Source organism: Coffea arabica, chromosome 4c, assembly GCF_036785885.1.
Source record: "Coffea arabica cultivar ET-39 chromosome 4c, Coffea Arabica ET-39 HiFi, whole genome shotgun sequence".
Classification (NCBI taxonomy): domain Eukaryota; kingdom Viridiplantae; phylum Streptophyta; class Magnoliopsida; order Gentianales; family Rubiaceae; genus Coffea; species Coffea arabica.
Window position 1 is genome coordinate 9440416 of NC_092316.1, and position 64093 is coordinate 9504508.

General features: G+C 34.6%; 2 protein-coding genes across 3 annotated transcripts; both read right to left on the reverse strand.

The window, feature by feature from the left end:
• Positions 1-1272: 1272 nt before the first annotated feature.
• Positions 1273-40459, reverse strand: LOC113739843 (callose synthase 10). Of its 2 annotated transcripts, none has more exons than XM_027267202.2 (51): positions 40060-40459; positions 38925-39022; positions 38446-38609; positions 37768-37876; positions 37268-37378; positions 36884-37009; positions 34376-34465; positions 31935-32032; positions 31654-31771; positions 30377-30505; positions 28327-28400; positions 28166-28244; positions 24678-24770; positions 24489-24591; positions 24273-24396; positions 24004-24187; positions 23867-23919; positions 23066-23126; positions 22817-22898; positions 22107-22156; positions 20781-20867; positions 20537-20622; positions 20405-20432; positions 18198-18295; positions 17978-18059; positions 17720-17880; positions 17481-17601; positions 16567-16664; positions 16389-16479; positions 16145-16305; positions 15947-16056; positions 13558-13689; positions 13347-13415; positions 13087-13258; positions 12113-12230; positions 10714-10833; positions 9205-9320; positions 9034-9117; positions 7490-7602; positions 6654-6706; positions 6380-6556; positions 6227-6274; positions 5410-5568; positions 5103-5216; positions 4844-4932; positions 4585-4743; positions 3696-3798; positions 3110-3229; positions 2364-2414; positions 2054-2236; positions 1273-1804 (listed from the first exon to the last, which is right to left on the reverse strand). In XM_027267202.2, the coding sequence occupies exons 1-51, from the start codon at positions 40265-40267 to the stop codon at positions 1568-1570; spliced, it is 5694 nt and encodes a 1897-aa protein (XP_027123003.2). In that variant the 5' UTR covers positions 40268-40459; the 3' UTR covers positions 1273-1567. The 2 variants fall into 2 exon arrangements, 1 of the variants encoding a protein (XP_027123003.2); XR_011813016.1 differs by having other exon boundaries at positions 1373-1804; positions 3448-3798.
• A 4306-nt stretch (positions 40460-44765) lies between these two features.
• LOC140004906 (UPF0481 protein At3g47200-like) lies at positions 44766-46833 on the reverse strand. Its single transcript, XM_072045058.1, has 2 exons — positions 46031-46833; positions 44766-45856 (listed from the first exon to the last, which is right to left on the reverse strand). The coding sequence occupies exons 1-2, from the start codon at positions 46697-46699 to the stop codon at positions 44954-44956; spliced, it is 1572 nt and encodes a 523-aa protein (XP_071901159.1). The 5' UTR covers positions 46700-46833; the 3' UTR covers positions 44766-44953.
• Positions 46834-64093: the final 17260 nt, after the last annotated feature.

A 64093-nucleotide genomic window follows, 5' to 3' on the forward strand; every position in this document is an offset into this window, starting at 1 on the left:
TTTGAATGGTGCAACTTTTTATCAATATTGCTGTTGCAATTAATGTAAAAGTATAATGATTAGTTATACTACTAATATTAATGTAAAGGTATTTAGAAAAATAGTAGATTAAATTTATTCTTCCAATAAAGTTAACTAATTTTTCTTAAATTGTGTGAAAAAAAATCAAGACATATATTTCACCGCACAGTCTGTTGACAAGTGTCAATGACTAGACTGATACTGAAAATGAAAACATGGATAAGTGATAAAAATAGACAAATTTTGTGCAAGTGAATGATAACGTCACTTCCGCACCCTCTCTAGAACTATTTAATTGCATTTTTGTCTTAAGTTCCTTTAAGCCAAAGATTAATGAGGTTTGGCAATTACATGCAAAGTTATGTTATTTAAATGTTGGATTAATGATTTTTATACATTGACGGTGTATATAACATCATTATTGGATGCATGACAACTCATGTATCATGCGCTCCAACCATAATAGTGTATATATTATCAGCGTACATAAGACTTACTCATAAATATTTGGTCCTTTGGGTTGAAGAGTTTGCAAGATTTAACCATTAAGACTGAACTATTAAACCAATTTTAGATAGTGAACCATGTCTGCCACTAATGTAGCTGCTTGTCGAGCATTTGACAAAGTGACACCATCCATTTCAAATAGGATTTGTCCCGTGAACACACGAGCAACCCAACCCGTATGATTTCCTTTTCCTCTTCCCATTCTTACTTGGTACTCCCGTAGGTTTCTCAATAACAGGGAGATCTGCGAGAGCCCTTACGCATGTCTGACCATTCCTTTAGAATAGTCTGCTCATAGCAGTATGGAAGTGTCCAATTACAGCACGCGCTGCTTCAATGGCTCGATATGAAAGACGACCTCGCACTACAACTTCTAGTGCCATACCTTCCAAACTCAAGTTATGGACTGAGCTTATGGTCTTGTTGCTCAGGAAAGGCCGAGCTACCTATAACCATATAAATGCACACACTTGCCTCCTTCAACGCTCATTTATTTTTCCTCCTCCAACACTTTGCCTTATTTAATAAGCCAAAAACCTCTTTTGTAGATGGAGCCATCTAATTAATGCTTAATAGACACCCGTTGAGATGTAATTAAGGTGCTAAATTTTTTGAGAAAGTAAAATTAATTAAGAAAAGTATAAAAATACAAGGTAGAACAACAATTGTAGGTTGACTATGAATTAAGTGCATTGATGAGAGCTAGCTAGGCACCTGTTAAAAAAAAAAAAACCCTTGTGAAGATTGCAAGACAAGCCCCATAAAATCATAGTATATAAGATGGAGAGCATGTTCAGCACAAAATGGCATGTCAGAATAAGCTGTACTAATACAGCACTAAAAAGAACCCAAAAGAAATTACCTGCAAACATTAATCACTAATATTTACAAAAACCAATTCAGTTGTGCTACAGTTTCCATGACCTAAAGGTTAGCGTGTATTAACAACAGGCAGCGGGATCATATTATTACAGAAAAAGCTTTTGCCATCATTTTACTAAAAAGCTTATAGCATAGAACACTGCAACTTTTTTAACAATCACACCTCAACATTGGCTTTGTTCCCAGCTAAAATAAGAGAGATCTCCAATCCACGACTGAATGCTTGGTTAAAGAGGAAACGAGATTGGAAAGTGGAGATGAATGGGAACCAAGATAACATTGCAATTGGGGCGAAAATAATCATACCCATCCCGGCATCATACATTCGAGCAAACTCCTTGACTGATTCCCAGAGTCCTAAACTCCTCACTACTCTCTTCCACGTGATAGCAAGCTGTGTCAACACAACAAATATGATTTATGAACTCGAGATATAATCACATACAAAAGAACGTGACGAATCTGGCATTCCTGACATCCCCTGGAAAGTGGAAACAAATCTAAAGCACCTAAACTGAGGAACTGGTTTATGGCGGTATACCACCACATAATAAAGTCATAATTGTTCGATTTACCTAAAGTAGTATTAATAATTGCACTCATAGGAGGAAAAAATTAGCATGTTTCTACTCAATTTACTTACACATATGATGAGCCATCCAGTAGGAATAAATGCAAGGATGCTAGCAAACAAGTCTGGAACAGAGAGGTTAGTAAACACCACGACAAGGACTAGGGCTGCAATAAGCGCCAAGGCTGTAACTCCCTGAGTGAATCGGAGCATCAGCTGGAAGTTTGTGGATTTTTTAGGGGTAAAAGTAAATATCTGCAAAAGGAAAAGACAATGAATTATTGGTACCTAAGACAGCAGAAAAAGAACAACTAGTATGCTGTATACCACACTATATAGAAAACTTTGAGGCATAAAAGAAAATTTTCATCAAGGCACAAACCTTGAAGATCAAGACTATTCCAACAAGTACGACCCAAGAGAAGCCATAGATCTGAAGAATGAGAGTAGATGTTAAGATCAATGTAAAGGAGAAAAAAGAAAAGAGAAGGGAAAAAAAAATCAACTATTGATGCAACTGGAATTAATTATGCAAACCTCACAAGCATATCACCTAAGACATCATATTTACGAAGATGTGGAAAGTGCTAAACATTGGATATCAGACAAAGAAAGGCACCATAGCGGAAAACTTTCGCTTGTTCAGGTCTTTCTTAAAGAGATAGGTGATAACATCATTTCCAACCAAGCATCAGAAAAAAATAAGTATCCAATCTTGCAAGTTTGCTGTTCACAATAACCAAGTCCTCAATCTATTATTAGCAGTAAGGGAACAAATCCAATTTTCCCTTCTCAGTATCAGAATATGGGACTGCTAGAAACCAGTTCTTCGCTTTTAGGTTGAGATAATTGTGCAGCATAAGAACTAAAATGTCTCACATCATAATGAAAGGTTACATTTGATTTCAGAAACTGGGTTTCCACTCTGGATGAGCTGGCATAAGAACCAACTAAGTGGAAGCAGTCAGGGCCAATGATTAGAAATGGTAAGACAATTTATCACCAATTCCCAAAATTTAACAAAGTTCACAGAATAAGAAATATATTATCATTAATTAAGCTATCAAACTAAAAATTCTAACTTAGTACAATAGAAACATTTGCCAAGAAAGCTTAGAAAAGTATTACCGCAAGTGAAGTGTGCTTCCCAGTTAGATTAAGTTTGTATACAATGCCATACTGAAACATGAGAAACCTCGAGCTCAAAATGGTCTCAAGTATACGACCTCTCCAAGTCTGGATATGCATCTGTGGCAAAAAAAGACACAGAAAAACTTTGAATGAGAAGAGAGAAAATGAAGGGTAAACATAATGATGTTCTCCTCCTAGTCCTAGACACTTCTCCACTCCAAATAGTAAAAAAGAAGGGAGCCTAGAGCATAAGCTCAAAGAAAGGCCTTGCATGTGAAAAAATAGTAATGAGCATATTAAGTCAAATCAATGTGATTGCAAAGTAACAAATAAACCTGTTTGATTGAACAGGGCACCCCGGGCTAGGAGGGGAGGGATGGAGGGAGGGGTATAGGGTCGAAGTAGAACTCCAACAGAAAATATAAAGACAGGCTTGTTAAGCAAAACATAGCTCAAATGCAACTTTATGTGGATTGAAAATGGTACAATTCGCATTGCTACTAAACATAGAACAGCATTCGCGTGGGGGAGGGGGGTGGCGGGTGGTGTTGGAGGGGGCTGGGGGAAAAATCTCATACGAAACCTGTTCTTCATCCCACCAAGACTCCCAGCTATTGTCACCCTTAACACCAACTCCGCCTTTATACATAAGCCAGCTTGTCCAATCATCAAAATCCTCTACAGTCCTGCACAGAACATGCAAAGTCTGTAAAAATTACCAAGAAAAAAGATGAGCACCTTAATTGCTCACAGATTAAAAGGATTAAGAGAAACTTCACTAAGAAAATTATTATTTATTCATTTCAGCAGTGGTTAACACCTTTGAAGATGCATTACAATGCCTTCTATTCTTGTTATGATCTTAAATCAGATTGATTCAGGTCTGTTGGATTAAGCTCACTTTATTTTAATATTGTCAAGGTACTTAGTAATACTCCTGGAATTCCATGACATTTACAGAAAGTAATTAATCTGCTCATCCAATAGATAGGTCCTTGTAGGAATTAATGTCTTAGCTGGAGCAAGGTTCAGTTTTAGGAGTTTAGATTTGTAAGATCTCTCTTTCAATTATTTGAAATATAATTCTTTGCAATGAAGTCTACTCTTCTGGATATCCATCCCGTATTGGATGCCAAAGTCAGGCTGCAGGTCAGTTAGCCAGTCAGGCTAGTTTCCTATCTAGCCTTCTCCTATTCTAAGCGATCCAGTTACCAGTTTAATTCCATATTACTGCCAAAATCGTCCATTGTTTTGGCCTTGAAACCCCTCTGAAGCTTAGTCGTAAAACCTTATGCAATGTCTTGGTTATTCATTCTGAAACCCATTTCAGGGGACACCGATTAAGGTCGTCTAAAGCTCATGCATCAGATTAATTAACAGATTACCTAACATTCCATTGCAGAAAAAGAATAAAAGAAAACACCTATTAAAAAATCCATTCAAGCTAAACAATACTATAAAGGAAATCTTACTTTTGCCATTCAAATCCTGATGGGTTGAAGATATAAGGAGCAAAGAGCCAAGAGATTACGAGGAACCAACTGCTTAGAGTAATAAGAACAAATGAAACACCACCTCCATCTATATACCCATAGGCAATGTAAACAATAAGAAGCAATGCTATTTCCAGCCTGCAGACGTGTTTATAAACAACAAAATAAGTAACTCAGTTTAATAGACTGAAGAAATATACATTTGAAAGGGCAGTCTGATTAAATAAATGTAACTCACGCCTTAACAAAATGGCTTCTTGAATAAAGCCGATAATTCTCAGCAAACTTGATATGTCGGACAACAAAGCCTCTTCCAGTAGCTCGATACTGTTGAGTTTATTGAAAGATACATGATCAACCACATCCATACCATAAACATAATTATCAACTATATCCTATATACCTCTGCACCTCCATGAAGGATAGTAGAATATTGAAAGAAAACAATCAACTATATCAATGCCATAAAACAAAATTATCAGCTATGTCCTATATACCTTTGCACCTCCATGAAGGATAGTACGCCCAAAATAATGAGTTCTAGTTCCTAAAGAAAACGTGAAGAAGACAGAACAAAGCTGAAGCTGCATGGTAATGAAATCGAATATAGCCTGAAAAAGTAGAACATAGAACATATGTTAGTGTAGCTTCAAGGATGATACATTTGACATGCTATGTGAGATAAAGTAAATTAGGGATCAGAACACTTAAAAAATGAGAATATGCTGGATATAAGAAGAAAGCAATTAGAAAAATATGAGGCAGAAATCTGTTAAGGGAGGAGAAAATAGATGATGGGAAAACCTTCAACAAGCCCCGCTCTAGTATGAAGCCCACTATCATAGGAACAGCAGTGAAAACCCCAATTTGGACCAAGAATTGGGCATTTAGAGCAGCATCTAAAGCAGTGTTACCAAGCAGTTTAGCTTCTCTTGAAATTCCTCGATCTACTCCAGAGAAAGCCTGAATAATTTCAGAGAAAAGATGCTGATCAAATTGTTGCGTATATTAAACACAAGTAGCTAAACTGACCAACAGATTATCCCAACTGAATCAATAGACATGAAAACTTGAAAACAACCAATGTATTAAAGAAACTAATCACCAAGCATCTTGCTGCATGTGAATTCTTCTACTTGCTTTATTGCGAAACACAAGAGCTAAATTGCTGAGCAGACAAAGAAAGTGTAACTTCAGTTCTGAAACCCAATAATTTCCATCTCTTAGTAAGGCTGAATCACACCTAATATGGGCTTGTAATCTTCGGATGCATGTTGGTAAAGAACCCACTCAGCTACCAAGACGACTAAGTAAATGGAGCTAGCAACCACTTCTAGATCTTTATTACTAAAAACACAAGCATTAATCTTATGGACAAAGTGACATACAGACAGACAGACTCGGACACACATGAGAAATGTATCATGGTACTTAACATAGTACAGCTATTTCCACAGACGCCATCGTAGTTCCCTCATATAAGATTACAATCTCACAAGTTACTAAAAACAGATGCACTTGCTCTAAATTCTAAAAAATTTAACTCTAGAAAGACAGAGTCAGTCCATCTGTTGAACTATCAGATTAATAATAACATGAAATAAGTAGTAGTAAAACTTACCAGATATGCTCTTCCATAGAGAAATATATAAATTGTAAGTACAGTCATCTGCAATAGAAGAAAAGAGTTATGAGGAGGCAATGCATATTGACTGCACTATGCACTAAATTTAGACACAATGTGTTGCAAAAAGTTGCATATGGAAAAAAATACCATGGTGCAAACATAAAAACCAACTGTCGTGAAGTAGAAAGACAGCATTCTAAAGAAATCGAGTAATTGTCCCAGCCTATACACATCCCTGCTCAGAACTTGCTCTCCATTTCCACCAGCCACCTTGCCTTCAAATAAGGCAATTTGGTTTAACCCAACATCTCTTCCCTTTCCAACCTACACAATTACCAAGTAATAAGATCACAAGGAAAGAGCAACACTGGCAATTAAAATGTGTACCTTCAATGAGTAAATAAAAGATCAACTGTCGCACCTGAATATACTCATGGTGAGTAATATTTCCCTGCCTAAGTGTGGAATTAAACCCTATATATGTGGAAAAAATCTGTTTAGAGGCGCATGCAATACACAGGTAAACGCACAGCAAGAAAATGCTAAAAGGCTAAATTCTGATGCAGAAAAAAAAGCACTGCTGAAGATCAATAAAAAAATTTGCACAAGAACTAGCAAGCAGTTGACAATTTTACTGTGTAAGACTCTTAATCATATCCCTTTTATGGTAAAAAAATGTAACTCATTAGCAATCGGTAATAAATGATTAAACAAATAAAAGAAATGGAACTAGAGATACAATAATCTTCCAGATTATGCAACATTACAGCGTGAGCACATACTGTTGAGCTTAACAATAGATTATCAAATTACATTTTTTGCCAGCAGTATGAATTCCCACAAGCAGCAGATAAGGTTTGGCAGGTTAATATGATATTTGAGCTATCAACAAAAACTTTTAATAGCCTTCTCCAAACCACCTTTTCGAAACACAGTTCCAGTAGATTAAACAGAGCCAATAGCAGCTAAGCAGGTTCATAATTTTCAAATGCACACACCTTTTGACTTTTTACATTAAAAAAACTCAAAGTTTTGTTTGAATAAATCAGTGCTACTCTTCTCTGCAGGCACAAGTCACTTGCTAGGTCAAGATTTCGAACTCAAAACACAATCAATATGCATATAGACACATCAAGACAAGTCTGCTTGTCAAAAAATCCTGCTGAAATAATTTTTTAATTTATAAAAGACTTATTCACAGTAGAGCACTAAAGAAGCAATTGGCACCACAAGATATTCACCAACATCTTCACTTACCTGCATATATATCTTCACTGATGTTAATTATGCGCGATGCCTTGCTAATGCCACCTCGAGTAATATGAAAAATTCGATCAAAGACGTCTGGATGACCATAGTGCATACGCACTCTGCAAGGTTTTGTTCAGTGTGTTTTGATAATTATATTCACATTCTAACTTCAGAAATTTAAAAAAAAAAAGAAGAAATAAACCAGAAAAAATGCAATTTAATATTGTGCTGTGGACTTATGATGCATTGGTAAGCAAATGTAACTGATAAATAATAAAAGTTTCCAACAATATAGTATGCATAAAGAAGACACCATACATCCCAAAACTGGTGAGCACAACAGAGAAAATAAACTAACTCCAAGTTTGTTTTATCACCGTTTTATAAACAATGTCACCAAAAAGATAGAAGGGCAAAGAGCTCTTTCCAAAAGAAAATGATCCATCTTCTTGCAGTAGAAAACTCGATGGAAAATCTAGGCTTTTGTTCTAAAAGGTATACGGCTAGCTGATTCAACAGGGAAAAGGAAAATAAAGTTCAAGAAGAATCCAATAAAGCATTTAGTATTTTTGTATCCAGGTTATTTATCATCTTTGATCATTTAGACATATTCACATACACCATGAACGAATACAGATTGAGGAAAAGGAGGAAAATCTCAATCACTGACAAAAAATGGTAATGTTTTCTGGTGTTGGAATCTACTACAAAAAGCATATATACAAGGGACAATATTGTCCTAGTAAAAGAGACAGATGATTCAGACATCCATACTTAAGATATAAGTAATACACAACACTAACTTTCAAAAAATCAAAGCCTTGTGAGGTTATCTTATTCTTCCCACGGTTCAGAGGAATTTTATCATATTCAGTTCAATCTGACAATGCAATCCTCCAATCCAAAATACCACTTCAGAACTTATGATCTCAATACAGGAAATAAAAGACAAGGGAAACAAACAAGCAAACATATGCTTGAAGTAACCATCATCAACACTGATGTTTTATCTTCAAGTCAACCCTAACATTTGAACTTATGAACCCAATATTTTTCTTGATAACTGGTCAAGTAATAGCTAAAGCATTAAATGGATCCTATAAACCCAAGGAAAAGGAATCTTCAAGTAAAGTGGAGCAATGTCAAAAAAAAGGGGGGGGGGGACTCAGGATCTTATAAGGTATGAGTGGTGATCAGCAAAAACCCAAGGAAAAGGAATCTTCAAGTAAAGCAGAACGTCATCAAAAAAAAAAAAAAAAAACACTGAACTCAGATGCAGAATTGCTGTGAAAGTTTAAAAACAATGGGTACTTCAATGATTTCAACAAAATTAGGCAGGTAGCCAGCAGTCTCTGCTTGGATTCTGCAACTGAAGGCTAACAAGAGCAGCATCAAATTGATGCCAATGCTGTTGTTTGACTGGACCTCTGTGAGATATTCAGAAAGGTGCAGAGGGAAAATTGCTCTTTTGATCAAGCACAACAAAACGGCTCTCCATGCAAATATACTTGCTTCTTGTTAAAAAAATGAATTCATTCTGAACTACTTACTTCAGAGGTTTGGCCAAAACGCGTTGGCCCAAGGTCACAAAACTAGTCTCTTGATTGGACATGAACAAAGCCAAAGAAGAAACACTGCACACGTGAAACCAACATACAGCATAAGGTATTTAAATACAAAATAAAGTGTAGTATCTCGTATCAGAAATCAGGATGACAAACCTTCCTGTAAAGACATGCTCCCGTACACCAAGTATAGTTGGAGGCCGGAGGCCATGATTTCCTCGAAATTCCTCAAGAAGATTTCTCATTTTGATTGCTTCCTCAAGGTAGTTATCCTGCACAACAAAGATATTGAATAAACAGAAAAAAGCATAAAATAGAAACAAGTTTATTGGAGGCATTAAAAACAAAACTAGATTATAATGGAAACATGTAATCAACCCAGACACAAGAAGAGGGGGCCCCGGGGGGGGGGGCAGCAGAAAGTACCTGTCATAGTTAAACTCATTAAATCATCAGGATTTGAATATGTATCAATGGAAAACAAATTCAGCACCTTCTGTAGAAACTAGACAACCAACTTGAGCTTCAAAAACATTAAAACAACTTTCTTTAACACATCACATTTCAGGTTCCATTTGGATCAACAGATTTTAAGGAATTTAAATGAATGGATTTGATATTAGTAGATTTGAAAATCCACAGTAATTCAAGTTATTTTGTTTGGCTAAAAATTATCTTAGAATAGAGGGGTTTATAATTTACAAAACTTATTGGGGTAAAATTGAAAACCTCAAAACTTCAGGGGGTTAATTATTGAAAAATTCCATTTTTTTACTTTCTTATATCACGTTTGAACTTTATGCCCTAATGTTTGAGCAGCTGCACGGCATCTTTTCGGCAGCTTTCCAGGCAATAAGCACCCGCAATGGTGGCCGTCATCACATAAGAACTAGCATGAATGTGCAGATCAAGACTACCATCAATAACTGTTCACTGCTTTTAGTTCTATTTTTCAGTAGGCAACGGCAGCAAAGCATGAGTAGGTGTTGCACAAAACACTTGCTTTCACTGTCCAATGACAAGCTGGGAGTTGCTTTGCTTCCAATTTCCAAATACATGACAATCATTGGATTGGGGATCAACACTGATACGACAGGTCATAGATTAAGCACCAAGAAAAGAAAATTATATTATGTAAGATGTTTCTTTCATACTACTATCCAATTTGAGTTAAGAAAATTCCAATAAGGAATGAGCTAACAATAACCTTGGAACTCTTACAAATTCACAATTTATTCATCCAGTGATGGTGTTCCTTTTGCACTACTATCTAGATTGACTTGAGAAAATTCCAAAGCCAGTCTTTCTAATAAGGAATATGGCTTATCAATAAACCTGGCACTTCTACAAATTAACGACCTATTCATCCAGTGATGGTGTACAATTAAACAGTTGAGAAGCTGCTGAGATAAGTCAACATGGTCCATATCAAAACACCACCCATCTAAGCAGGTTTAGAACGATAGTTGACTGATCAAAGAAATGAAATGAAATGAAATGTAACAGAAAGGCTGCAAGTTGAATGATTATGGACAATCGGGCTAACATAGTATCGAGATATGCTGTGACTGTCCAATATAGTTTAAAGATAGGCCATAGATTAATAAATTGGAACCAGTAACCGCTACATAAGTTTTATAGTAAAGAGAATGAACACTAAATGACCTGATTCATGTCAATTGTTTGAATAGCATCCCCTCGAGTGAAAATTATGGCATGGTTCTGGTTCTCTGGCTTTCCTTCCCCAAGTTTTGGATCTCCAGGGAGTTTAATGGAGTATATTTCCTACACACAAAAGATCAATCGCAAAAACTGGTGAAAACAGGACAACAGACTAATAAAGTGCAAAGGTAATTGTTAGCAAGCTCAACAAAATTTTTAATTTCAGATACAGGGAAAAAAAGAAAAAAGAAAACTGAACACAGCAAAAGGACAGCTGGCACACAAATGTCTACAGAGGCAAGCAGATACAAATTACAGCAACGGAAGTTTCCTTTAGTTCTCACTAATTTTACTGATTTCAAAAATGAAAAGAAAACAAAAATATGGATAAGCCAACTTAGGGTTCTTTGTTCACTCCAAGATAGTTTAAATTTGGTACATAGAAAAAGTACATTCAGAAGTATTATGTACAAATCCATAATAGTCATTTTATATGGTAACAAAAAATACCAATGATTAATTCTCAAGTTTCCCCAACTTATCCAGCAACAAGATTTCTTCATACATTAACAAGAATTTCAACACAGAAAGCAAAAGAATAAAAAGGACTGTAAAAAATTGCTTTTAAGCCATTTTAATACATCCTTATAATACAGATGACAAATTTATTGTGAACCACATTTAAAAGCATCTCAATATATCATGCTAAAGCATAATGCAAATCTCTGAAGACTGAACATTGTGCTCCAAATAACAAGACATAGGCTTCTTGTACTACTTCGAACTCCAGCAATACAATATCCCCATATCAACATCAAAAAAAATGTCAATGCATCTATCTATGAATACTAATAATCAATCTAATAAAGGGGATTTCTGATGATGATTAAATAATTACTCAAACTAAGAGTTCTTATCAACTATTGTAGAACAGAGGCATACAAGTATCTATAGCCACTGGATCATTAATTTTCAAAAGAAAACGATATATTGAAGATGTCTGCTAAAATCGAGTTTGATATCATATTTATTCCTAATCCATAAGGAATTGCTAGAGCATGATTCACTCTTCATTCCGCATCCCCCACCCCCAAAAAAACTTTTTCTGAAAGAAATTTTCACCAGCTTCTATACAGAATGTAGAGCATAAAACTAAAATCCATCATGAGCAGGTGATGATATACATCTGAATATTTTCATCCATCTAACCTATCTTTTATAAACCCAAGCAGCAAAATTTTTTGTAAATGACATTAAAGTTAGTCTAATCAACTTCCTGGACTTAACGACAAGGGGTTGATACAAACAAGTGCTTCCTCTCAATTTCCTGTCATCTACTAAGCAACTTGCCCTTGAAAGGGAAACAAGCAAGTGCGGATGCATTAAGCACAAAATCCTCTACCTGATCCTTCCCATGAGCATCAGCTTTTACAAGCTTAGAATAGAATTCCTTGGTCACCTTTCCACCGGCTGCACCAACCTCTTCTGTATGTATGAAAGCAACACGAAGAGCCTCATTCCTAAGCAAGAAATTGCAGAAGCTTCTCAGCAACAAGAAGCAGATACATTCATTCAATTATACAACTACAACCAGAGACAGAGGAGCAAAGCAAGCTAATGGAGTGTTCTATAAACATCAATTACAGATCATTCCACAGTGAGGACCTTATAGGAAGAAATACAAATGGATCACTTAAGTGACTATCTATCTTACGTTTGTAATATAAACAAATAAATCATTAATAAGATATCCACCTGTTTTTCTAGCTCTTGGTACCTACTCCACTCATCCCATTATCACTTCAATATTTTTATCTTTTGCATTTAAAGTTAAAATTTTCAGAAGTGACAAATTTAGAGATATGCAATCATTTACAACAAAGACAAACATGCAGACATAGCAAATGCAATTGTCTTCTGACTTTGTCCATCTACTGCTTTTGGATCTTAATTTTTCCAGCTTCAATGAAATTACATAAATTGCCACTTCACAAAAACAAAACTACCACTTCACAAACAAAAAGTTAAATTAAGAATATGTCAAAAGGAGACATAAAATTTTGGAAATGATAAGGTATGTAATCATGAAAGCATCTCTATTCTTCATCCTCATTCCTTCATCATACGTTGTCACATTAAGACCTATAAATTACTCTATTAAATATGTTCATGGGTGAGACAAAAAGCAAGATGAATATCAAAGATGCAACTTCAGTCAATAATGGTATCAAATCATTGAAGATCCTATCACAAAATGGTCAATAAGATGCAGTAATCATTCAATGACTAGTCCTCAAAAATAATCTCCTCAGCATGCTAAAATCAATCAGAGCAAACAGAATTTTAAGAAATTCAAAGATCAATTTTAAGTCATGCCTTTGCAACAAAAGAGCAATATCAGTAGCCTCTGGAGCTTTTCGTTGCTTTTGTTGACCATAAATTTGGCATGAGACCACATAAGTGAACTTTATATCCGCTTGAGCTCGTGCTTCAGGTGACAGTTCAAAACCTCGAGTCCTTGGGAAACTTGACTGGGGATAAGCATCCTCTGAATATCCAATAGGTAACAAGTGATTCAACAAACATTTCTACATCAAACAGATAAAAAGAAGCAAATTATTGCCCAACAAATGCACCTCCAAGAGATCTCTTTTCCAAATAACTTTGTAGCATTAATGCCCTTCTGTAGTACATCATACCACGAACTGCACATCACATTAAGAAAAACAACATTTTGAATATACAGAGAAAATATCTCGAGGCCTACTTTTGACCCAACGAATCTCAATCATATATTGGAAAAACTACAGCATGCACTGGCAGACTTAAATATGAGGTGAACCAAACCTGTTCTGGCTAATGTTTGGCCTCGGTAAGATGCCCAAAACCTGAGTTCCAAGGTGTCAGTGGAGCTTTCTTGAATTTCAGCATCAGCATTCCCGCCACGACCAATTCGTTCCAAGAAATTCTCCCATTCATCTATTATTATAGGAGACTAGCTGGTTATGCATTTTAATATACCAAGGAAGATTTAGTTCAATTCAAATAAAAGAATGACTAGTTAATCAGGGGAGTCCATGCCAAGGAGTCCTCACTTAGGCATTGATCTATTTATCCATTGTGTGTACCAAAGAGAAAGTGACCCCAATGCTTTTGGTATTACCATATTTTTTAAGACATGGAGGATGGAGAAGTGGAATACTCATTCAGGACTCCTAAGGGTACCCTCTTTATTAATCAAACAATTAGACCAGTTACAATGTACGGAGAAACTGAATATTTCACACAGCGTTTTGAGCTTTCAATACAGAAAACTACATTAATGACCTTCAATACTATATGTGTTAGTCATACTCACAGACAGCTTCTAATTCTTCAACAAAGATTATCAAGGAAAATTCAAAATTTCATGCTCCCACAGTACTATGTTTTATTTCTCTCAGTCATCAAATATCAGAGTTTTATACAACATTCAACAGAATTATTTAGGACTTACTTGAAAGTAAACCACTTGCACATGCTAAAATTCTATATTTTTCTTCCTAAATAGGAAATTTGTGTTTACAACCAGCTGCTGAAACAAATGCAACATATAAATCCTTGCTACCTGGACGCGTGGTTTCACTAGGCTACTTGTCAATGAAACAAGACAGTTACAGGTATCAGACAAATTGATATGGATAAGAATATTATCAACTTCTCACCCGTCAAAAAATTATGATGGATCATCTTCTCTAAGTTGCTGTCATTTTAATTGGATAAAATCAATTGGTACCGACCAAGGAGAAATTAAATAAGAGATATGCACACAAGGCTTCTAAAACATAGCATAAAACATTAAATTTTACTCATATGTATGATGCAGCTGGAGAATACACCTGACTGACTGTTCACTGTAGTAGTGTGAGTCTCAATTCAGTTTAGGACTTCAAGGAAAGATGTGCAATAAACAACTAGAATAAAACCATGGAAACAGTTAAGCAATGTGATGACAATAAAAGTTCTTTCTTAAAACTGAATACACTCTCAAAACATCCCATTTATATGTTTTTTCCCAGATTTCCATAAAAAGCAGAACTAAAATGAAGTACGACTGTTATAATCCTTTTCTCATGTTTCTACTTGCAGCCACTGGAATCAGAGCCAAAGACATTCCTTAACAAAAATAAATGTCAATTTGGATGATTAGTCCCGTGACCTTTTGAACTTGAAAACCAAGAAAAAAAGCATAATGAGGAGCTTCAAGATTGTAGCCTAAGGCAGTCTTGGAGAAAAAGAATTTGCCAAGCAACTAAAAGTACTATATTTCGAATTTCTGCACAATTTCATGATATGTTTCCTAAATAATACTGTGGGTTTCCCTCTAATAGTAAATGATGGTGTTGCTCAAAACTCTGATCTGAAGGTGATGCTTTGTCCATTGGTACATTTACAGAATACTAGCATTGCTTTTGCTCTACAGCCTAATTGTGATCTGATGTTAAGAATTTTAGAAGCTTGAAGAATACAGTCTCCTGCTATTTTTTTCATGAAAACTTATAGATAACGCGATGTAGAAAGCTTTAATGGGCATAGAATGGCAAAAATTCAAGGACATTAAAGCAAACCTCTTTTTCCATACATGTACACTGTAGATTTAGATTTTTTGCTGGAATTCAGTTTATAAGAATATTTTATACGTGGAATCCCTTGGGAGATTACATTCAGTAAACCAAGCAGCTGAAGATGCTAAGAAACAGAGGATAGGCGGCCTTGGGTGGAAATTCGCATGATTATCATAAATACAAAAATTGGAGGACAAAGTTTTCCTCCAAGACCAAGCGGAGTAGCCGGTTCCTGTTCTGGAAACTGTTGATTACATACTCTAGCAGCACAAATCTTGCATTAGTTGAAGACATTAGAGATCAGAATATATTCATTTCCTAGTAGCATTTATACAATTAATTCTCCTAAACATTGTGTTCGAATTAGTTCTTTGAGTTCTCCCTTAAGAACCCTGGCTTCATCCTCCTATTCAAGGGTTTTTTTCCTGGTTTGCCCTAAAAACAAGAAATTTAATCAGGGATCAATGTTTCATTCCTTTCTGTCACACTTCCACCAGCACCAACAGATCTTGAAAGAAAAAGTTGTTGAAAGTAGAGAAAATATATCAATCTCATCTAATAGTTCAGCCAAATAAATCAGTAAACTAAGAATAGGAACTTTTAAAGTGAGAAGAAATAGATTTGAGAATTACCAGGAAATATTTTCTGGAGATAAAAAAGAATAGATATGCCATCTTCATTCTCAACCCGCAACTCAGAGGAACTATAAAGCACAGTCTCACTGTAATAAGGCGTGAAGACACTGTTTTGAAGCAAATATGAATCATCAGAAATTGTAAAATAAATTCAGAACAACAAAAGATCAACTTGTAAGAAATAAAGGTATGTACCAAAATGGCATCATTTCACAGACTGGCTTCGCGGCTGGCATGTCCATAAACAAAGAATTTGTGAAAAACTCCAATCTTCTTCTTGCCTCAAGATTCTTAGGTATATTAGCAGCAGAATCCTTGACTGTGAGAAGTAGGTGCAACCTCTTGACCTGCTCCTTCTGCAAAAATTGAAGGATTGAATCATTGGTTTAATCATAGAGACATCCTAAAAATCCATATATTCCAAGTTTTAAATGCTTACAATTTCAGGATCCTCGGGCCACCCTATCCTAGAAAAGAGCCTTCCTTCATTTCTTGCTCTCGCCAATATATTCCATGTATCAAGCTGCTCCCTAAGCCAAATAAAAGAAAAAAGGTTTTACTCTTTGAAGCTTGTAATAGAAAGTGTGTTACAGAAGCAAAAGTTTTTAAGCACTAACCTTAGATCTGATGATAGTAGCTCATGTGTAACAACCTCATATAGATCAAATATAGCTTTGGCAGCACCTTTTTCCAGATCAGGAGTTCTATTTCGTATCTAACATGACAGTTTAAAAGCTATCAGAATAACATAAATGAGGAAAGATATACTACAGATCAACCTGAAAAAGATGACAATTAAGCATCGCCAGCTGCTTCAAACAAAGAACTATTAATATAAACATGTAAAAACAATTAAGAGCATTACATCAAAAACATCCATTTTCTTAGTTCCACTGCACTATTATCAGTCAGTGTATGGAAAGTAGTAGAGTTGATTGTCAATTGTACAAAGTGACGTACTATATGCACTCTCACAATTGAAGCATGCGCAGAGTATGATTGCCAATATAATTTTGACACAAATAAACAGAAGACAAAAGTTGCAAGCGAAATAGAAAGTATAATCATTGAAAGTGTGCTGTTTCTATGTCACTATTAACAAACACACAGGAAACTTTCTCAAACATTTTTTTCCAAAAACATTTGCATTGAGAAAATGATACTCCACAAAGTTGCAATTTACAGCAATATAAGGAACACATCAATCAAAGTTGTATCCTTAAACTCTTATTATTCCAACATGTTACCAATTCATGTTGCAGAAATAACCCTTAACAGCTTTCTTTTAGCATGAGTATGGGGAAAAAGCAATATGCTAGTACACCAAGCATTTAGAAGAAAAACCACCTATGCAGTATAAAATGAGGATCACTAGGATGAAAAAACACCATGCTGTTTCCATCATTTTTTACCAGAGATATTGCCAAGTTGAATGATGGTAGCAGAAGTAAAAGCATAACACTTCTTATTGGTTACATCAGTTAATCATTCTTGAATCAATTGGTTTCCTTAATTTATAAGGAAAAGTTACCAGCAATCCAGTGAGTGCTGTAAATCGCGATAGAACAACAGGAAGCTTCCTAAGATTAAGAGTGATCACAAGTGAACCCTCCTGAATAGTGTTGTTGATCTCACGAAATATCCTTTCAACCCTGTAATGAATGAATAGAAGGAAACAAGAATGATCTGTAAACGTGAAATGGTAAATATCTAACAAAATAAAACTAAATATGAGCTTTATGCACAAAAAATAGTAGAAGAAAGTCATACCACAGTCTCCCTTCCCCATCAACCAGAGAATGTAAAACTTTTTCAATACTGTTGTAGCACTCCCGAACAGCATATTCCATGTATTCATCCCTGCATATTCTACTCCAGAGGTCTGCTTGTGTATCTTTGCAATCCAGAGCTAAATCAATTGCCAATAAGATCTGAAAAAATACACGGCTTAATAATACTTACAAAAAGAACATCCACCTCCAAGTGCTTCAGTAATTAAGAGAGTAGCATAAAGATAATTGATAACACCTTACTGCTAAGAAGAAACAGAGGCCATTGAACCAATCTAATAATTCCTATGTTGCTCGGCATTGATAGCAAGTCCATCTCTCTGGAATAAAATGGAAACCAGCATGTAGCGGTGGTGGCCAGGGGTTAGCAAATGCCAATAATGAGAATGAATATGGATTAAGAGGTGCAATCATTACACAAGTTTTCAACACCAAGTACAAAAGTGTCACCAATTTACCTATTACTAATATAATCTTCTTCACGTAAGCTTTTGATGATCTCATTCCAAAATGGAGAAAATATAGCTGCATACTCTTTGTTATTATCATGAGAATCCTGAAAGGAAATATCCCTGTTCAGAGCAATAATAGATGCAGCAAAAATAATTTTGGAAAATAAGTTTTCTAATTCAGGAAACATCCAGGACAAGTGCCCTAGTTGTAAAATGATTTTAATAAACCCATTCATCATTTGGCAACAAGATACTAGCAGTGGGTAGGAATTGCAGATGCCCTTGATGACAGGTTAGCATAGCTAAGGACCAATTTATTTCTGATTCTAACTTTTATCAAACGGCAGACAAACCAATTATTTAAAACTCCTGCTAAAAGTTCATGAATCTACTCATAGAAAATTCTTAAACAAATGAAAAAATTTAATCCAACATATTATAAAAAAAACAGCCTTAAGAAAATTATTCTATAGCCATTATTTCGCTTACATTATTCTGGTGACAATTAGCAAGTTTAGTCAGGCATCAGCCATTGAGTCACCTAATTTTCACCATCGCCACAAAAGGCAAAAATATGTATCCTGGGCTGGTAATCCAGTACAACCAACCATCCTTTGCTTATAAGCCAACATAAAACGACTTAAAAAGATTACCTTGCTTCTAGCTGCCAAGCCTCTACTGAAAATGCTCATGAGATACTTTGAAATGAATCAGCACTGATTGGGTATTTTCAAAAAATTTTTATTAAACTTTACTGTAGAAAAAGTTTTTAAAAAACCGATAGAATGTGTTTTCTTCTGATGTTTTTGAGTTTTTATTTAGATATTCCTCCACCACCTCTACCCCCTCCCCCCCCCACCACCACCACCACTCCCTCCCCTCCCTTTCCCACCCCCAAACCCCCCCCCCCAAAAAAAATCCCAGATCTGATAGTAACTGGACCCTGGTCCAGATCCAGTCACAACCAAGGTTGCAAAGGGATCTGGCCACAGATTTGCAGGGTTGAGGGAGGAGATGGGGGGCAGAAAAAGGGGGAGAAGAGAGGGAGAGAAGGAAAGAGGGGAGGAAGGAGGGGAGCGCTGGCGGTGGCGGTCATGGAGAGTGCTGGAGCTGGTTGGGGGGAGGTTGGGTGGGGAAAGTGAGAGAGTGGTGGTGGTGGAAGAAGAAGAGGTGACCATGGCGTTGGTGTGTTTTATAGGTTGCTTTTTGGGAGGTTACTATAAATTTTGTTGGAAAAGTACCTGTTGCATTTTTAAAATTTACAAGAACTAGCAACAAAAACTAGTGACCACCTCCAACTAATCATGCATATGGGCAGGAGGGTGTCCCCCAATGTTCCCAACACAGAAAAAAGGAGAGACAACTAAAAGGATCCTTGGTGCAATTATCAAAATCAGGAAATAAGTAAACTAAGAAGGAAAGCTGCAACTCCAGCAGTTGTATAAACAAGTACAAACTCAGAACAGTTGAAGAACAAGACTGGTTTAACATGCAGTTAAATTCCAACAATAGAATTACATTAAAGCATCCAAATCACAATACTTTGGTGGAGCGGCTCCAAGGACTGTAAAACACTTTTGGAGGTGTCATTCACGTTATTATGATCTACTTGTCATGTCATAACAATATAAATTGAATTAAGATGAAAATCACTTCACTTAATGACCAAAGTATCAAAAATGAACCTAGAGAAGTGGCATGAATTAACAAAAAGTAAACACAGAGAGAAGGAAATTTTAATTAATTGTCAAACATAACAGCCATCTAAAACTAAAATGAATTTTCTAACTGTGGTATGACCCCCAGACATCCTCAGACCATCTTGCCACAAGTTTTATTTAGCTTTCCAAGACTAGAAGAACTGGCCTGGCAAGAGTCACCATGCTGACTCATTTCTTTCTTCCAGTAGCACATGTAGAGCTGATCTTTTACAATGATTGTTAAAGTCATGATAATCTTTAGCTGGAAAAGTCCAAAATATGCAGCAACTAGAAATTGTATTGCAAACAACCCAAGTGCCAAAACAGATTCAAAAAATTAATGGAAAATGCTTTTGCAACAAAACAGATTCAAAAACTTAATGCAGTAATCTACCTGCAACATCTTTCTCATGCCTCATATTCAATTTGACATCTCAAGTATTATTTCGTCTCCAACAAAAATTAACTCAGAGATATCAAAAATTTGAACAAAAAGTTAATGTAATAATCTACCTGCGAATGTTGTCGGTCAAAGGGCATCCTGCAAAAGGCAGCAAAAATATAATCAGCAAAATGATTGAGGTTATAGAAATTCGAACATTGCCAAGGTAACCAGATTCTGTTAGATCAAGACATTTATGCTACCTCTTAATCCGGGAAGAGACCAGATTCTTGACAAAGGCTTCTGGAAAGCTCTCAAAACGTCTATGTAGCATTTGAATTGAACGGATCTACCAAAATAATTTTTTTTTAAATAATAATTGAGATTGCATAAGTATAATGCTAACAAAAGTGACAGTAACATACAGCCACAGATTTCAAAGGCATGACCAAGAAAAATAATTCCTACACCAAAATAAACCAGTTAATTCTAGCCACATATTGGTACCTCTCCTAGACGAGCCCGTGCACCCATCACAGCACCAACAATTGCAGACAACAGAGTATACCAAATGTGAATATCCATGAGATAAATCTGCAGATACAGAAAATCAAAGCAAAAACACAGAAACAACTTAGTACAACCGATAATCAAAGTAGCGGGTAAATTGGCCAAAGAACAAAGCACAACACCTTATGAGGTTTTTCAGCTTATGAGAAAGTTTAAAGCAGCTTTATACATCAGTCTGAAATTTTTCTCAAAATTTTCACCTAACAATGCACCAGAGCTTGTCTGATGGATTATCTCAACAAAGCCAAGCAAGCAGTTAATATCATGCGAAACTGGTAAACAATTTACATTGCAATAGGACATAATACTTGAAAAGTTAGCTTCTTCACATTCCTAAGATTCACAAAATGTGATTAATTATATCATTTCTTTGGAAATACAGACGGATGAGGGTAGGTAGATTCAGGCATTCTTGCGTCTCCACTCACAGGCACTTGGTATCTTGTACAGGGTAATACGTTTTAGATGTTCTCTGATAGTTGTATTTATGTGACTAGTAGTTCATCGATTTGTCCACTACTTCAGATATTATTAATTAATGCTCTTACAGGTTTTAGAGTAACTAGAAGCTGACTGAACAAGAGTACGTGCCCAGACAAAGAGTCAAAACTTTGGTTCCGTATTTTGCAAAACCTTTATCAGAACCAATACCTTCAGCAGTACTTTATTCCAAAGTGAAAAATATGGAGAGGGGATCACTTTATTCTTCTCCAAATTTTCAGCAACCAGAGAGCACTTCATCAAATTGGGGTTACAATGACAGGCAATTATTACTTTTTTCTCTTGAATGTTTTAAATCTTATTAGCAGATTTACCTAATAAGTGCCGGAGAAGGTACACTTAGTGTACCATCCTTTTCATCTCCTATACACCCACACTTTACGCTGCATCATTCTTCTTGTTATCAAATCCTAGGCTAAAAGACACCTCAAACATTCTTTTGTTAAATTAAAAGCAAGAAAAAGTAGCAGACAGAAGGAATTGTTCGGGACTCTTTCATGTTTCTACAGCTGGAAACCATGTACTTCAACAAAGGACAAAAGGAACAGAAGACATTCAGCAGGCAATCCTATCAATACCAAGACACCTATGTCAAGCCATATCTAGCTTCAAAATTCAGATGCTCAAATCCAAGGGAAGCACTTTTGCTTGATCGCACCCCCCCCCCAAAAAAAACCCCAACAAAAAAAAAGGGAGCTACAAAACCAATTCCACATGATTATTGAATATCGGAATAAACAGAATGAATTAGATAATACTCACAGCCACAACAGGAGTCCAAAGGCTAGCTACTGTCAATGCATTATTATTGCCTGCCAAAGAACATGAACAACAATTAAAACAGAGACAAAACTATTCAGGAATCAATTCTGTATCATTTCCCCACAACAATCATTAAATGGGAACAATTAGTATAATAATTCTGCACTTTCATCTGAGCTGATAAGTTGTAGTAACTATGAGGAGCTACATCCCTTGAAGCACCCAAAAAAAAAAAAGAGTAGACTGGTTCTGTAGGTTGTACAATAACTTCTTGTAATATGAAGAGATAATTGATGCCATCTAAATTTAGAAGCATATAATTGTCTGCTTAATCGACAGAGAAGCAAATCGGTGGAAGCTATAGCAAAGATTTAAAAGAAGAACGAATTTGGTTCCTCTTCTTGCTGAGATACAGAAGGCAAAAGCAGAACCAGATTCCTTGAAATTTGGTGACAAGAAACACAGCCTTAGGGTTAAGAAAAAGGCCCAACCCCTCCCACCACCATATACAAGACTAAGCATTAATTGGCAAATCTCTTTTTACACCTGTATAGCAACTCTGCTCAAGGTATATAACTCGATAAGATGATAATGACATGAATAAATAAAATTATCCAAATCCACCATTAAGAAAGAACTACATTAAATGGGAAAAAAATATATCCAGTTCGAATGAGACAAATAAATGATAAATACATAAAATGGCTTACTCTTTGATACTAGATCATGCCACGAGTATTGCAAGGATGGAAGTTTTACAATGATATTGGTCGGTTCAACTAGTGGTTTAATCTGCACCAATTAACAACAGAAGAATAAGGTGCACTCTTCTCATCTAGCCCAGCACATGTAAGCGATAACACAATATCAATTTTGCATATTGTGAGTCAGTGTCTGGTCTATACTTTATTAATCCAGATATCAAGCTTTGAGTGTCAAGTTCAGGGAAAGTGACTTGCCTGAAGAAAGTATGCAAACGTGAACTTGCAAACAAAGATTACCAGCCAGAAAAGCACATATCTGCAGCAGCACAAAACACAAGTAACTCAGCATTGCAGCACTATAACAAGACAGGCAGTGGTGGAGAATGAGTTACATCATGCTGCATTTGCACATCTAACCATCCATTCATGTAAAAGAACGGCAGTTTTCACATAAAAAGTTCAACCAATGAGAATAACATGGAGAAGCTGAAGAAATGCTAGTTTGATAGCACAAAGTGGAAAACCATGAGAAAGCAATTTTAAGTCCTGTACTGCCTCCCATTCTTTACCAAACCCCGGGTATATTAAGCATATAACTTTAAGTAATGGAACCATTCAGCTTTTTAGGACATAGTCTGCTTTGGTTTTATCAAAAGCAGCAAGGGAAACCATTCACAAGACATAGTCCTCTTTCAATTCCTTTTTCCTTTGTTGTTTGTTAGGTGGTGGAAGATTTTGTAACCAAGAAATCTGAACTGAAAGCAAATTCTGGAACTCCAATGTATTTTATTCAGAGACTTGAAGCAGGTAACGGATGTGATCCATGGAAATAACTAAAGCATCCTTTTGACAAGGCAAGATTTCACATAGTAGTAGACACATTTCATTGCAACAGAAAGATAGTAATTGTACCAATAGAAAACTCGTGACCAAAACTTAGAGAAAACAATTGCATGCAGTAAGGCCAGAACTACAGTCTTGTGTATGTCCAAAATAGGTTAAAAAATAAAAAAACCTAGGCACCAAAACCAAGGTCCAAAGAGGAAAAAAACAAACCTTAAATAGTCAGTTGTTTTTTCAACAAGACCTCGGCCAACAAAATATCGCTCCTGTCAATTTATTCAAGCACAATAACAATTGGAATGGTTCAAGAAAAATTTGAAGTGCACTATTGCTCAGATCCATACTGTTACCTGATAGATCCACTTGAAAAACTGAAAGAACGACTGATCAACCATTTCAGAAAATGTGTGACACGCTGGTATTTTCAAGAAGAGGGCCAAAATAAGTCGTAGTCCAGCATAAACGCCTAGAACCAGGACATATATCCGAAAGTAGAGGGGATCTGCATTTTTATTTCTTTCCTGCAAAACTTTTCTGAAATTTGGTATAGGTTATCAGCAACAAGTTTTTGCATCAGCAAATATAGTTGGAAAAACTAAAAACCAGTGTTTAGACTCACATATACACATATGTCACAAAGACAGAGCTCAGACCCCACCAAAAAAACCTAATAACAAGCCTTGAGATAGCCATGGCTCTTGCCGTTGTATAAGCACCAAACATAAGTAGGACATCCAAAGAACCTATGAACAGATCCAAGCATGCAACAGTAAGTTTAAGATCTCACAACTGATCAAAGAATTTAAATTAGAAACTGTAGCAGAGCATAACTTACTTTCCACAAAATTCATGATTGCAAATGTTGGACCCACACTAAGTACTGTCTTGAAAGTATTGAGATTAATTTTTCCACCATTAAAGGCAATAATGGTCAAGATCTGAAATCAGAGTATTCCAGATTATGCAAGGAACAATCAAACATTCAACATCTCATAAAAAACAAAACACTGGATGTGGAAATGACCTGAAACATTACAGCCAAAAATATCCACATACGATGAAAACTTTGATACAAGTGAAGAAAAGTCCGATGCTCGACAAATGTGCTTTTACCTGTCTGCACAAGTAGATAAATTAAGACAAAAGGTCAAGTTATGACATAAAGATCAAGCAGAAGCTAAAACATTGCCAAGCATAAAATCATCAGTGTTAAAGTGACTCAGTATCGGATGACTAAATGAACTTCCCAGGGAACTGACACAGTCCAACAACTCCAATGTTAATTCCAGGGACAAGATGATATAGAACTTCAGGCTCCATAATGCTGGTTAACTACTAAGCTACAGCTCTGAACTCTGTTTTTTATCGCAAATAATTTCTGTACTGTACAACAGCATTTATTTAATTAAAAGTGGGAGTTTGAGTCAGGTGATTTAGATTTTTGTTTCCTCAATGCCCTCCTATAAATATCAATGGCTGTATTATGTCTCCACAATTGAAAGCCCCTTCTGTAATTTTCAGGCTACTTCTGTAATACCAACATTGAGGTTCATTTTTAGGAATATAGTTCTGTTTAATTAAATTTCCTTAATTTTATTAAGGGATAAAATTTTAAATTGAAAGGATATTCTTGAGGAAGAAGTTTTGCATAGTACACATCAAACAAGAATGCAAAAATCAGATATAATATGGCTTTTAGGTTTGATCATTTTAAGAATTGGTATCAGGCAACAAGAACAAGAAAATTTCTTGGCAAGACAAACACGTGAGGCTTTGAAACCTACCACCATGGGTAAATACTGTTAAGCCGTAACTCCTATATCTATAGATGAACACAGGAAGAAGAATTAGAGTCTTAATCTAATTTTGAAACCTGTATCAATATCTTTCTTACTAACACAATTACTAAACTGGTAATTGAATTTTTCATTTTGACATTCTTCTGTACTTAATTTGAGTTATGACAGCCTATGAAATTCTGCGTCAGAGTACTGGGTCTGCACTCTCATATTTGTAATAATAGAAAACAATGGCTTGATAATCAAAAGTTAAAGCCAATTCAATATTAATTAATTGATAAAAGATTCACGTTTTATTTGAATTTGCATCGTTTTTAACTTCCTCCGATATTACAACCTAGTAACCAGTTATAAATCAAGCCAATCCTCTCCACAGTCGAACACTTATCCCAGTACAACTATTTAAATGGAGTTCTGATCAACTGCAGTTGAGTTGCAAGTGTGAGCAACTTAGTTGAAATAAGTCCACAAAGATCATCTTCTTGGTGGCCTATAGTTGCAAAGGGCGACGCAGATATTATTGCAAACTAAAGTTTACCTTTCCATTTGTGGTCAGTAATCATACAATTTGTGCTCACTTTATAAAATTGTCACTTTCAGATAACCGTTTAGCAGTGATATAAGGGATATAATTTTGGCCCAAGATTTCTAGACTTAATGAGGTGCCTTTCATCCATTTAGGTTGGACACGGACTTGTGATGGCCTAATTTGAACTCAATCTAATTCAGCAAACAAATATATAAAATTCAATGCATACATTTTCAAGATACTCAATCCTTGATGCAGAAATCACCAGCAAGCGAACATGTATATATTGTCAAATTCACCAAAAACCACATAAGTATAAACTATAAAGTGTACAACTTTGTGTCTGAAAGGTCTATATTCAATGAAGTAAAATACATAAGATGCTGAGGATATTTTGGCTTGCTCACTATGTTGTCTTAGATGTCAACTGCATCACATTAGTCTAGCTAAGTTCATTTGGAGAGCATAGGCAAAATGCCTTGCCTATTTAGCAAGACAATACTCTCTGACCAAGTCAATTTTCTAAACCATTCATCGGCTCACAGGCATTTACTTGGAGCAATGAGCACGAATATTGGAGCACAAGCCACCTCAAGGTTGCACTAAGAAAATCAAAATTCAAACTTTTTCTACGCAGAGCAACTTGCAGCATTTAAAACAAAAGGAGAGCAATGAATGTGAAATTAATTATTTATCTTTTTCTGTTGTGTGATCAGAAAAAAGTTTTGCCTCCTAACTCTCCTTTCTGAAACAAGCACAAAAGTCAACTTAGTTCCAGTTTACCTTTATGGGGATATAACATGCCTTCCAACAATTTGGTTTTCTGAGATGGCCTTTGAAGCCTATCAAACTTTACTCAACTTCTAAGAAACTTTAACAAAGTGAAATTTTTTAAGCAACGCTATCTTAACAATATATACTAGCTTCCTCAGGGGCACAGACACAAATATAATTTGCTTTTAGGCAAAATTTTACACAATGATACTAATTAATGTTTAAATCTTTTCATTCTTACATCAAAATGAACATAATGTTTCAATGCCTATTGAGATTTAGTGTAGCATACTTGATGCTAAACTATATATGAAGTCATTCAACTATTTTTCCCATATGATAGTAAGTTAATTCAATTTAGGAAAAATGCATTTAACTTTTCTTAGTTTCTTGGTTGCCTTTTCTACAATTATACCTGAAAACCTAGGTAAAGTTCATATTCAAATTAAGATGAGCTATATGTGTATAAGATGTTTTAGATTATCTAAAATTCAAAGTTTTAATGATTTCCCTTCTATTATACAAATATTCCAAGTCATAGGGAAATCAACCATTTGATGCATCGACCATATATTTAAGGTTAGGGAGAATATCAATGAAATTTAACCAGAAGTAACGCAATTAAAAGAGTGGAAAAGGATAGGCCAAATGGACAAAATACAAAGATAACATTATCTAGGATATAATTTAGAATCAAAACAGGATTTTTGTACACATGAAAAATGAACCTTTGTCGCATGAAATAACTTTAAAACTGTAATTTTAATAGCAAAATGTTTGCACTTTGTTGCAATAGAATAACTTCAGTTTGCGTTTGAACATAACTTCATTATAACTTGGCAATGGTTTTTCTTTTATGGAAAAAGGTACTGTTTACACGAAAATGTTACCAATTAAGTAAATAAAATACACCCATTATTCAAATGTTAATAAATTTCAACCCAAAAAAATACATCTGTATTTTCTTCTTCTTACTAATCTCACAGGGTAAATATACGCAAATTTTCATCACAAAAAGTGACCTGTCACACATGTAATGCATGTACGCTCAAACTACTTATGTAAAGCAGCTAAGCCAAAGGTTTAAACAAAGTGATTTTGGTTCATAAGCTGCCATTAGGAACTCAGCAAGCTAAGAGAAACAACATCAACTCTGAGGAAATGATGCATCATAGGTGCAGTAGTCATAATCTCAATTCTTCCCCATTTCCTCACAATCAGAATTACCCATGACACAACAGAAGGAAAAAATAATTAAAAAAAAAAGGAGAAAAGATTAGTTCCCTCTTTTGCTTCCAACACATCTGAAAAAATTAAGGTTATGTGCAAATAGTTTATGATTTAAATACTCAGATGACACAACAAAGAAAACATTGGAGTATGGTAATACTAATCATGGCTGATACCAACCCTTTTCCGCCCTTTAGGCTCCAACAGGAATGAAGAATCTTTCTTGATGGGCCAGCTCAACTCAAAGCAAGCCGGAGACCTATCAGCAAGAAACCATAGATGAAGCAGAGGCAATGAAATCGCATTCAAAAAGTCCACAATAATATCAAGAAAAATCAAACCAGAAATATTCATTGAAGTCATCATAGTTCCGCCACTCTGAATGGGCTTTCCCAGTATTTCCTCCTTTTGCTTCCTAAGATGAAGAAAATAGAGAACAAACACAAATGCAGCAAAGAAAAACAAATGAGTGTTTGGCAGAGACTTAAAAGGGGACTTTAACAGATGAAAATCGTTTGAACTCAAATTCAGAAAACTTATATTTCACTTTCACCCCATAAAAGATGATCGATCAATGATATTCACATACACTGTTACAACAGTGATTGCCTACAAATAACAAGGAGCAACTAGATATGAACCATATGAAAGTTAAATCCCATAAATGCCAAAGACGGGTTTCCATGACTAATGGTAAATTTTAAGAATTCAACATTTATGCGCATATAGGCAGCCTAAACATGACACAAACATCACATATTGACGAGGGAAAAGAGAGATCTGCTTTACATTTTTATGTTATTAGCATCAAAATTTTGACAACCACATAAAAAGAGCTGGTACCAATTGCTTACACAACTATAAAGTCATTCAAAAAGCCACAAGAATTATAGACTTAAAGTAGTAAATATATATCAGCAAGAGCAATGTTTTTAGGCAGCATCAGACTGGCATCAAACTAGAGCTTGATCAGGAAAACTCCTTTTAAAGCATCTTGCAAATAGAAAGATAGTAGGTGAAAATAAGACAGCATTAATTCAACTTAAAGTTGCCAAGATCAAGTTGATATTCCTGATTCAAGTAAAACTGAGTGGGCCAATGGCTGGCAATCCAACATAATAAAGTACAAAGCAGAACCATTTTCCTAGAATCAACAACAATAAAACAAAAACAGTTTTGGTTGTAGCCAACGTCCATGCAGCATAAAGTTTGGTGCCCATGATACTGAGCTTTTGCCAAAAGTACTTCTAAATGATTAAAGCTCTTTTAAAGTGTTTGATTTGATAAGCATCATTTTGTAAATTCAGGATAGGGTTACCGGTTATTAGAAGCACTTTCAGTACAACCTTAAAACTGCTGCTTTTTGAATAGCTTTTCTTTTTTTAAGAATTACAAGTAAACTTCGCCTGTTTTATCATAAACTTAAAACTAGGACACAAATGTATTTTAAAAATTCAAACTCAAGCAATATCCAACAGAAAAAGTACTTTGGCCAATAGGCTCCCAAACAACAGGACTATGAACTTTTGTGAAGCACTACTTTTTTTTAAAAGCTCAAGCAAAAATTGCTTTAGCATAAGCCACTGCAATCCCAAATGACCTGTTGAGCTCCACCTATTAGCTGCTGCAGTAGGTATTAGGAAGTACATATTTGGTTTTACAGGAAAAATTGTTAAATGTCAAAGCTTAATCAGATGAAAGGTTAATTACATGATTATGGTGTGCAAGCAGCCTTATATTCTAGTAAGCCTCATTCATGCATAGAGTCAGTAGATCAAAACTAGAAGAATACAGAGAGAAAACATCAAGTAGAGACCAACAACAAACCCAATGACCCCTATTTTATTTCTTCCAATTAAGCAGTAAACCTTATTCTAAAACAAAGAATGCAGAAATTTTAAAAGGATAAACCCTAAGCATTGTCATTGTAAAAAAATTCTATACACTAGATACTTAGCACAAAATCAGATGAGAGATTTTTCATGATCCCATTATACATGAGAGGTAAATCGAGACCAGTATGAATAAAGAAATTTTTATGCTAATAGCATACATAAGAAAAATCCAAAAACCAATATGCATGATCCCTTCATGATTCAACAGAGGAATTCTTTCAAGGGAGCGGGATTACACAAGAATGAAGAGGACAATACTCGGAGTAATATCAACAAAGATTGAAGCTTACAGCATTCATCCACATTATTCAAGGCAGATACGTTCCACAACATATTTAAGTTTCAATAGGGAGCAGGTAAAAATAAATTTCCACACAACACTTCCAAATTCAAGCTTTAAAAAAATATCCGTAATTCAACAAAGAAACATGTCTGATATGTGCTTTATGGCTATATCTCTATAGAGATATAGCCATAAAGCACAAAGTTTACTTACCTCCTGCATTATCTTATATATAGGACAGATGACTTGCTCGAGGTAGGACACCACACCGTCTTCGTTTGTAAAATTTGAAGCAGGGTGAGCTTCTCCATGATCCAAGATAGCATCCAATTCCCTAGCCATCTGCATAGATTCTCACAATAAATAAAAAAAGCCCATGCACGATAAGCTCCCCATGATTTTTAATGCACAATTATAACCAGTACCGAGTTTCAGGATGCTAACTTTATTACTTTTTATCTCATATTGGAAAACATGCAACTGGAAGACTCTAAAGACAAATAGAAATGAGGAATGGAACTGAGTCAGAAGCAGTATCTCAATTGACCAAAAGTGGATTCTTTCTTACTATCCTCAAGATGCTCTTCTTCATTCTTTTCAAACTTTTACCATTTGTGACAAGAAGCTTTGCTCGCCGATATTTAAAAATTGTATCAAGAGTGGCTGGAAAAGAGGAAACAAGACCAGATATAATTTGATCATTGTGAACAAATCCAAAATCTTTGTAGACAGAGCCAACCATTAGTTCCCAACCACAAGGTGAACGGAATCCAACACATAAATCTGGGATTCAACTTGTGTTACGGACACTAATAGGAACTGAACCATTACAGCAAGGAAAGATTTGATCCAGTGGGTGAAGAAAAGGCAAAAGTTGGAACAGAAATATCATTTGATTCGTCAATCCTCAAAAAAATGAATAAGCAAAGTTCAGTCACTAAATGACAAATGGGAAATTTATAGAAAGTTACAGTCCCCACCATGGATGCACCCACATGCCTTCATCGATGTTGTTTCGTGACCGGAAGACCGAGAGCTTTCAACTAGAGATCTTCCTCAGTTTCGATTTTAGTGCACTTATTTGACTTATTTGATTAATATCCCACAATCGTCTATACATATAGAACATGTAATAGCAAAATTTCATCAAGTCAATTCCATTGCCAAAAAGACAAGGTGAACACTTCATGGATTTACCTCACAAATTTCAAGTTTGTAAATTTGATGGTTCAGAACTCAGAACTGAATTTAGACTAGGATAACAACTATCACCATCATACATACTAGACCACAGAGAGAGATAAAAGTGGATTTGGGTCTGAAATGCCTCGTGGCATCCGCAGACAACCTGGTCCAAATCATGCTGCCTAACCCACAGTAATATTCTTTAGGTCCAACAGAAAATCTTTAGAACCATAGAAACAGTAAAACTCCTAACAAAGCATGTCACCCAAACAAACAGCATAGCAAAAAAAGCATGAAGTACTTACATGGTGGAATATATAACAGATACATTCAGGAAGAAATCGGACATTTGCTGCTTCACCCCATATGCAGAAGTACAGAGAAACAAGAAAAAGCTGCCTGTCCCTATTGATGGCTTCCAAACTGAAAGAGAATAGGCTTAGAACTGATTACTGGCACTATAAGATGAGAATTATCTTATCAACACCACAAGTGCAAAATTTTCTTTACATAAGCAGACTACATGAAATAAGATAAATCTACTAAATAAAAAGGCTACAAATTCTTCACAGGGTGCAAAATACACCTATTGTACACAAGACGAATCCGCAAATATCTGCACCATTTTATGTAATTATCCAACACCTTCAAGAAGACCTCTTTTACAGCCTTTTCATCAATTTTCTGCAAAGGACAAATAATGGATTACCTTCTGTTACTCAAAAAGCATAAAATAAATTTGCACTAATGAAGCAATGGAATCGCATGTAGTTTATATCAATTGCACATGATATTAATAGATGGATAACTAAGCATATATGAAAAGGGCAAAAGGGATTTGAGGTAACAAATGAACAGACAAACAAGAATTCAAGGAGACTAAGCAACCCAACTACGTGCCTGTTTACCAATCCATTTTTGGACACAATCAGATTTCCGAGTTGAATAGGTTTGGAAGGTGTTTTGCCATTTGCTGACCGAAAATGAAGACATGAATCAACATCAAAAGATTCTGTTTCAGCACTTCTTTCAGGCATTTGCTCTGAAATATCCATTGACATTTTTTCCATGTAGCATTTTCAAAGGCTAGATATATCAGGAAAATAAATACTTTCTCTTTGTAAACATTGGCACTGTACCGATTCTATAAACTCAAAATTGAACTTTGGTACCAAACAATAGCCTAGTATTCCACATGAATATCTCCTATGAGCATTGAAACAAAATGTCAACCATTTCACACTATCTAAACTTAAAATTTGTGCAAATCTCATGTCCAGATTATAGCAAAGGCATGGCTCCTAGATAATTAATTCTCAACTTTTTTTCTTTCACAAGATCTCTTAATTCTGTTCAATCTGCTTTACTGGGTTTTCAAAATTTCATCCCTTGAAGCAAACACTTACCTAGATAAAGTTGGTGAATATCAAAACATGAATACACCGAATGAGCACAAAAAAGTATGAGATGCTCCTAATAAAATCTTCCTTTTTAAGTTTTTTAAGCGTGAAAATCTAAAACAGAGTCCTAACAACAACACCTTGAAAAATTTCCACCAAATCCCTTAAAAAAATAACTATCAAATTACCAAATTCTCAGTTTTTGAACTTTGAATTTGATTATAAGACATCTTGACATCAGAGGGCACAGAAAAAAGATGACACCACTAAGAGTCAAAACATTTTTACCATGCATATGTGCATCAATTGAAAGACAGTGGTTGAGCTGAAGAACAAATAAGTATACATATAAATCAATGTTTTGATGGGCGCCCCCAAATAGGGAAAAAGAGGAAAAAATCATAAAAATAGCTTTCTTCTGGCCCCATGCAGATCCATTTTTCTGTTTTATTCTCGAGCCCAAGATTATGTTCAAGAAAATATTGCATAGATGAAGAAAACGCAGATTTAAGTTCAAGGGGTTTAGATACTGGAACCACATATGCCTACCTTGCATGCAAAGAGACTGCTTATATCATACATCAACCTCAGGTCTCAATTCAAAATAAAGCAACTTTACATTTACTCCAACAATTGTCCTTCAAATGAAAGATGTATGATTACTAAAATATTTCTTTCAAAGTAATATTTCGCAAATGCTTGGCTGAAACATACAACATTCCATCTCAAAGAACAGTATATCCAAAAATCTTATGGCAGAGGGAATTCAATAAAAAAATTGAAACATGATATTGTGCGAACCTTACGAAATTTGTTCATGCAAAACAGAAAGATAAACACCATGCAAAGTATGCCCCCAACCAAACAAGATAAGATTTATACACCCAAAAGATCCCTTGCAAACAACACCCAACACAATTACCAAAGGCTTTCAACTGTCAGAGAGACCATTCCTCTGATGTTGCACCATTATTCCAGAGAAACAAGAGTGTTGACAGTCTTAACAGTCCCAAGCAAGACTATGATGCAACACAAATGATGTGCCATACTTAGGGTCTCTCGTACATAGGATATTTAATGCCCAATCCTAAATTATCAACATTTCATGATCATGAAATACTTCCATGTTCGAGTTTCATTGTACATTTTGAGAACTTCATTTCTTTCTCATCCCCACATCTTTACATGCAAGTGAGAGTTATGAACAAAGGAAGTACACGTCACCATGTTAATGATGCCTAACATCCTGAACAGCATATACCATGTATTTGACTAACAGCAAGCGACCTTCTAAAACAGGGTATAAAATAGCAAGTCCATTCCTTGAGCAATAGAGATACCCCTTCAGCAACTCTGGAAGCTCCAAAATACTAGGCCAGGAACTACTGTATAACAACATCTAACATGTACCTCAGTTCCCGCCGAACTTTACTACCTTAAAAATGTAAAAAGCAAGAACAAGGAGATTTCCACATTTGCATGCAAATATACCAACTGAACTTCTAATTAAATCAGGATGATAACAATATCAAAATAGCATGAGAAAGTAGACCCGAAAATTAAGTGCATTGTAAATGAAGGAAACCAAACAAATAGATAAATCTTCAAGGTTAACAGCCTAACTCACAGGATCAGCTTCAATAGGTAAGCTAAGTCGTGACTGTGCATTGGCTAGAGCAAGGACAACATTCTCACGCTGATTCCTTAGATTGTCTTTCTGCAAATAAAAAACTTTAATCATTATTAACAGATGAATATGTAGCACAATAGACATTGCAAAAGGAACAAGTCACATAAAAATGATCCTTATTTCCTAAACATCAAAAGACAGCAATGGCAGAGAGATTGAATTAACAAATTGTTGATCAAAATCGCATCTTTTTGCCCCAAAATGAGATTATGTGCAGCAGGTTTTGCCTAGAACACAAAAATGCTAATTCTTAAAATAAAATCTCTCACAACCTCTATAAGATGACAGAAAAAAGAAGTAAACCATAGATTAACCTACTTAGAATCTATCGCATCTTTATTAAGAAGGAAGGGATCTTCTTTGGAAATAAGAAAGATCATCTTATGATTGTCACAGTATGACAATCTTACATTTCAGTTGTATCAATACTACCTTTTCTCATCAAGTTCAGTGGGATACTTCCAAACTGTCGGTAATAAACAAACTCTAGCAATTCAGCAACCAGTTCCTTAAATTCATAAGCATGTTTGTTCTGCTGTGGTAGCTCTTACGTAAAGCCCAAGTTGAATAACGTTTAATACTCATTTTAGCACTTAAAATGAAACCATTAAGTAAATGGAGAGATGGATAATGCTAATCATTACAACTTTAAAAAGTTAACTCCACATCCACTTAATATCAGTTAAACTTTTCAACTAAATTTTGCAGTTGTATTTTATTACATCAAACTTTTATGTTTAGTACAGTGCACCGATTATTGTCATTTATTACATGGTCGAGAACAATTTTGGCAACATATAAAAATGTCCAAAACAGAAAACTATTAAATGAGCCACAATGGACTTAAGCAATAATTAAGCCTGGTGCATTAATCAAGAATATAGCTCCAATTCAAATTTTAGCTTTACATAACTTACCGATGGGAGCTTAAAAATAACTTTTTACTGTTAACTGACTGAACAAAGTAATGGCCTGCTCATTTAGTATCTGAGAAAGCCTAAACCTGAAATGCTTAATCAACTAATCGATGAGCCAAGCTAGCCATCGTTGAGCACAGTTCTAAGGTTTGTTCCGCAAAGACCAATGGATTGGCAAGGACTCTTTAAGCAAATCACTGCCAAAAAAATTGATCTATCGTAACTACATACAGACACTTATCATTTTTCTCCTGTCTTGGTCATCTAAATTTCTCTTCTATGTTAGACTTTTCTAGAAATCTCACAAGGAAAAAATCCAAAGAATCTAATGAGACCACCGAAATCTATAGTCTTGATTCTTGTAGTTAGAAAATGATGCTGGCCTTTTTCCTCGCAGTAATCCTGCACTTGGTAGATTCTAATATGATCATCCTATTGATCTAGACAAACTGATTTGGAAGCCAATGGTTCCAGCATACATCAAAATTTTCACAACTGTGATGCTTCTAAAAAAATTACTCATCTAGATTTATGTAGAATGTAAAAGCAAGCAAAACAAACTGATAGGCACCTTTCAACCTGTTCTAAATAGGCCAAAGGTTTTAGAAAATTCATCCAGTACTACTCATGAAGCATGGCAATGTATAGAAAATTTGTCAAAATTTACGAAAAAAGGTTTCAGAGCCAGGGAACCAAGAAACAATTTCATTGCAATGTACCTATTGAAGATTATTCTGGGTAATTTGGAGAGGGTAAAAAATCTATAGACAATTAGTCAAGCTTGTGATGCAACCATGAAAACTTCTGTCTTCTCACCAACCTTTGAGCTGCAAGGACTTCCAACAACTACACAAAATGGGGAAATGAAAGGAATCTGGAATTTTTTCCATAACCTTGAATTTGATTTCTTTGAGAATTTTAAGTCATAAATGCTTCTCTTTTATACTTCTTGGTTAAATTTCTATCCATCATCTTATAGAAATCAGCAGTTGAAAAAAACATCTCTGTTAGAAAGTTGATATGTTTTTTTCCGCTTCTACTTGTTCCGTCCACTTGGAGAGGCTTTTTTCACCAAAAAACAGTAAATAAGGCAAACAAGACATTAGATGAAGCTACTGCAGCTCTTCCTTTTGAGACAGTAATTAAGCTTGACCCATATCTCATTTCCTCTGCAAAAAAATAGTTCAATTTGAACGCATCTAATTTTCTAATTTTCAAAAAAGATGCAGAAGTTTATAGTTTCAATGGATTCCTACAATACAAAATCTTTCACTGGAAAGTCAGCAAGATGTGAGTGAAAAATTACATATTGTTAGTAGCAAATGACAAACTACTTGTAACCTTTCAAAAATCACAAAGATTAAAAAGAAAACGTGATATGAGGTGGAAATTCTTTCATAATCACACAATAACAGGACGTATGAAGCATCCACATTGCTGATGACTCAACATTTGAACCTCAATTAGGAACAATAGACAGATGCAATCAAACATTTTTATCTTATGAGATGTAAGAGAAACACCAAACCTGAAAACCAAATACATGTTCCAAAAGATCAAACATGTCCGGATCCCGTTGTCCAGAAATCTCAAAATCATCTGGAAGCTGAGGGAACTGTTCAGTGTATTTAATAGCCGATATAGCACCTCGTACCTAGACAGAAAATAAAGAGTAACCAAATTATTCATTAAAATACGGTAACATGTGATAATCCCTTCAAATGCCTCCAAAACATAATCGATAGGATGACTACATAATACGGTTTACTCAAGATATAGCCAGTCATTAGCAACATGATATCATCAAGCAGAGTTTGCTCTGACACTAAATCATACAATAAATGCCAGCACTAAAAAAATAAAAAAATAAAGAACTCCTCCAGTTCTTTCTGCCTTTCAATTCCCAGCTTACCTCAGGGAAAAATCCAATAGCATTGGTTAATACGGGTGCTTCCAAAGGGATGATATTGTATGGTGTGAGCTCCGCAGATAAAGTTGCATCTGACTTTTTGATCCTTCTTAACTGAAGTAAAAACGCCAAAAAGTTTAACAGCATAACAACGCCAGAAGAAGAGAAGCCATTCAAATCTTAGCTACATATTAAACATACATATTACCAGAAACTACTAAACTAGCTTTCTTTGAGGACTCTATAAAGACCAAAAACCCAACCACACATGTATATATTACCGGTGCTTCATTTAGCAAGGTAATCAGAGCTAATATGTTTGCCAAAAAGGATGATCAGCAAAATTTTAATAAGCTGAAGTATGGATGCAGTGAATACCTAAAAACATACACTTTGAATACAAAAACCAACAATAAAAACAGATATAGCTATACTTTATGATATTGCACAAGGAAAAGCTTCCTGATTTCACAGACAAAAGAAATAAAGTAAAGCATAAGTACCTCATCCTGAATACGCTTTCCCACTCCTTCAGGAGCATCTTTACTTAATGCCTCCATCACTTCAACTAAAGCCTTCAAGGTGGCAATGACCTTTCTCATTTCTGATAAGCTAAAACAATTTGATATAGATAAATAAACTCAATTACTAAGCGTATTACAGCTTTCGTGAGTAAACAGAAGCTATCTATAAATGAGTTCTGAAAGAAGAATACCACAACATTCATGCATAAGAACCACACAAGTTATACTTGAGATGCTTCAAATAATAGCAAAAAAAAGCAGGTATGATATTACACCTCAGATTAGTGACAATACTCTGCTATACTAAAACATAAACAAAAGGACAAAATATACAATTCTTCTCTATTATCAAATACCAAATCCTAGTCTTTGTAGCAAGGTTTCTCAACTACTTAACTTTCATTGAATATTCAACCACAGATACGTATTCATGCCCAATTTGAAATGTGCAAACTTACTCCAAATTTCACATCCTCTCAGTTTCTCATGTCATGTGAGGCAAAAATATCATCCATATTTTAAAACGCAAAATCAGACATATAGTGATAATCATGATTCCAGAGTACCATATTGGGCAAAGGTCTAATTTGTCAAGCCATCATATGATAAGATGCAAGTAAAATTGAGAAAACCAAGACAAGCATATGAAGGACATACTCTCCAAGATTAGCACTAAAGGTTCCAGATTCACGCCATTTTTGCTCCTCTTTCTGGATATCGTCTACTCTATTTCGTCTTTTGTAGCGCTGGTAAAATTCCCACAAATGTTCAATATCACGACTACGATCAAGCGGTGTACCATCCTTCCTGGCAAGTTTTTGCTGCACAAATATCAACAGTTTCATCACATTCTCAACTTTAAGAACTCAAATCCTAAAAAGCGAGGCTGAAAATATAAAAGCAGTCCATTGCGATACACCAAAGTAAGCCAAAAGAACAATATTCCAACAATTATTCTCAATTTCTCATAAGTCTACATATCCCTGCAGAGAGCAAGGTTATTGTTCACCACTAGCACTATTCCTTTTATCCGTGCATACCTGCATGTATAAAGGTTACATAGCAGCAAAAATCTATAAATTATTTCCTTTAGAAAACATAGAACCAATCTAAAGTGTTCAAACCCAAGAGCGTACCTTGATGACGGACATTAAACCAGTCTTAAACTGAAGAACACCTCTACCATCGCTGTTGGGATCCAAATTCTGGGCCATGGAATATGCCTGCTCACAGACTAAACAAGAGCAGCATCTCAGAAAACCATACAATAAATTGCTCAATCACTTTTAAGAATTAAATTCCAAGGCTTTCAGAATATGAGTAGACATCAACGATAACAATGAAACACACTGTCAATAACAATGACAGCGGCCATTATGCTGTCATTTTATATTCTATTGAGAAATGAAACACCCATCCATTCCATAAGTGATTCCATACTCACCAAAACCAGAGTCAAAATCTTTTTGTACCAGAAAGCAGGATAAATTACCAGCAGGCAGACATAAAAATTACTTGTCATCTCTACATATGGAAGATCCAAAGGCATTCTTTCTGATACATGATACCTAACAATCTTCTGTTCTGATGACGAGAGTTTCAAAGTATGTGACCCCAAAGGACACATGGAAGAGCAACTTCTTCTAAAGCAATAAAGCACAAATTTTTCTCAATGCATGTAGAACTACATCCTAAAAAGTAAAACTTAAGAAACTACACCCTAATTGTAAAAGAAAACAGAATCTTTAAGCTCCAAGTTGCCATTATGACTTGTCAAGGTTAAATTTTCCCTTGTACTACGACACTTCTCCTTGCAAAAGCTCATTCCACAACATCGATGCAATCCATACTATAACAAGCCATTCATCTCTCATTTACTCCTATTATCAGCCTCCATATGTTTAAATCTGCCAAGCACTATTCCACAATACAAGATCAATTCACCACTACGTGCTCTTCTCAACTACTTTTGCAATTATCTGATTTTCAAATTTTTCATTGAGCAGTTCTCGTTCTATAACCTGGTTAAGCTATGGTCATACTACAACATTCAACGCGGCAGCTATAAATATCAGCAATTCTTCCATATCATACATTCAACCACTTACAACTCTCAATTCTTCTACTAAATACACTTTAATGCATCTAACACAGGAATAGACGCGAAATAAGTCTTTGATCAGTATAATAACTCAACATTAGGACTTCAAAATCATTAATAGAAGAGCTGGAAATAAACAAATTCAAGATAAATATGAGCAAAAGGCTTACGAATTCTGGAAACATTAGGGTCTTCCGATTGAAGTTCATCGGCAGCTTGAAGAATAGCATTGACATTGGTGGTTCGTTGAAGAGAATCGGGGACAGCGCCGGCAATGCCGCTGGAAGTTCGCTCGTGTCCCTGGCCGGTGACCCGCAGCCGTTCTCTCCTCAGCGTAGCCCTAACCAGCCTCTCCCAATTATTGTAAACCCTCGCCATTTTCTCTCAATCTCTCTCCCCAAAAGTTAGCAAAAGAAGAAGAAGGAGAAACCCTTGTGGGGAGAAGAAAGAAAATTGATTGGGAAGATGAAATAAATCGAAGAGGTTTTGGAAAATGAAATTAATTTCATTTATATTAACGGTTGGATTTACGGATCTAAGGATGCTTACAGGAGAAGTAGTGGAGGAGATGGTGAAATGAATTTGAAAGGGCCATTTTTATTCAACACGGTCTGGGAAATGGGTCGGATCCAGCGTGATTTCCCCTATTTGGAATGTACACCACCTACTTTTAAGCTTTTGTAGCAAGGCCCCAGGAATTTTAGTACTTTTACATCCAATTTGAGCATGAAAAAATTAATAATATTCTTAATTTTCCTTATCCACAAAGCATCATGAAGCCATTATTGGTTATTTGTATTTGAAATAAGGTTTTTGCAGGAGTCATGGAATTTAGAACAGGACATGAAAGGGGGAGACATTGTATGTAGGAATAATTTAATGATCTATTTCAAATTTTTTTTTATTGAGGATTGACCGAAATATATGTGAGAAAACTTACGTAGTATAAATTCAAGTTAATTGAACTTAATCTATGATTATTAGGTGTGATTTGTACTTTGAATTTATTTATTAACAATGAATTTTTCTAATATGTGCCTTAACCACACCTAAAAATAATACATAAAAGAAAAGGAGTGAGTGAATGAGAAATCTTTCATGCTCCGGCTATTTTGCCTTTCCTTTCTGTACAATTTTAAAATGTTAACTAGTTTTAGGGGTTAGGGTTAAAAGATAAACCAAACTATTTGATACTTGATTCGAGCTCAACTTAGCGGGACTTCGTTCAAATTTAGTTCATTAACTAGTCAATCTAAAGTTGAACAGTTTTTTGTATTCGATAACTTTCAAACTAGATAAAAAAAAAAGTTCGTTCAAATTTGGTTTCGCAACTAAACAAGTCAATGTTAAACAAAATTTCAATTCATTAAAATAATCGAACAAATTTGATTCCACAACTAAGGTGTTCAATTTAATTAGACTCGTTTACACGCCGATTAGTGCTTGGAAATAATCTCAACACTGCTTATACAGTAAATTCAAATCCTCAAACACGAGGCCAAGGCTCTAAGGGAAAAAACACTAGTAGGTGAACCAAAAAGCGCCTATTTGGTTTCAATGGATGCTTTACAAGAGGAGTAGAATTACCATATTGTCATCTTCCCCTAGCATATGTCTGCCAATATTATGATTCATGCATTACCAATCATCAAACGTTGATTTGTGTAGCACCAAAGGATCAAGACATTCATGTCCACCTATTCTTTAATATCGTTGTTCTGTTTCAAGTATATTTCAATATAACCTCCTCATTTAATAAGTTACACCAAATAAGGAAAATCTGAGAAACCAATGAGAGCTGAATTCAAGTTTGTCAGCAGTCTCAGAAGATGGCTCTATGAGTGCTGGGGATAGATAGAATTTTTTTGGTCTTTTTTGAATTCCTGTAAGTTTTTTCGTTTTAGGGTGCGTTTGGTTCTACAGAATTGGAATTGAATTGGAATTGGAATTCTATAGAATTAGAATTCTATGAATTGGAATTCCAAAACATTGGAATTCTTTTGTTTGGGTAATGCATAGAATTGATACATAATTCATTTGGAATTCCAAATTCTTTGTTTGGATGGGAGAAGAATTCATTAAAAATTAGAATTGTTTCCAACTAACATTTTCTTACATAAAAAAATTCTTTTTTTTTTACTATATAATAATTTTTTAACATTTAGCTAATTGTTACTAAAGCTTTAAGGAAAAAGCCAATTAGTGCCTTTAATAATTTATTTTTTCTTGCATTTAACTAATTGTTACTAAAGCTTTAAAGAAAAAAAACAAATTAGTTCCTTCTCTGCAAAAAAAAATTATTCTTGTTTTTTTCTTAATTAAATTATATTAAATAAAAAATAATTGTATATTCTAACTTAAAATGTAGTTAATATTTATCAAGTTAAAACCTTGATACTTTTTTTAAAGTTAAGAACTTTAAATTTTAGAAAATCAAATGACTACTCTATGATATGAATAAGGAAGGAAAGTCATAACTTGTACCTATTATAAATGTTTGAACTTTGTATCTTACAAGAAATTTTAATAGATGAATATGCAAACAAAGTGATTTTAGCCAAAAGAAAAAAGAGAAAGAAAAGCACAATTTTACATTATTACTATTTTTTAATAAATGGCCATTCTAATATTAAATTAAATCCGAATAGGTTCCTATCAAATTTCAACTTCAGGATGGTCTTGTCTAATTTGATAGTCAATAAACATTGCTGGTGCTAAAGCATTCCTAAGAATACTCCGCCGGGGAAGAATTCCAGTGATTTCCGACAGCGCAATCCATTTCACCATTGCCCAAAGACACCATTATTAAATCCTCCACTCCCTTGCAGAATTCTTGCTTGTTATTCAGCACGTGAGTGATAGCTGCAGCCGTTGGATTGCTCATGGCCACCCCACCACCAATGCCCCCCATCTTCTTTCTCCCATCCGTTGACCTCAGCCCCACGGCCCGGCTAGCAGTCGTGGCCCCACAAACTTCCGCCATCTTGAAGTCACGCCCGTCAATTTCCAACGCATCAGCGCACGAAAACAGGAACGGTGCGATGGAAGTATAGGTGGAGGCAGAGGAGGAAGTATGGGAGGAGGCGGAGAAGGAAGATGCGGAGGAGAAAGAGCTGCACAAGAAACGGTGGTTGGTCTGTGACGAGAGAGAGAGAGAGAGACTTTCATTTCAGTTTTGCTTTTGTTCATTATATGGAGACCCGTAAATTTACTGATTTAATCCATCTAGGATCCGCGTACTAACCCGAATAGGAGGTGAAAGTATGGAATTGGAATTGTAATTCTTAGGTCTTGCCAAAGAATTGAATTTGTGGAATTGATGGCCCATAGAATTCGAATTGAATTCTAATTCTCTCGCACTGGTAGCGTCCAAATCGAAGATTTGGAATTGGTGCTCCAATTCTAATTCTAAGCCTCCAATTCTGTGGGAACCAAACACACCCTTACTTCTTTCTACCAAGAAGTTTGTTTGCGCCAAAAAAGTGTAAAACTGCAATAGGAAAATAGATATGGTTTCATACTCAATTTTCAAATATTAATAAAGGACTGTGACAAAAAAATAAAAGCTTTATAAGGACATAATTTTCACATATGTAATTTTCCTATAATTTTTTATAAGAAAAATAGTTGTGCATTTTGATATCTATGTTTTTTTTTTTTTGAAAAAGCAATACGCCATATTTTATTTATAGTAACTGTATAGGGAGAGAGTTAGGTTGGGTGGTTGGGAGGAGGGAGTGCAACCAAGAGATCTAGGGTTCGAGTCCCGCTTACACCAAAAAAAAAAAAAACTATATTAACTTATCTTCCTTCAATTTCACTAATACAAGTTATGAATGCTTAAAAAAAATTAGGGATGGCCCGATCTCCGCATCTAGACTCGTAATACATGAATGAGCCAAGACTGGGCTTAACAAGCATGAGGTTTGAAGGGCCAACAAAAACAATTTTTTCTTAGGTTGAGTCTAGGGTTACTGAAAGTCAACTCATCTAACTCAATTGACGGCCTTAATTTAGAACCATGAATAGCCAACGAGGCTTAGAACATAAAATCGAGTTTAAATCAGTTACTCCTTAGCTTTGCTTGATCAAAGTTCAAGCTCAAGTTCACATCAACAAAAATTGAACTGAATTTGAGCAGTTTGAATATATTAAACGAGTTGAATCTTGCCCATATATATGTGAGATTCGAAAATTCTTCAACCTTTATCGAGTCACGTACATGTCTATTAATTAATATTGCAAAATGTCTACTGTATACCTTGTTAAAAAAAAAATAGTTAAATTTGATTAAGTTAGATTTGTTTGATCTTAAACTCGCGTTCGAGTAGGCTAATAACTTCAAGTTGAATTCAAACTCAGCTTAAAGAGTTTGATAAGTTCGAACTTGACTAGTTGACCTCTTTACGCACAAAATAGGCTTTCATTGTGTCCTTTTTTACATTGAATACAAAGGCAAAGGCCTTGTGGAGTTACGGTTTCCCCAATCATATGCTTATTCTCGATAATAATTAACTAACAATGGTAGGGATCTTTGACAACCTCCAAAGTTGGGTTTCCCTTTTGGGAAAAAACAATAAAAGGAAAGGGTAATCCTTTACTTTTCTGCTTGCTAGCTATATATATATGTGTGTGTACGTATGTATTTCCTGCAACTACAACATCTTTTTTCTTTCTGCAAAGCTAAAGACAAGATATCAATCAACCTATATATATATATATATATATATATAAGACAGGCATACCTTTTATATAATATATATATAACAAAACATTCCAAGATGTTACATTAAAATTACATATTGAATATGTGAGAAAAGTAGATATTCCAAATTTGATACCATTTGCTTTGGAGTATAATTAAAGTCAAGCTTGATTAATAATAACAACTTGATCATCAAATAGCACATTCATCCAAACAAAAAATTTATAATTTGCTCACAGTAATATTTTGTCGTAACTTAAACTGTCCTCCATCCTTCACCAAAGTCAGCACTTCAAAAAAAAAAAAAAAAAAAAAAAAGACAGACCCAATTTGTATCGACCATTCAATCAAGCCCATGGTCATAATCTAAAACGAAAGTTGTCCACTGAAAAGGTTAAAACTAAAGACACGTACATCAAAATGAAACGGACAGCATTTTGTGCAAGAATGCGTCCTATGGCGTTCCAAAATATGACTAAGTTGGAACCGCAAAATGCTCTGATATCTTCCACCTGCTGTTTCATGGAGCAATCTCTCACATCACACTCTAGCTGCTTGCTGAGAAGTTTCAGGACTTCAATGGCCATTTGATCATCTCCAGGCTGGTGGAGAATGATGGATGCTTCTCTTAGGAGTTTGATGTCATCAGGCACAGATGCCATGCTGGAAAAGAACAACACTAGAGAGGTAAATAATGGTTCTATACGTCTAGAGCTTTGTTCATATGCCAACAAGTTTTTAAGGATGATAATGGAGCTCTCATCAATGGAAATGCTGGGAATTCTCAATCCTCCGCTCAATCCTGCCCTTCTGAACTGGATTTCAAGGGAGTTACCTTCCTTTGCATGGAATCTAACACCAGAGGATTTTAATACTGTGGCACTCGGTACCCAGTTTTTACCTCGCACACTTGGGCGGTCCATGAGTGGTTTCTTGTTTCTCCGTCTTTCTTCAGTTGCATCTGAATCAGAAGATTTGGGTGGTACATACAAGGAATGAAACAAATCAAGTAAATGTTTATGGTGGCCTCCTGTACGGCGTTTCTTGATAACCATAGCTTCCTTTCCAATGTGAAAGGACTGGAAAAATTCGAGAGCAACTTCTTCAAAAGAAGTTCCGTTAGGCTTCAGCTCCGTTGCCTTAAATATCTTCTCAAGCACGAACAAAGGAAGCTGATTTTCAATCATCAACAAGTCAACACCAATTTCTGGCAGCATCCATCTTGTTGAAAATATAGGGTAGTCAGTAACATCAACTCCCTCCTGCATAAAATTAATAGAACACTGTTACTAAAATCCACCCCAGAATAGCATGGTTTCTTTTCTTATGTTTCTTATGTTAACTAGTCAGTTGGCAAGAATGGCAGAAATTTATAATAATTTATCCAAACCAAACAAATTAATGACTAGCTACTAGTTGATGGTAATTAAGGTTACCTTGCTGCATTTGTAATTGCGGCAAAGCAGTTCTACAATGAAGCAACCATCAATCACCAGCATGTCCACAAAATCAGCGCTGCTTATCCGTTGGAAAGTCATTGAATAGCGTTCTCTAACTCTCTTCTCCGATTTTCCCATTTTCCTTCTAACTCTCGCCTCATCCAGAGAAGGCCCAAGAAACTGCCTTTTCTTTTCTTTCGTCAGCCACAAACTCTTCCTATTATGATGAATAGGGCCAATGGAGACCCATTTGGGGGTATAGGACATTTCATCTACTTTACGAACATGTGGTGGCACCACCGGCATTGCTACCGAGAAAGGAACATGTTGCTGGTTTTGTTCATTAGGAACCACATCATCTTGAGCCTCATCATCTAGAGCTCCATCAGCTGGGACTTCATCCGAAATTTCATCATTATGAACTTCATCATTTGCAGCTTGATCTGGATTTACAGGTTCACCACCGGCCTCCACATCTATACGAACATCATGGGAACTGCCATTACCATGGATGTTTTGAGATAGTTCCACATCGACGCGGGAGGAACCTGCTGGCCGTGCTTCATTTTCTTCTCTAATCTCTACAGAATCAAACTCTTCTTCCGTATCAGGAGAATAAAACTCTTCTTCCGATTCATGGACGTCTGAGCTTCCATCACACTCCATTTTCTCCTCTTTCTAAATCACTACAAATCTAGCCACTAGGCTGAGTATCGCCAATTCGCAATTTTCAAGCTTTCTTTTCAAAATTTGAGAACACTTAACAGATTGTATAGTAGAACCCAAAATTGCTATAAACGTTTGCTGTGATATCTTGCGTATATATAAACTTGATAACACGGTTGGTACACGCGTTAGCCGATCGTACGTACAGTACAACATGTACAATTGCTTATCTATCATTAGATCGTACATTGTTGTTTTTTGGGGGGGGGGGGGGGGGGCGGTGTTTCCAAGCATACGCACTCGAGGATTGCTTCGTTTTCTCACTGTAAAAGAAAACTTATCCTTGTCTTCTTGCGACGGCTGGAATATTGGCTAGCTCCTTCGCTGCAAACACAACACGGCCACTTTTGTGTCTTTTAGCAGTCTTATGTACAGATAAACAGAAGTATATAGCTCTCTGTATACGTGTAGTAATAATAATGTGGCTACTAGAAAACAATTTACATATAGTAAATTATATGTGACACTCTCTAGCAACAAGCGTTTATAATTCATGATACTTGTTCAAATAATTATTCCTCTTGAGAGTAATTGAAAGAAAATTTAATTGTTTAAAAGATTGTTTGATATCAGTCTTCTTGTTTAAAAGAAAACTTTTCAAATTTCCTGTTAACCAAAAGGAATAAATAACTATATGTTTCCTTCACTTTCCTACATTTTTCCTTACAAACGAACACTACTAAAAGAAATTAGTCATTAAAAGTCACGTAAAATAAATAAGAAAATGTTATTTGCACTCTCATTTTTGTTAATCACACTTTCACTATTATTTTAATCATATAGTTCATTTGTTAGAGTATGCGATAAAAATAAATGATGGGAGTGCAAATAATAAAAAATTGAGAACTAAAAAAAAATTCTTTAGAAAACTCCAATCCTAATAGTAATATGTCCCTGGATCAGGAAGTTAACAAAAATAATTATCTTTGAAAGTCTAAGTTAGTTCAAGATAGAAAGTCTCCCTAGTATAATTATTCTTTTGATATCTATTTAACTTTTTAGGCCATCACGAGACAATGTCCAATCTCCACGGACATATAAAACAATTTTCTTCCAATTCAAAATTTTTATTCCTCAAAAAAATAGCCAAATTTGTTCTGAAAAATTTTTATGTCAATATAATGTAGTAACTGTAAACCGTATTTACTATTTGCTTGAAGTGAAATAATTGCAAGAAAGATCACTATAAAATATCAGTTGGGGTCTAATGGATCTTAACTAAAGAGAATCTTTCAACTTTTCCGATTCCCAAACTATGTCCTGCCAAGTCATGATCTTATTCCTAAACAAGAAATTAGGAATTTTTTTTCTTGTCATCAATATCACATAGAAAACCACATTTACTGTTTTTTTTAAGGTATCGCATTTACTGCTTGCTTGAAGTGTAACAATTTTTGGAAAACATCACAATGGATCATCCTAATAGACCTTAACTATGGGGAATCTTTCTAACATTTCCATGATGCAAACCGTAGAGCTTTCCAAATTTCTTTGGGAGAAAAAGAATAAAATAGAAATATGGAATGGGGACAATGTCCACTTGGCTAGGGTTTGTGGTATAAGTATAACATTGAGGTTTAAAAGTGGCGTTTTGATGCAAGACATAATTAACCAATTAAAACCAATATCCAATTAATCTCAATCTGAATAACATTTCAATTCCAAGTAACATTGGCCTAACTTTTGATTACAATTCCAAATCTAGTACTATTTCCAAAGTAATCTCTTTTTCTTAACAAATTGACATAAGGGCAATTTCATTTGGAATCTAACTATAATTCCAAATTTACTCTAAAGTAAACAAATACCCTCTAAAACTATAATTTGCAATCATAGAATAGCTACAATTAATCTTTTGCAAGGGTATTATTGAAAAGCGAAAAATAAATCACTAAATCACCAAATCATATTGGTGCTTTTGATATACGTACTGTATGTGTGTGTAAACATTTATGGAGAAAAGGTGACATAAAGAGTAGCTTTCTTGATTTATGCCTGTGGGGTCTTCTTCTCCAACCTTCCGATGTTTTTGTTGTCCGTATGCTTGCTCTTTCCTCCTCTCTTCTGCGATCCACTTTGAAAACACCTCCCTTCTTGGCATGTATAGAAAATTAGGCGGTTATATATATATATATATATATATATATAACACCTCCCTTCTTGGCATGTATAGAAAATTGGTTGGGTATATATATTGTGTAGTTGTTTGGATGACCTTCTTGGAATGTCGCTACAAAAATATGTTCCCTTGATAACTTGACAGGTAATTCATTGTGATGAAACATCAAATTATTATTGATGGAACAAATAATGTCGAAAGGATGTCGAAAGGGTGTCGAAAGACATTTATGTGTTCCTAATACGTAGCCTGTGGCTGTTTGTACTTTCTATTTTAGACTTCTTTTTGTAGCTTTATTTTCTTGGATTTTTTTTTTGTGATAAAACCACAAAAACTTTGTGAATGAGATTGCTGGATACCGTATAGCACAATTTACTTGATAAAACTTGGACAGAAATTCCACAAAATTTCTGAAAAGTTGACAGTTTTTAGGTGATGAGTTAAATAATGTGCAATATTATTAGCTTTTCTTGAGACCTAACATGCATGGGGAATATGCTGATCTGATAAAGCCAATTGAATATCCTCAATTATTGGGTCTAAACTAGATAGAAGGTCTTCCTTATCTTTGATAAGTTTGACATTAAAGACGCGTCGTCACCCTTCAGAACAAACTTGGAATTTTTAGTGTCTTAGCAAGACAGACCGCTTCTCTAGCAGCAAAGGTCTGAGCAAGTTCAGCATTCGCAGAACCTTCTTGACATTTTGATGGACCAACAATGAACACACCTTCGTGGTTACGAATGACAACCCCATGACCAAAAACCTTTGAGCCTGTGGAAACAAAAGAAGCATCGAAATTGATCTTGAAATGAGGTGAAAACGGGACAGTCCATGAAAGGAAATTCCATGGAGCCTTGGCGTATATATACTGAAAGGCAATTCCATGCATTTGCTGTACGAAAATCTGCAAGATGATGAATGCATAGCTGAATATAGATAGAGGATCTTGTTGTTTGCCATTGAAAATTGCGCCATTCCTATTGCTCCAGATTCCATAGCAAAGAGTTGCCAACAATTCACAAGTTAATTAGCAACTTATGCATATAAAGGCACTACATTTTATACCCTATAATTTATTTTTCCTGAACTGATTTCCGAGCCATCTTATAGGCCTAACGGAATGATCCAAACAGATTTTCAGTTGTCCAATACAACAAGTCAAATTTTCTGAAGTTGTACATCTATTTTTTCCCAAGTTGACAATATTTATACTATCCTACTTTATAGAGAAGAAGGAGACAACATCGATACTATCTTTTTCAATGGGGGAGGGGGAACCCAACAGGTTGTATAAGGGATTAGAGAGAAGAGAGTTCCATCTAGATCAAATGAGTGTTTTTGTATACCCTTTGAATTTTTAAAACTACCCGTGACCTGTAGCCCAAAAAGAGATTTTAAATCCCATTAGGTGGCTAACTTTCCTAAAACAGGTTGCTTTTGTACTCCTACGTAAGGAGTTAGTCGAGTTCAAGAAGAGATCAGAAAGTGTTTGATAAAGTGAATGACAGCTATTTTGCATGGCCTAACTCTTTAAGCAGAAACCGAAATTGACTCGCAAATGAGCTTGTACACTTCATAAGAGTGGATAAAAAGTTTTAAGTTGGCAGATTTTTTATCTTCTTGGTCGAGATTCAAAATGCATTTTCACTCATTTTGGTGCTATTATTTCCTATTGGCTAAAGGCAGCTTAAGCCTTGAACTCGCCATATTTTGTCAAGTGTTACTAACTTCATTTGGTTGTTATTTCGTTACTCATTGTCTTAATTCATTTGTATTTGGCTTAGGACACCAACGTATATCAAGATAGATAGCTGTCAAATTTAGTTTAGTCCTACGAATTCCATGCACTTGAAAAACGATAAAAACAAAATTATAGTGATTTAAGTCCTTTTCTCATGTGTTTATATTATTCTGACTTTCACAAAACAATGTTCAGAATTTGATAGTGGGACCAAGTTTGTGCATACCGTGGCTGTTACAAAAGAAGCACATTTTATTGTTCCTATAAGCAAGAAAGCTCACGAGGAATGAAACTCTGTACTATGAAAGTCATCAAACCACACTCGAAAAATTGCCAAGGGGCTTATGTGCTTTGATGGGCTGTGGAGGGAAAAGGAGGTAGAGTTGAGTCATCAGAAGTTGAGGGTAGCTCATCGCATCATTTGTTTAGTAAATGCTTGTGATAAAAAAGTGAGGTGTTTTATAACAGATTGGTGTTTTGAGAACAGTTTTAAGACAAAGTTTGGTGAAGATTTTTGTGATGTTTCATTTATTTATCAAACTAAATACATGTTTGATGAAGTATGGATTTTTCTCAAGGGCATCTGTTAATACACCTAACTTTCATTTAACCTACCATATATACATATATACTAACAATTATTTTATTATTCCTTGCATTTATATACTTTCCTTATTTAATCTTTCCTACTCTCTGTTGTATTTATTAATTTTTTCTAATTAATCTTACAGTTTCAAAAAATATGACACCTGAAATATATTTTGACAAATGTACATAAGTCACCCGAAGACCCATTAAGTATCAACTAATTTTAGTTGATCGTTTCATAATATATGAAAAGTAAGAAAATGCACACAATACAATGCAATTTTGACATAATCTACCACGATTGAATACGTAAGAAGTAGTCATATTAATTGTAATGTTATCATTTTAGAGTTAAATCCAAATTAGCCATGAGCAATTTGAAGTATAGCAATTTTTCATGCTATCCCAAGGATATGATTTACGGAATAATTTATTCTTGATTTTCTTTTCCTTCTTTTTTCCCCCCTTTCTCGATATATAGAGGGTTAGCATCAACAATTAAAAAATACAAAAAAAAGGAGGAAAAGGTTAGGAAAAATTAGAAGCCATAGACTTCTAAAAGAGTTGAGCGAAGGACAATTCCCACTCAAAGTCCTGAAGTGGCATGATCCCATTCGCTGCCGTGCAAAAGGCCAGTATTTTTTTTGGTTGCAAAAAGGCCAATATTTGGATCAGTAAAAATTAAAACTTTACTGCTCATCCTGATGGAGTTTATTTCCAAAGTAACATTTTTTTACAAAAAATATTTCCGTTGTGATGCACTTTCATCAATTGTCACCTTTTAAATTTTTTTATGCCACGTAAGCTCCCATTTTGAAAACTGGAAGACCACACATAAATGAATCTTTTCATTATCCATGTTTGAATGGTGAATTTTTTGGGTATTTATATAAAATTTTATTATAACTTACTATAAAAATTATAGAAAAACTTTCATGTAGGGTTTAGAGAAAAATACTTTTCTTCTTCTTCTTGTTTCCTTTTCTTTGTCTTTCTTTTTTTTTCCCTTTCTCCTTCTTCCTTTCTTCTGTTTTTTTTCCTCTCTCTCCTTCTTTGTCCCTTCTCCTTTTCCGTCCTTCCTCTTTCCCATAGTCGGCTGCCACATCACCCTTTTATTTTTTTTCCTCTCTCTTTTTTTTTTCTCCCTCCTTTCTCCACCCTTCTCCTCCTCTTGCTTTCTCCCAACCCCTTTTCCTCTCCTAGGGGAGAAAGAGAAGAGGAGGCGAGAGGGAAAGAAGTTGAAGCGAGAACCGGAGAAGGAGGGAGAGGAGTAGAAGGAAAGGAGAAAGAGGGGTGAAAAAGGGAGACGCTAGCGGTTAGTGGGAAAAGGTGGGGATGGAGGAAGAAAATAAGGGAAAGAAAGAGAAAAATTTTGTTTGTCTTTGAATATTTTGGGATGTGTATGTTAAAAACTTTAGAATGTTTTTATATGGTTACTATAGACAAAAGTTGTGAAACAAAATTGTCTATTAAAAACATAACAAAAAACTAGGGTGCCAAATAGGGTTGGAAGGGATAATTTCATATACCTTTTACAATAATAACCTTTAGCTCCCTTCACATTTAAAAAATTTTACGTACCACCCTTGAATAGTGGTTTTGGGTTTTATTTGGCTAAAGTAAGGAAGAAAAACCAATATTAATATTTCAAATGGCCCATAAGGATTTATTATATTTTAAATCAAATTATTCAGTGAATATATAGTTTTTGCTCCCATTTTCAATAGCCTTGCTTAAAGCCAATCGCGTTCTCCATATTCCTTTGGTCCAGTTTACAATTGTATATTTGTGGTTGTAATTGTTTATTAAAGTTTGAGGGAGAAAAAAGAGAGAATAAGTGGGAAGAATGACCTCAGGATTTAGATGTTTCGAATTTAAATTTCCTTTAGGATTTAGATGTTTTGAATTCAAATTTCATTTTCTTCTCTTGGATTCTTAAATCCCACTCCTTCCCTATTGAAAAAAATAGAAAAGAAATGAAAGAATGAAAGATTGGTCAATATAAAAGCACGATCAAAACTGGAATTTGTGAGACATAGAAAGTGGGATTATAGAAAGGATAAGAAAACTTGGATCGGCAAAAAGATTGGATTGAAACTGTAGGAAAGAAATCGAAATGAGGGTGACAGTAGGGTTGTACTCGAACTCGGGTTGACCGAGTTTGAGTCGAGTTCGAGTGCCTCGATAAAGTGAGCGAGTTGAGTTCGAGCATCCAAAAACAATGCTAGAAAGCTTGTCGAGCCTTATTGAGTTTTTTTTTTTAATTTTAATTCTTTAATATATTATTATTATAAAATTACTCTTTTACCTAAAAGAGTTGTTGAATTTACGAAATATTTCAGGCCGTATAAAAATTTTTAAAAGACAATAATGTCTTTTCGCTAAAAAATTGTCAAGAAAATGAAATTTTCTAACTCGATCTCGATAAGGCTCGCATGGACTCAAGCTCATGCGTGCCGAGCTCAAGTTCTATGAGCAAGCATCGAACTTGAGTTCGAACTTCAATAATACTATTCGTTCGAGCTCGAATACCCTTCTTGCATGTCAAATCGAACTCGAATATGGTGATACTCGAACTCAACTCGACTCAATTACATCCTTAGGTGATAGGGTTACGTTGTGATTGGCAGACAGTCATAAGGTCTTAAATCTTAAGTTCGGATAGGCATTTGACTTTTCTAAATAATTGTGCCCAGTATTTCCAAAGAATGAGTACCATTCTTTTTGAGAGGGTTATTATCATTTTGAGTCTTAAGCCGAGATAAGTGTAATAGTTCAAGGTAGAGGGGACCTAGGTCAAATTATCTAAAATCTTGAGGGTGATTTTTGAAATCATTCCTTCTTGTAATTCTTTCTGCTCTTTAATGGCTCTGGATTATCCATTTCCTCATTCACATCTAAAATTCCATCACAGAAAGCTAAATCCGAGGAAGAAAATAAAAAACCCAAGGCAATAAAAATAAGACTCCAAATTTGATTAACAATAAAATAATATAAAATGACAGTAGCATTTCTTTTTCATTTTTCAGGAGTAATTTGATAGTATTGTTTCTAATAACCTAAAATTGGATATGATTGTTTCCACTGTAATGTAAATTATAAAACACTTCTTACTTATAATACTTTATTGTTAATCAAATTCGGAGTCTTCTGCGTATTGCCTGTAGTGGCTCACAAAGACGTCTCTTTGCCCATCTCTGTGTATTGGTTGTTCGCCATTACCGGCTCAAATTTCATATCGGCCTTTCGTTGAAATCATTATTAAACCGTCATGCATGGTTTACTGAATTCCCCATTGCCTATTATTTTATCTGGTTATGAACCCGACTAGGCTTTTTGTAGGATCACAGGTTGTGCCTCAACTCCATTTGTGAACAGCATCACTCTACATTTTCTTCTGGTTTTATGATGAATTTTGGCAAAAAGTGCTTCCTACGTTCCAATTATTTGATCCTAATTCGAGAATCCAACTTTTTAAGAATAGTGATTTGATTATGATTTTTGTACTTTTCTTTTTGATTTTATCCTCACGAATTTAAAATTTGAATTTGAATGGTAATATTTATATGATCAGAGACAAATGTTATATTAGAAAGAGAGACTAAAAGGTATTTTGACTTTCTCAATAGAACAAATATTTTGCGACACTCTAAAATAAAAAAATGACACTTTCAATAAGACGGAGGGAATAGTAAAAAAAATGAGAACTTGAAGAATTAGTTGCTGGAGTCATTTCGACTCTAATCCTTCTTAATCTGTCAATGGATTACGTCGTCTTTTCTACATCACATCCTATTATCATGGCTTGCTTTTTTCATTGAATTCGACTAAGCTCCAAGGATGCACTGTCAGGGGATTTTATAATTAGCAAATACTACAGTTGCCAATCCTTTACATAATACCATATTGTAAACATACCTACTTTGTATTTTGTTGAAACATGAATACAACTGTTAACAAGAAGGTTCCCACAACTTATTGTTTACTGCTTCCTTCATTCAAGAATTCATGGTTTGACCATGGCAAAATTCTTTCATGGTAAAATGTAATTGATCAACATTGTTAAATTGACTACAGCAAATTTCTTTCATGGTTTGTCATGTTTTCGGGATACATATCGTGTATTTAAGATTGAAGATACCTCACATACAAATTTGTATAGTAGACCATGAAATTGGTATCCCTAATTACCCTACATAAATTTTTTATTGTTTATTCCTTTCACCTAATGTGCTCATGGACATTTAACAATTAACACATTGCTTTGTCCTAATTAGATTATCACAATTCCAAAAGTGATAATTCAAATGCATATTTTTCCATAATACAGTTTTGCTTAAATTTTTTTAGGAAAAACATTTATAGGGTCCCTCACATTTTGTCAAATAAAATTTTTCGTCCTTCACTTACAATTCCGCACAAATTTTTGTTTTGGAAAAAATATTTAAAACGTCCCTTACATTTTGTTAAATAAAAATTTTCATCCTTCACTTTAAAGATGCTAATTTTATATTCCTTAAAAATTTAAATTAGCAAAATTTAGTCCCAACCTAACTTTATGACCATTTTTAGTCTGAAATCATCATGTGACCTATACATAGTAGTTTTTTGTACAAAAAAGCAAGATTTTATTTTTGTAGTGGTAAAAAGAAATATGAATTGGGCTAGATTTCATTTTTTATGGGACAATAAATATGATTCAGGTGAGTTCCTACTTTTTAGGAATAAAAAATAATACGAATTAGGTTATTTGTTAAACTACAATCGGGATCTAACTTTTTTGCTCAACAAAAAAAATTATGTACGGGTCACGTAATGGGTTCAGGGGAAAAAATGGTTAAAAATTTGGGTTGGGACCAAATCTTACATTTGTAAAAGATGTAAAGTTATCAACTTAAAAGCGAAAACCGAAAAAATTCATTTGGTTAAATGTGAGGGATTTTTTCAATATTTTTGTTTGGTTCAAACCAAAAAACTTGCAGAATAGGACATCAACAACCCATTTACGGGGTTTGCAAAGAAAAAGAAAAAGAATGAACTTTAGTAAATTGACATATTTCACTCTACTTCAAATTAGAGGACCCGCGTAACAATATATGCATATAGAGACCCTATTAACGCTTTCAACCCCGCCATTTTCATAAGCTGGTCTCTATAAAGAGAGGTATTTACGTTTGGTTTCTCTCCTCATTTCACATCTGATCTTCAAATAGCAGTATTAACAGGTAATCAGACTCATTTTATTTGAAATTTAGTTTAGATTTTTTACCAAAAATTTCTACGCTAATTCAGTGGTAAGAAGAAGAAAAGTAGTTGTTTGAATTGCTAATCTTGCTTTCAATTTATGATTTTTTTAAAAAAATTTAACTTAATAATTTGAATTGCTAATTTCAACTATTTAAGTAAACAATTTATGAGTTTTTTAAAATTTAACTTAACCATATGAAAGTTCTTTTTAAGAGATTAATTTAGAATACTATTAATGGTTATACACGTTTGAAACTCTCAAAGTTTCCACATCTGCAATCTTTGATATTTTCCTCCATTATAATTCTCCTTTCAACCAATTATAACGGGACATTCTAATTCTCCTTTCAATCAACCAAAGTGGGACAGATCAAAGATTTTAGTCTGGGAGCAAACAACCATATGTACATACAAGTTGGGAGCAAGTAACCATATACATATAATTTCTCAATGGGTCTGTAACTCTACACCTTTTTGTTTTTATAAATTGACTAAACTTTTGGAGCCATACCATTTGGCAAAGATATACAACACATTATAAAATGTGTTTTGATTCTAGAAGATTTCTTAATTTTCAGTATCTTTCAATCCAAGATGGGACACGGGAAATACTTGTTAATTACTTGTCTCTCTAGCATCTCTAGGCTTATGCAAGTATCATCACAGATATTTAAAAAAAAAAAAATTTTTTTTATAGTATCATCACAGTTATTCACGTGAAGGATCATTTTTACCCCATATTTAAAGAGGAGATTTGTATCATATCATAAATTGTGAATTGAGATCTAAGCAAGAACGCAATCAAATAACAAAAGGGAAAAAAAAAAAAAAACACAAACACTGGAAAAAGAATCCAGAAAAGAAATTGATTATCTTTTGAATTCCACTGCCATTAGCAAACATCACAAGAATCTAGCAGTGGAATGCTGCATTAGCAGCTATAAACTTATAACCTTCCTGATTATAACCTTCCAAATGTGCCCTCACACAAAGCATGATAAACATAAAAATAATAGTCTAATTATCCATTCTCAAGCAGGAACGACTGTAAGGAATTGGAACCGAGAGCAGATCTTTTGTTTCCGCCTCATTGTCACCCCAAATTTCTTAGTCATGTCCAGTTCTTCTTAGTTCAGTTCACCAGGCAGCTTCAAATCGAAATGGAACAACAATTGTGCAAGCCTAAACTCAATGCTTTGTAGAGCAAATGATATTCCAGGACAGGTCCTTCTTCTTCCAGCACCAAATGGGATATATTCAAAATGCATGGTTTCCTTTATAATCTATTTTAGAGTCAATAAACCGCCCTGGATTAAGTTTCTCAGCCTCAACCCTGTGCCTGGGGTCCCTTCCAATTGCCCAAAGATTAGTGATTGCTCTAGCCTTGGCTGGTTTTGATTTTACATTGCTCACCACATTCTTTTGAAACTGATAATGGAACACTACTACTAGGGTGTAATCTCAAGGTTTCTTTGATGATTGCATGCAAGTACTTTAGCTCATGAAGGCCTGATTCATCTACGTTGTCTTTCTCCTGATCAAAGACATTAAAAATTTTTCAGGCCGTATAAAAATTTTTAAAAGACAATAATGTCTTTTCGCTAAAAAATTGTCAAGAAAATGAAATTTTCTAACTCGATCTCGATAAGGCTCGCATGGACTCAAGCTCATGCGTGCCGAGCTCAAGTTCTATGAGCAAGCATCGAACTTGAGTTCGAACTTCAATAATACTATTCGTTCGAGCTCGAATACCCTTCTTGCATGTCAAATCGAACTCGAATATGGTGATACTCGAACTCAACTCGACTCAATTACATCCTTAGGTGATAGGGTTACGTTGTGATTGGCAGACAGTCATAAGGTCTTAAATCTTAAGTTCGGATAGGCATTTGACTTTTCTAAATAATTGTGCCCAGTATTTCCAAAGAATGAGTACCATTCTTTTTGAGAGGGTTATTATCATTTTGAGTCTTAAGCCGAGATAAGTGTAATAGTTCAAGGTAGAGGGGACCTAGGTCAAATTATCTAAAATCTTGAGGGTGATTTTTGAAATCATTCCTTCTTGTAATTCTTTCTGCTCTTTAATGGCTCTGGATTATCCATTTCCTCATTCACATCTAAAATTCCATCACAGAAAGCTAAATCCGAGGAAGAAAATAAAAAACCCAAGGCAATAAAAATAAGACTCCAAATTTGATTAACAATAAAATAATATAAAATGACAGTAGCATTTCTTTTTCATTTTTCAGGAGTAATTTGATAGTATTGTTTCTAATAACCTAAAATTGGATATGATTGTTTCCACTGTAATGTAAATTATAAAACACTTCTTACTTATAATACTTTATTGTTAATCAAATTCGGAGTCTTCTGCGTATTGCCTGTAGTGGCTCACAAAGACGTCTCTTTGCCCATCTCTGTGTATTGGTTGTTCGCCATTACCGGCTCAAATTTCATATCGGCCTTTCGTTGAAATCATTATTAAACCGTCATGCATGGTTTACTGAATTCCCCATTGCCTATTATTTTATCTGGTTATGAACCCGACTAGGCTTTTTGTAGGATCACAGGTTGTGCCTCAACTCCATTTGTGAACAGCATCACTCTACATTTTCTTCTGGTTTTATGATGAATTTTGGCAAAAAGTGCTTCCTACGTTCCAATTATTTGATCCTAATTCGAGAATCCAACTTTTTAAGAATAGTGATTTGATTATGATTTTTGTACTTTTCTTTTTGATTTTATCCTCACGAATTTAAAATTTGAATTTGAATGGTAATATTTATATGATCAGAGACAAATGTTATATTAGAAAGAGAGACTAAAAGGTATTTTGACTTTCTCAATAGAACAAATATTTTGCGACACTCTAAAATAAAAAAATGACACTTTCAATAAGACGGAGGGAATAGTAAAAAAAATGAGAACTTGAAGAATTAGTTGCTGGAGTCATTTCGACTCTAATCCTTCTTAATCTGTCAATGGATTACGTCGTCTTTTCTACATCACATCCTATTATCATGGCTTGCTTTTTTCATTGAATTCGACTAAGCTCCAAGGATGCACTGTCAGGGGATTTTATAATTAGCAAATACTACAGTTGCCAATCCTTTACATAATACCATATTGTAAACATACCTACTTTGTATTTTGTTGAAACATGAATACAACTGTTAACAAGAAGGTTCCCACAACTTATTGTTTACTGCTTCCTTCATTCAAGAATTCATGGTTTGACCATGGCAAAATTCTTTCATGGTAAAATGTAATTGATCAACATTGTTAAATTGACTACAGCAAATTTCTTTCATGGTTTGTCATGTTTTCGGGATACATATCGTGTATTTAAGATTGAAGATACCTCACATACAAATTTGTATAGTAGACCATGAAATTGGTATCCCTAATTACCCTACATAAATTTTTTATTGTTTATTCCTTTCACCTAATGTGCTCATGGACATTTAACAATTAACACATTGCTTTGTCCTAATTAGATTATCACAATTCCAAAAGTGATAATTCAAATGCATATTTTTCCATAATACAGTTTTGCTTAAATTTTTTTAGGAAAAACATTTATAGGGTCCCTCACATTTTGTCAAATAAAATTTTTCGTCCTTCACTTACAATTCCGCACAAATTTTTGTTTTGGAAAAAATATTTAAAACGTCCCTTACATTTTGTTAAATAAAAATTTTCATCCTTCACTTTAAAGATGCTAATTTTATATTCCTTAAAAATTTAAATTAGCAAAATTTAGTCCCAACCTAACTTTATGACCATTTTTAGTCTGAAATCATCATGTGACCTATACATAGTAGTTTTTTGTACAAAAAAGCAAGATTTTATTTTTGTAGTGGTAAAAAGAAATATGAATTGGGCTAGATTTCATTTTTTATGGGACAATAAATATGATTCAGGTGAGTTCCTACTTTTTAGGAATAAAAAATAATACGAATTAGGTTATTTGTTAAACTACAATCGGGATCTAACTTTTTTGCTCAACAAAAAAAATTATGTACGGGTCACGTAATGGGTTCAGGGGAAAAAATGGTTAAAAATTTGGGTTGGGACCAAATCTTACATTTGTAAAAGATGTAAAGTTATCAACTTAAAAGCGAAAACCGAAAAAATTCATTTGGTTAAATGTGAGGGATTTTTTCAATATTTTTGTTTGGTTCAAACCAAAAAACTTGCAGAATAGGACATCAACAACCCATTTACGGGGTTTGCAAAGAAAAAGAAAAAGAATGAACTTTAGTAAATTGACATATTTCACTCTACTTCAAATTAGAGGACCCGCGTAACAATATATGCATATAGAGACCCTATTAACGCTTTCAACCCCGCCATTTTCATAAGCTGGTCTCTATAAAGAGAGGTATTTACGTTTGGTTTCTCTCCTCATTTCACATCTGATCTTCAAATAGCAGTATTAACAGGTAATCAGACTCATTTTATTTGAAATTTAGTTTAGATTTTTTACCAAAAATTTCTACGCTAATTCAGTGGTAAGAAGAAGAAAAGTAGTTGTTTGAATTGCTAATCTTGCTTTCAATTTATGATTTTTTTAAAAAAATTTAACTTAATAATTTGAATTGCTAATTTCAACTATTTAAGTAAACAATTTATGAGTTTTTTAAAATTTAACTTAACCATATGAAAGTTCTTTTTAAGAGATTAATTTAGAATACTATTAATGGTTATACACGTTTGAAACTCTCAAAGTTTCCACATCTGCAATCTTTGATATTTTCCTCCATTATAATTCTCCTTTCAACCAATTATAACGGGACATTCTAATTCTCCTTTCAATCAACCAAAGTGGGACAGATCAAAGATTTTAGTCTGGGAGCAAACAACCATATGTACATACAAGTTGGGAGCAAGTAACCATATACATATAATTTCTCAATGGGTCTGTAACTCTACACCTTTTTGTTTTTATAAATTGACTAAACTTTTGGAGCCATACCATTTGGCAAAGATATACAACACATTATAAAATGTGTTTTGATTCTAGAAGATTTCTTAATTTTCAGTATCTTTCAATCCAAGATGGGACACGGGAAATACTTGTTAATTACTTGTCTCTCTAGCATCTCTAGGCTTATGCAAGTATCATCACAGATATTTAAAAAAAAAAAAATTTTTTTTATAGTATCATCACAGTTATTCACGTGAAGGATCATTTTTACCCCATATTTAAAGAGGAGATTTGTATCATATCATAAATTGTGAATTGAGATCTAAGCAAGAACGCAATCAAATAACAAAAGGGAAAAAAAAAAAAAACACAAACACTGGAAAAAGAATCCAGAAAAGAAATTGATTATCTTTTGAATTCCACTGCCATTAGCAAACATCACAAGAATCTAGCAGTGGAATGCTGCATTAGCAGCTATAAACTTATAACCTTCCTGATTATAACCTTCCAAATGTGCCCTCACACAAAGCATGATAAACATAAAAATAATAGTCTAATTATCCATTCTCAAGCAGGAACGACTGTAAGGAATTGGAACCGAGAGCAGATCTTTTGTTTCCGCCTCATTGTCACCCCAAATTTCTTAGTCATGTCCAGTTCTTCTTAGTTCAGTTCACCAGGCAGCTTCAAATCGAAATGGAACAACAATTGTGCAAGCCTAAACTCAATGCTTTGTAGAGCAAATGATATTCCAGGACAGGTCCTTCTTCTTCCAGCACCAAATGGGATATATTCAAAATGCATGGTTTCCTTTATAATCTATTTTAGAGTCAATAAACCGCCCTGGATTAAGTTTCTCAGCCTCAACCCTGTGCCTGGGGTCCCTTCCAATTGCCCAAAGATTAGTGATTGCTCTAGCCTTGGCTGGTTTTGATTTTACATTGCTCACCACATTCTTTTGAAACTGATAATGGAACACTACTACTAGGGTGTAATCTCAAGGTTTCTTTGATGATTGCATGCAAGTACTTTAGCTCATGAAGGCCTGATTCATCTACGTTGTCTTTCTCCTGATCAAAGACATTTCTTACCTCATCTTGTGCCCTTTTAGTGACTTCTGGGGGTTTAATCAATTCAGAAATTGCCCACTCTATAATTGTTGTGGACGTCTCACTCCAGCATTGAACATATTGCGAAACATATTTGGCATCTTGAGGTCAGATTGTGGGAAATATAAGAAACATACATATGGCAACTAACATCTACTTTATATATTGTTTTTCAGTAGTTCTCGAGAGCAGTGTTTTGAAACTCGAACCGAGAAACAATTTGGGCCATCTCAGGGTCAGAAGTTAATGGGTTAAACTAGTTCAGTTGAGTGAAAAACCACAGATGCAACGTACATACATTTTAATTATTCATATAATATAGCAACATAAAAAAAAACCTATAAAATATCTATTATCATGTTGTTAAATTGTAGATGAACATTTGATGACTTTAAATTAAATCCATACATTAGACCTACTAGACAAAACATAAAAATTAAGACTGTAACCAAAATTTTAAAAATGTGTAATGACATTTATATATAGTTGTCTAAATTATTCAAATATTAACAACAATTACCTATATAAACTTTGAGTATCAAACTCAAGTTAACAGATATTAAGGAAAACTTAAAAAGGTTAACAACCAAAAAAAAAAAAAGAAGAGGTTCATCAGAAAGCCAAAAATTTTTTAAAAAATGAAGAAACTGCTTTTTCAGATTTATTCTCCATTTTTTTTTGAGTAAACTGCCAACCAGTTTAACCATTTAACTGGGACCGGAAAGCTAGCCGATTCGGGTTCCGGTCCCAGTCCGACTCTCAAAAGAGTTGGGGGTCCGAATGATGCCATACAAAAAGGGGTAATTTCAAAAACCCTCCTTGAGGTTTTTGACAATTTCATTCAACTGCCTTCAAGTTTTAATAATTATATTGACCTCCCTTGACCCAATCAAATGACTAAAATGTCCTCTATTCAATAATTAATTCATAAAGGGACATTTAAAGCTAAAAAAGAAAGAAAAGCCCTACTTCTTATTACCCTATTTGCCATCTCCTGATCTCAAAGAACAATGGCTTCTTCCTTCCACCAAATATCGTATTCCGTTATTAACAACCACACCATTATTAATTTTCTGCGTTTCCAAAGTTTATCCGTATCTTTTTGTCTTTCTTTCTCTATCTTACTATAAAAATTTTACACTTTGAACTTTTTTTGTCAATATTTTTACTCTTTACAAATGTTAACCAATTGAAGTTGCCAAATCAAAAAGGTGCAGATTGTGGATTTTATTATCAAACTAGAGGAAGATGAAGAAGGTTGCAGTGATATAGAGAAGAAAATGAAATTGATAGTTGGAACACGAAGAAGTGACTATTATACTTGTTAAACAAAAGGTTAGGAAATAAAAAACTCAATTTGGCTCTCTTTTTTATGTCCACTTATTGATTGTGATTTTACTATGAACATAAAAATTTATCTTTATTTCTAAGAATGCTAGAGCAATGGTGATGGTAATGGTGGGCCGCATTGGGCAATAATTAACAATTAGTCGGTTTTGAGGTGGGTTGGATTCGCTCGACTGTGTTTGCTTTGTTGGGTTTGCCACATTCAAGAAGTTAAAGATTAGGAAAAATTTCAGAAACCTCCCTTGAGGTT

Bases quoted from the DNA above. Each gene is read 5' to 3' on its own strand.
- LOC113739843 (XM_027267202.2), bottom strand. From the start codon at position 40,267: ATGGCGAGGGTTTACAATAATTGGGAGAGGCTGGTTAGGGCTACGCTG. The intron at 37,877-38,445 runs GTATGTCCTTCA...AAATTGTTTTAG, and splicing joins TTTAGTGCTAATCTTGGAGA to CTTATCAGAAATGAGAAAGG. The intron at 24,397-24,488 runs GTAAGTTATGCT...ATCTGTTCATAG, and splicing joins AATCATGAATTTTGTGGAAA to GTTCTTTGGATGTCCTACTT.
- LOC140004906 (XM_072045058.1), bottom strand. From the start codon at position 46,699: ATGGAGTGTGATGGAAGCTCAGACGTCCATGAATCGGAAGAAGAGTTT. The intron at 45,857-46,030 runs GTAACCTTAATT...AATTTTATGCAG, and splicing joins GCAATTACAAATGCAGCAAG to GAGGGAGTTGATGTTACTGA.